The 72,089-nt window shown below is 41.7% G+C and overlaps 2 protein-coding genes, 1 long non-coding RNA gene and 1 pseudogene across 4 annotated transcripts in view; 1 reads left to right on the top strand and 3 right to left on the bottom strand.

The window, feature by feature from the left end:
- Positions 1 to 34,107: 34,107 nt before the first annotated feature.
- On the bottom strand, positions 34,108 to 35,679 carry LOC138928701 (uncharacterized). Its single transcript, XM_070286205.1, has one exon. The coding sequence runs from the start codon at positions 35,677 to 35,679 to the stop codon at positions 34,108 to 34,110; it is 1,572 nt and encodes a 523-aa protein (XP_070142306.1).
- Positions 35,680 to 40,339: 4,660 nt separating this feature from the next.
- LOC108074002 (DNA damage-regulated autophagy modulator protein 1-like) lies at positions 40,340 to 41,132 on the bottom strand (annotated as a pseudogene).
- An 18,900-nt stretch (positions 41,133 to 60,032) lies between these two features.
- Positions 60,033 to 60,439, top strand: LOC138928750 (uncharacterized). The gene is made up of 3 exons (XR_011445086.1): positions 60,033 to 60,137; positions 60,245 to 60,266; positions 60,330 to 60,439. It is a non-coding gene; the product is annotated as an uncharacterized lncRNA (long non-coding RNA).
- Positions 60,440 to 71,638: 11,199 nt separating this feature from the next.
- The window catches only part of CkIIalpha (casein kinase II subunit alpha), a 7,161-nt gene continuing 6,710 nt past the window's right edge, over positions 71,639 to 72,089 (bottom strand). For both annotated transcript variants that reach the window (XM_017170407.3, XM_017170415.3), the window contains one exon: positions 71,639 to 72,089. This exon is cut by the window's right edge and continues 912 nt beyond it. In XM_017170407.3, coding sequence (XP_017025896.1) covers positions 71,861 to 72,089 — 229 coding nt within the window. In that variant the 3' untranslated portion in view covers positions 71,639 to 71,860.

The following is a 72,089-nucleotide window of genomic DNA, read 5'->3' as shown; positions in this document are numbered from 1 at the left end:
TTCGCGGTGACTACTAAAAACATCCCACGCAATTTAATAAACGCCAAGGCCCTTCCAGACCTTTCTTCAGATCACTCGCCGCTGTTGATAGCCCTCCTTTAAAGCCCAGAAACTACGGATCGCCCCGATAGGCTGACGTCGCACAGAATCAATTGGATGAAATACAAAAAGTATGTGAGTTCCCACATTGAGCTAGCCCCCCAGCTCAATACTGAAGCCGACATCGGCTCCTCCACCTCCGCTCTGGAAGAGGTACTTGCGACTGCAGCCAGAATCTCAACACCACAACATACGGTTATGCAAAAAATCAAATTCAAAACGAACCAGCAGATTGAACAGCTTATCCAAGAAAAGAGGCGTCTGCGACGGGCGTGGCAAACCAATAGATCGCCATGCTCAAAGCAACGTCTAAATGAAGCCACACGCAAACTAAGCCGGGCCCTGAAGCAAGATGCCGAAAAAGCACAATTAAGATATATTGAAAAACTCCCGCCAACCAGCACAAAGCATCCCTTATGGAGAGCTCACCCAAATTTAAGCTCACCGGCTGAAACCATCACCCCGATAAGAAAGTCATCTGGTTGCTGGGCCCGCAGCGACAAAGACAGAGCCGAAACTTTTGCCGCACATCTCCAGGGCGTTTTCCAGCCGAACCCTGCTGCAAATCCATTTGAACTACCGCAAATCCACACTGAAACGGAATCTACTCCAGCATCATTTCGTCCGAACGAAATAACGAAGGTCATCAGGGAACTGAAGCCGAAAAAGGCTCCCGGCGATGACCTAATAACTCAAAAAATGATAATTGAACTTCCGAATTGTGCTATTGAGGTCATCTGTAAAATCTTCAATGGGATCATAAGTCTCGGCCATTACCCAACAAAATGGAAAAAATCTATAATTATAATGATACCGAAGCCCGGAAAAGACCACACGATTCCGTCATCTTACCGACCAATAAGTCTACTATCATGCTTGTCCAAGTTATTTGAAAAATGCCTACTAAAGCGCATAATTCCTTATCTGGGAGCTCACAACATCATCCCAGCTCATCAATTTGGCTTCAGAGAAAAACATGGAACTATCGAGCAAGTTAACAGAATAACATCAGAAATTCGCACAGCCTTCAAGCATCGAGAATATTGCAGCGCGATATTTCTCGACGTTTCTCAAGCATTCGACCGCGTCTGGCTCAACGGCCTCATGCACAAAATAAAAACACTTTTGCCGGTATACACACACAAATTACTTGAGTCGTATCTCTACAACAGAGTCTTCGCAGTGAGGTGCAACGCAACAACATCCGGCACCTATTCAATCGAAGCTGGAGTCCCACAAGGAAGCGCACTTGGGCCTACCCTATTTGTCCTATACACAGCGGATATCCCCACAGGCGACCAGCTAATATTATCCACTTTCCTTGATGACACTGCGATCCTCAGCCGCTCCAGATGCCCAGTCCGTGCAACAGCCCAGCTCGCCAACCACCTCAAGGTAGTCGAGAAGTGGCTATCTGACTGGCGTATCAAAATAAATGAACAAAAGTGTAAGCATATAACGTTCACTCTCAACAGACAAACATGCCCCCCGCTCTACCTGAACAGCACACTGATCCCCGAAGTCAACGTGGTAACGTACCTGGGCGTCCACCTGGACAGACGCCTAACATGGCGAAGACATATTGAATGCAAGAAACTTCATCTAAAACTAAAAGCCAGCAGCCTCCACTGGCTCATAAACTCCCGATCGCCCCTGTGTCTGGACTACAAGGTCCTGCTCTACAACTCCACACTGAAGCCAATATGGACGTATGACTCCCAGCTCTGGGGGACCGCGTGCAGTACCAATCTAGACAACATACAGCGCGCCCAATCAAAAATCCTGAGAACTATCACTGGGGCACCATGGTATATTCGCACCGAACACATCCACAGGGATCTCGGCATTCCTGCAGTTAAGAACGAAATAGAAAAACAAAAAGCATCCTACAAGTAAAAACTCTCCATCCTTCCAAATCCTTTAGCAAGGGACTTGATACGAGTTTCCAGAAGAAGCCGCCTACTACGTAACGACCATCCAACCCAGCCATAAATAGTCAGGGCCATTTACTCTGTACCAGTCTCATGACTGCTAGTTAGGTAGTATTGTAAGATTTGATACACTTATTGTTAGTCTCATAAATGAGAATATTCAATAAATAAAAGCAAAGCCTAAAAAAAAAATAAAAAAAAAAACAAAAACTTCAGGGCCAAAATGGGGCTATTAGTGGACCAACCGAGAAGTGGAGGTAGCGGAAGATGACGGAAATACTGCGAGAACATTTTTCAATAATTCGGAGCTATCTGCTGAAATAACTGGCTTAGACGAAAGCGTAATAATACGATGTTCAACATTGCTTTAATTTAATGCTGACAAATTCAGAATATATGCTCTTGACACTGCCAAACAATTGTTATGTTTGTATGATTGGTACTACTTCCCACCCTCAGTGCACAAAGTGTTAATCCATGGTGCAGATGTGATTAATTTTGCTCTTGTTTCAATTGGAGAATTATCGGAAGAAGCTGCAGAGTCGCGAAACAACGAAAATTGTTAAGATCTGTCTGTAAGTCGGATTGGCAAGTAGCATCGTTATATTGCACACAAAGCTTGACGTCATCAGCATACATAAGTACTCTGGAGTTGGTCAAAACTTCGGGCAGATCATTGATAAATAACGTAAACAGTAGGGGACCCAAATGACTCCCTTGCGGGACGCCAGATGTAACCCTAAGAACATTAGATAGTTTATTTTCGAAAAGGACCTTCTGCGTCCTGCCATTTAGATAACCTGAGATCCAATTAAGAAGATCAGTCGGAAATCCCATTAAATCGAGTTTCCGAACAAGAAGAGAATGGTTAACAGAGTCAAATGCTTTACTGAAATCAGTATAGATTACATCTGTTTGAAAGTTATTTCGGTATCCCTTTATAATAAAGGAAGTAATCTCCAACAGATTCGTTGTAATTGATCTTCGCCTAATAAAACCATGTTGACATGGAGAAATAATTGACCTACACAGGTGCTGCAAATGAGGAGTAATAACATTTTCGAACAGTTTAGGGATGGCCGACAACTTAGAGATACCTCTGTAATTGTTGGCATCCAATTTGCTACCTTTTTTGTGGAGAGGAATAACGAATGATTCCTTCCAAATAAGGGAAAAGTGGGAGGTTTCTAAGGATAAGGTAAACAATTTGAGAAGTGGATTGCACAGGGCTTCGGCACAATTCCTAAGCACACAGCCTGGTATTCCGTCGGGACCTGGTAAAAAAACTAGCTTAACACGATGAAGATCCCTAAGAAGAGAGCTTTCGTTAATGGTAGGACTGAAGATTTGGTTCGATTTGGGAATGATGTAAGGATAAGCCTGATTTGGGTCTATTGAGTTGGAGTAAGTGGTTTCAAAAAACTGAGCAAAAAGATCGGCTATTGCCTGATCATTATCTGCTGTTGAATTACCAAAAGAGAGCGAGGACGGACGAGTAATGGATTTACGCTTGGATTTAACAAAATTATAAAACAGTTTTGGGTCCTCAGAAAACTGGGATCTGCAACGAGTCAAATAATAATTGTAGCACTGCGCGTTGTTCACAGTAAAAGTGGATCGAGCTGATAAATAACTAGATAGGACAATCGGAGAACCGGTACGTTGATATTTAGCATATAGATTTGATTTTCTATTTTTGAGGCGGGTCAACTCTTTGGTAAACCAAGGAGGCTTGTTTGATGTAGACGGACAGTATAACGGAACACAGTCAATAAAAAATGAATTCATAACACGATAAAAAATACCCACGGCTTCCGCCATGTCAGTGCATGTGTAAAGATCGGACCAGTTGTAATTAATTATGAAATTATTCAGCCGTACGAAATCCGTCTTGCTAAAGCAGAAGACTTCTTGGGCTGGACTGTCAGATTTATTCCGTGAAACAGTCCCCATGTCGATAGTCACATCGAAAGTGGGATGATAGGGATCTTCGGGTTGCGTCAGGGGCGCCACCCTAGCTAAACTAACTCTTTCCGGATCTGAGACAAAACAAAGATCAAGCAAGCGCTCTAAGGAATTTCGAACATGATTGACTTGGGACAGCGAAATATCAAACAAGCCAGCAATAAAATCATGATGTGTTGTCGTAAGAAGTGTGTTAGTGGAATTATCTAGGGACCAAATAGCCCCTGGGATGTTAAAATCACCAAGAACTACTAAATGGTCCCTATCCGAAAGTCTTTTGGAGACCAACTGAATGGCGGAAAGATGGTTCCAATAAATAGGAAGTTCCGACAATGGAGGAATGTTGGAACATGTAACAAAAATGGAACTACCATTAACTGATAGCTTCACGCAAAGGAATTCAACATTGTTGGATTCCTCGAAAATTATTAATTCGGACGTGAGAGTGGAGTCGACCGCTATAAGGACACCTCCCCCACGTCTGATAGGCCGATCTAGCCGGTATACTGTGAACGGAGCTGGAAAAACTTCGGAGCTCAGAATCTCCGGCTTTAACCAGGTTTCTGTGAACACAATAACTTGGGAAGCAAATGCGACGCTGTCGGAATACAATTTAGGAAGCTTACTGCGTAAGCCTCTTGCATTCTGATAGGAAATACAAAGGGAACTGGTTAGTTTTTTGGGACGGAATTGGAAGACGTAGACGGAGCATTGGGCAAATCTGGCCTAGGAAGAGTAATTCCTACAGGCCGCTTTTTCTTTTTCGTACCTTCAAACTCTTTGACAACCACATACTGTGGCCAGGTTTCGGCAGAGCATAGAGTGCCAAAGACTTCGTCAGAAACATTTATCTTGAAAGACGAAATGTTCCTAGGGTAAGAAAATTTAAATTTTTCCACCTTAATTTTTTCTCTATCGACTTTTACTTTGCCTTGGATAAAAGCTATGACATCTTCCGATGTCTGATCAGGGGAAAGCCGCGAAACAAATAACTGTTTTGTTGGTGGAATTGCCGTAAGGGGTTTTGGCACGGCAGACTGAGCCACCATACCACTTTCGGCCGGTAGTCCGGGTCTGATACCCTGGCAGGGACTGGGATTAGGGCTCTGAGAGGGCTGAGACAAGAGTTGGGATCCCCCAGTGGACAAAACGGAACTGGGCAACACCGGGGGCACGGTCGCACCCGCGACGCATTCGGATACCGAATCTTTTTTAGCGCTCGATCTCAGGACTCTTGGAATTTGTCCCGGGGTCGGGGGCAGAGTCGAGGGAGGCTGCTGTGCAGTGCCTATCACTGGTAGCTGGGATCCGCCAGTATGCTGCCCACCAGTTACAGTTTTTTTGGGCCTAGGAGACTCATTTAACAGCTTGAGGCTATTAAATTGAGTATCCAGCGCCAAGAGCATATCTTGAGTTTTGCGAAAACTCAATAATAGCTCTTTAAAACCACCCCTGGTTTGCCGCATAAAAGACATCATTTCCCTCTCCACCTCGCGGCAGGCCTCACAGCAGTAACGTACGCCGATATTTTTGGCCACGTCATCTACTGTCCGTGCAACAACGCCAATGCACTTGGCATGTACTATGTTGTCACACAGCCAACAGGTGATGGTGAGTTCACCGTAAGTAATATTTTTCTTACAGTTTTTGGCGAAACAGACCATATTATGGGACATTATAAGGACTTACCACTGTACTTCCACTATTTAAGAGAGGGCGCAAGGGATTAAATGCAGCGGCACTTGATGAGCGGGGGGGCAATGAGCAGGATAGCGAGAGATAAGCGCTGAGTAGAACCGTTTATAGCTGTCGCGGCAACGCAAACAACAACAAACGCTAAAGGCACAAAAGGGAATGCAAAAAGAGCAAAATGCAAAGCAACCGCAGCAGCCCAAACTAAAATGAAATTTAAATTGAATTAAATAGCACAAAATAAACAAGTAGCATGCACACGCGAAGTGAACGGGAATTATTTGAAACACCAAATATTAAATGTTAGTAAACCCCGGAGGTTTTTAGACAAATTCTACACAAATCGGGAGCGCAAGAAAAAAAACACGTCCGTTCACTTTGAAGGAAGATATCTAAGATATAGAAAGCAGAACACACGAAAAATATCTCGAATTGCCACAAATACGGATTTAATTCATAGACTACTTTTATCTTCTGTTCCTTTTATTACAGGACTAAGGAAATTACCTTGCAAATTTAAATCCAAGTTAATGATATCAACGTTAGATTTGTTAGAAGAATTTCATTAACTGTTATGTTTTTCTATGTTTTTTGATTTAATTGATGTTTTTTTTTTTTTTTTTTTATTTTATTTGTTATGGCTCCTAATTTGTTTACAAAATTGTCTAATTATTAAAGTATTTAAATATTACTTGAAACTGGTACTTATTTATGTTTACAATTTTTGCTATGGCAGCTGTATGATATAGTTTTCCGATTTGGACTATATTTGGCAAGCATATATAAAGCTGGTCCAAGCATACTAACTGGAAGTTTGGTTTACATACCTCGAAAAACAAAAAAGTTTTTCATACTATATACTTATTTCTATCCTATCGTTCCTATGGCAGCTATATGATATAGACGTTCAAATATTTTTTTAGAATTTTGGAAAAAATTTCACATTGATATCTCAACGGAAAGTATTTATGGCCGCGGCTCCATACAAGCCCAACCACTGTGCTATGGTCAGCCAGACCAGAGTCGTTGACCATAGTCAACATTATAATAAAGCTCCGGCCAAACTGCTGACCCAGCAATGGGCCGGATGCTCGTGCACAGACGGCAGACACTGCATATTTGCGTGGCCGCTGTGAGCTTTTGTTAGCTGTAAGTTCATTCCATATATTCAGTTCTGATTTTGTATTCATACAATAAAGAGCATTAGCTCGTATTCATGAAACTCCGGCACTTAGCCGTTAAATCTCTTATTAATTATTATACTGACTGAGTCACTAGGCCAGCGGTATCGAAGGACAGTCATCCTTCTACCGTAATCTCCCTATCTTAACATAGGAGCAGTACGACCACCCCTTGGGATCTACAGCGACGAGGGCCACCAGCGGCAGCAACCTTCCGCCGACCCCCCGCCACGGATATCCAACCAGCTGGCTCTACCCCTGCCACGGAGGCATAGCCAGCCGACCCTGCCATATAAACAATTTACACAAATTGGAATATTACTTATTATAATTGGCGCCCAACTAGTGGAAGTTGAAAAGTGACAGCGGCGCGGGAAAAGCGCAACCGTTCAGATATATAAACACACAATTACAGAATATGTACATAAGTGGGCCCTTCGGCCAAACTTTTTATGTCTTCGACAATAAATAAACCAGTCTGAAGTGAATTTTTCAAAAGAATCTCGATATTAAATGTGACGACTTTAATAGTGTTTAGTGTTTATTTCTTTTATTAACATTTTTCGCATACATTTTATGCAGCGGTGTACTGTTACCCTGCAAATATTTTTGGTGTAGAAATTAACGTATTGTGGAGGATAAATATCAGAGCCAAGGCTCTCATAATTGAATATATCAAATTCGAATTTTTATTGGGCATTTATTATTTAAATATAAATATATAAAAGGAAAACACCGTCTTATTGCTGTTCTTTTTTGTGTGCAGACATAAATAAAATAAAAATTCTCGGTATTAGCTTCGCAGACCAGTTTTACTTTTTATTCTTTATTGTCTCCACTCTACTGCTGCGAACCCGATACGGTCGCATATGCATTTGTGTGGCAATTGTTGTTTTTTATTTCTTTGCTTATCATAGCGGAGGCTCAGCCCCCGCGTAGCCCTCACCTTGCCAGTACTTGACAAGGCGACAGCTCGATTCAACGAGCTCACATACATCGTTGATAAGCGACGGCTCCGTCCCCGCATACCCCTTGCCATGCCAACTGCCTCCATGATCAAAATAGCTTGAGCGAGCAGTTCTTACCAGTGCAATTGAGTTCCACTACATATGAGCTCTCCGTTCCTACAATATAGGGAGAATAAAGAGTACGCTAGTGACTCAGAATCCGACAGAGAAGAGCCCCCTCGCACTTCCACCCCCACTCGGGAACCCCCTAATACCACCCAAGTAGGAATCATGCACCCAAACCAGCTTAAGGAGGTAATCCAGGCCGCCGTTAGCCATGCCCTGTCAGAGGCGGCCGGCCGAGCCATGCCCAGAGAAGCAGAATTACGCAAAACCATTGAAGAGTTAGCCGCCCAAGTTGCAGCGGTGCAAGTGGCACCCGCGCAGACGGCAGCCCACAAAATCAAGGTTTATGAACCCATTGATATTAAGGGCAACATCCAGTGCAACGAGCCCCTGGATGCCGTAAAATGATTGCCCGAATTTACGGGAGCACAAGAGTCATATGTCTCTTGGCGGCAGGCGGCAGTAGCCGCATATTTCATATTCAGGAACTACGTAAATAGCTCACGCCACTACCAGGCGGTCGTTATAATTAGGAGCAAAATAAGAGGCCCTGCCGATGCAGTGCTATCTTTGTTTGGCACTATATTGAATTTCGACGCGATCATAGACCGCCTCGATTTCACATATAGTGACAAGCGCCAGATACACGTAATCGAGCAGGAGATGGGCACCCTCAGACAGGGAAGCCTTACTCTCTTGCAATATTATGACGATGTTCAGTCGCTGCAATATATATATAATTCATAATCATAACAATACATAATCTGTAATTCGTCAGTCGCAGCACTCTCATATGCTGCCAAAATAAAGTATCGATTACCAGGCCAAGCGCATATGTAGATTCTGCTGACACGATGAAGTGGGATGAAGCAATAGCCTCATTCTGCATATACCATTACAACCTACATTATTCTTGCACATCAATATTTGTAACCAGAAGCATATTCGTTTCCGCATGCACTAGCAACCTACATTATTCTTTATCATTAATATTCGTAAATGCAAGCACATTTGTTAGCTATTAATATCGTTAAGTTTGAATCAATAAAGTCAGTAATCATCTGCAATTCAAAGAGATCTTTACTCCTCCAACTGCAGTCCACCTAGTTCAAGTGCTGGGTGCGACACAAACAAGGCTATTAGTTTATGTGCTATTTTGCCAGGCATCGAAGCCTACTCACACTAACAAACACTCATACAAACAGACGAGATTGAGAAAAAACTCACCTTGCTCACTAATAAAGCCACCATGTCATACGAGGCATCGGCAGCAAGGATTCTTTGCGAAAAATTCTGGGAAGACGCGCTCCGCGAATTTATTTCCGGACCCAAACGCAGTCTTTCCGATGTCCTTTTCTCGGCGAAGCCGTAAGACATGCCAACTGCGTTGGCATTACCTCAAGAGGTGGAATCGAACCACGAGAGATACACCTTCGCAACTTCGTTTGCAAAAAGCCAAGAGGATAAAGATCACAGGCAAACCCCAAAGCCGCAGGATCGTCAGCAAGAAAAATCCTTTTCCCACGCAAATCAATAGTTTGGTGCCGGTAAGAACCCGCACTTTAGCCAACAGCACAGGGTGCAGGTACATTCTGTACCGCAAGAGAATACCCAGGAACCGATGGACATTGACCCATCTATTTCCAGGATGAGACAACCTACCCAGACACAGGCTTACCAAAACGGGAAGCCGACCCCCTCCGGTCGATCAGGCCCTCACAAAAGACAAAGGGTTAATCATATCGCTCAAAGCGTAGATCAAGCCGAGGGTACGTACGCAGCCGCAGCTTCCAGCGCGGCGACCAAAGTCGACGATGACGCCATTTCTGAATACGACTCAGAAACGATTAATTTTTTAGGGAAAAATCTCTGCTGCCCGTCATCAGACGAAGAGTAGCGGGGAAAGAAATGAAGTTCCTCATCGACACGGTCGCGTCGAAAAATTTCATCCGACCTCACGAAGGTTTAAAAGGCGTTCGCCCCGTCGATTCCCCTTTCACCATTCATTCACTTCATGGGGTTACGACAATCACAAAGAAATGCTTTGTGCCATTATTTAATATAAAGTGTACGTTCTTTCTACTACCGGACTTATCCTCCTTTGATGGAATAATCGGCCTTGACTTATTAAAACAGGCAGGGGCAACGCTATGCCTAGCTTCCGGTAGCCTAAATTGGGGCACCGAGGCGGAGAAAATCGATTTCCACACGTGCACTGACGTAAACTTCACCAGCGTGAACTGCTCAGATGCACCGCCATCGGCAAAAGACTCGTTCTTGAAAATGCTGAAGACCAGGAAAAAGGCCTTCGCAAACCCTAATGAGGCTTTGCCTTACAACACATCGGTGGTAGCCACCATCCGAACAGTTGATGAGGAGCCCATATACGCAAAATTATACCCGTACCCCATGGGAGCAGCGGATTTCGTCAACAAAGAGATTGAAGATCTGCTTAAGGGGGGACATCTGAGTAACTGGCAAAAAAATAGCCGATTTTCAGGATTTTTTTTGGGCCAAATAAAAAAGCCAATCGAAAATTTTTAAAGTTGGTTTTATAATGTTGGATGTGAACTACAAAATAAATTTTTTTTTTAATAAATTGAAAACAAAATGGCGGCTGTGCAGCCTGTCTTCGTAGGCCCTATTTTTTTGAAAGGGGTCCATGGCCGGAAACCTAACGTCCTTAATTTTTGATCTAGAACAAAAAATCAAATTTTGTTAGATTCTATATCTCAACCGATATCGACACACGTAGGATTTTTTCGATATTTTGATTTTTAGCAAAATGGTGAGTGATTAAAAAAAATTTTCAATTTTCATGCAAAAAAAACGTCACAAAATTGTTGATAAAAAAAAGTAAGCAAAAAAAAAAAAAAAATCCTACGTGTGTCGATAGCCATAGGTATTTTGGATATACTGTCAAAATTTCAGATCGATCGGTTAAGATTTGTTCGAGTTATGTTTCCGGCCAACTCAAAAAAAGTGGTTTCGAGAAAAACGCGTTTAAAGTTTTAAAATCCCATATATGTATATACATGTGAGGCATCGCCGTAGAATGGAAAATTTCGACACTTAGAAACTTTTGCCGGACTCTATCTTTTGGTATGTTATTTTTAAGACCCTAAAGAATTTTTTAAGCGAAAAAAAAATTTTTCGATTTAAAAAAAAAGTTACTCAGATGTCCCCCCTTAAGAACGGGATAATTCAGAAGTCGGTATCCCCCTACAACAATCCAATATGGGTTGTGGATAAAAAAGGGACCGATGAGCACGGCAACCGGCAACCAAATGCGACTGGTTATTGACTTTCGCAAGCTAAACGAAAGAACCGTGTCCGACAAGTACCCCATGCCAAATATTAACATGATATTAGGCAACCTAGGTAATGCTAAATATTTCTTAATGCTGGACCTCAACTCTGGCTATCACCAAATCATACTCGCTGAACGCGACAGAGAAAAAACTTCTTTCTCAGTGAATGGGGGGAAATATGAATTCCGCAGACTACCGTTTGGTCTCAAAAATGCAGGCAGCATTTTCCAGAGGACCATCGACGACATCCTACGGGAACAGATCGGCAAGTTCTGCTATGTTTACGTTGACGACGTAATTATCTATTCGGAAGACGAAAACTCTCACATCAAGCACGTAGATTGGATTCTTAAGAGCCTGTACGATGCGAACATGAGAGTATCTATAGAAAAATCTAGCTTTTTTAAGAAAAGTGTGAGCTTCCTTGGGTTTATAGTCACTTGTAACGGTGCTACAACAGACCCAGAGAAGGTAAAGACCATAAAAAAATTTCCGGAACCCAAAAGTGTTTTTGAGGTACGATAATTTCTAGGCCTAGCCAGTTACTATCGATGTTTCATTAAGGACTTCGCAGCGATAGCGAGGCCTATATCGGACATCCTGAAAGGGGAAAACGGAACAGTTAGTAGACACAGGTCACGAAACATTCCGGTTCAGTTCTCTGAGGCGCAACAACAAGCGTTCTAGAAACTACGAAATATCTTGGCATCCGACGACGTGATGCTAAGGTACCCCGACTACAAAAAGGCATTTGATCTAACAGATGCCTCGGCCCATGGCATTGGCGCAGTATTGTCCCAAGAGGGACGCCCAATAACAATGATCTCAAGGACATTGAAAGGGAGGTTAACTACGCCACTAACGAGAGGGAACTCTTAGCCATAGTCTGGGCATTGGCCAAGCTACGACATTATCTGTACGCGGTTAAAGATATCAACATCTTTACCGACCACCAGCCTCTAACCTTTGCAGTATCGGAATCCAATCCAAATGCAAAGATTAAAAGGTGGAAAGCGCGCATTGATGAGTCACGGGCGCGGATTTTCTACAAGGCCGGCAAGGAAAATCTGGTTGCCGATGCATTGTCACGGCAACAACTTAACGTCATGGAGGAGCAGGAAGCTCAATTGTGCGCAGCCATCATTCACAGCGAGCTCTCTTTGACACACACAATCGAAACAACGGATAAGCCCCTGAATTGCTTCCAGAACCAGATAACCCTGGAAGAGGCACGCTTTCCGTCAAAACGCAGCTTGGTCCTCTTTGGAAACAAGAGACGGCATGCGATTAACTTCTCCTGCAAAGAATCATTAATTGATGAACTCGCAGACATAATCGTTCCTAAGGGCGTAAAAGCCATTCTTTGTGACTTGTACACGCTGGCAATGATACAGGACGAATTGGTTCGGCAATTTCCAGCCACCAAATTTTGGCACTGCAAAAATATCCGTTACACCGTGTAAGGGATATTTTTGCAGTTCCTGAGAGACGGGAAATCCTCACCGTCGAGCACAATAGGGCTCACAGATCGGCCCAAGAAAATGTTAAGCAGGTACTCTCCGAGTACTATTTTCCAAAGATGGCCAAGTTAGCTACCGAAATCGTAGCAAGCTGCAAAACATGTGCAAAAGCCAAGTACGATAGGCACCCAAAAAAACATGAGCTAGGCGAGACTCCGATCCCCTCTCATGTACACTCTAGGACAATCGAAGATCTTAAAACAGCCATACTACAAATCATGAATTTTTTCCCTAGGGCTAGAGAAGTCTATTGCGATAACGAACCTTCGTTAAACTCACATACTATCTCAGTCATGCTTGACAATATTTTTGGCGTCAGCATTGCAAATGCACCGCCACTCCATAGCGTCTCAAATGGGCAAGTGGAGCGCTTTCATAGCACCCTCTTGGAGCTTGCTCGGTGCTTAAAAATGAACAAGGGGATAACTGATACTGTGGAAATTATTCTATTGGCAACCGCCAAATATAATAAGTCAATTCACTCTGTCGTTGACAAACGACCAGTCGACATCGTGCAAGAGCACCCAGATGACCCACAGACGGAGGTCCGGAATAAGATCATTAAGGCGCAAAACACGCTCCGGACCAGGGAAAATGCCTCCCGACAATGCAGAGTATTCAAAGTCGGCGAAAAGGTATTGGTAAAGTCCAACAGAAGGCTAGGAAATAAACTCACACCCTTGTGTGAGGAGAGAGCCGTAGAAGCGGACCTGGGGACCATGGTCCTCATTAAGGGGAGGGTGGTCCACAAGGACAATCTTAAATAATGCAACCTACAATGTCCTTTATGTTTTTGATTCATTAGTTTATAATACCTTTAAGCCACTTGGCGCACACCCTTTCTTACTATAAGGTTTATAGCCACTGGCATAGTTTGTTTTAAGTTCATTTTATTTGTGGTGTGAAAAATAGCTAAAGTTTAATTTCACAGGATCTGACCTACACTTTGCATATTCCTGTCCTTGGCGTCGGCCCACGTTACTGATTATTTACAGGCAAGGTACATCCCCATCGTGGATGGTAAAATCCTAGTATGGGAGGAGTTCGCTTACGTCACACATACAGCAAACCTCTCAGAATATGGGCGCGTAATAGAGGAGACAAATAACATGATCGACATGTTTCCGCTATCCCACATGAAGAAGCTTCTGAGCGTGGACACCACTCACCTCCAGGACTTATTAGAGTCGTTGGGCGTTCATCACAGAGTAGCTAGGAGCTTGGATTTCTTAGGATCAATGCTAAAGGTCGTAGCAGGTACACCGGATGCCAGTGACCTAGAGAAAATCAGATTTTCTGAAATGAAGTTAGTCGAGTCAAGCAATAGACAGATTGAAATAAAGACTAAAGTCCAAAACCAAATTAATCAACTTACCTATACCGTCAATTCAATCTTGAGATCAGCTAAAAATTCACAAGTAGACACTGGACATTTATACGAGACACTGCTCGCTAGAAACCGCATGTTGATGACGGAATTACAAAATTTAATGCTTGCAATAACCCTAGCCAATATTAATATTGTCAGTCCGAACATTTTAGATCATCAAGACTTAAAATCTGTTTGGCTTGAGGAACCCACCGACACACCCATAGGGGATCTTTTGTCCGTCTCGTCTGTAAAAATTCTACAGACCGCTAACATTTTACATTTTATCATAAAAATTTCCCAAAATTAAACTATCCTGCAAAAAGATTACAGTTTTTCCAGTTGAAATGGTGGGACAATGTTGCAGATAATAGACAACGTCATAGCCGAATGCAGCGGAGGAATCTACGCCATTAAAAACTGCTCCGTATCACCGGGAGCCGCATTCTGCCGCCTTCCTTCAGAGAGTACGTGCGCCAAAGAACTGCACGTCGGTGGGGTAGCACTGCCGAATACAAGAGAGTGACTTGCACCCGATAACCTATGTGGACGAAGGGATTGTAATCATAAATGACAGGTCGGCCAAAGTGCGAGTGGACAACGGCACAGAAACATGGACTCACGGCACACACCTCATTACCTTTGAGAAACATGCATGCATACATGTGTAAAAAGACATACACTGGAAAATTTCGCGGAAAAGAACGCACACACACAGAAATTTATGCACATCCTAGCTTATACATATGTGACAACTTAATTTTTGTTACGACAGACCAGCATGTAACCGAACAAGTTTTTCTTAAATCATTAAAAACAGATTTGTATTAAATAAAACCACTCAAGGGTCTATACAATATCCTTCACAATGTTGTCATTATTATACCCTTGCAGGGTATTATAATTTCAGTCAGAAGTTTGCAACGCAGTGAAGGAGACGTTTCCGACCCTATAAAGTATATATATTATTGATCAGCATCAACAGCCGAGTCGATCTAGCCATGTCCGTCTGTCCGTTTCTACGCAAACTAGTCCCTCAGTTTTAAAGCTATCTGAATGAAACTTTGCATATAGTCTTCTATATACTCTCACTGCTATATATGTCGGAACGAGCCGGATCGGACGACTATATCATATAGCTGCTTCGATAAATTATTAGAAAAAAATTTATAACTTGGCTGTTTTTTTTAATTTTTGCACCATTTTTGAGATATGGTCATTTTATATTATTTCAGATTTTTGGTGTTAATTTCATGAAAATCGGACGACTATATCTTATAGCTGCCATATGAACGATCGGGAAATTAATAGAAAATAATTATAACTTCGTTGTTTTTCAACCTATTTTTATCTTCTCTGAGATATGAGTTTATTTTATTAGTTCAAAATTTTGGTATAAATTTCATGAAAATCGGACAACTATATCATATAGCTGCCATATAAACTGGGAATGTAAAACTGTAACTGTCAAACTCTCAACATAATAAGTATAGGTAAAATTTAATGAAATAATATCTGCAAGGGTATACAAACTTCGGCGTGCCGAAGTTAGCTTCCTTTCTTGTTTTTCTATACCAAGGATCGTAAATAAGAGTATAATATTTGTATTTTAAATTCGAGGATTTCTATTCACATTTTAAATTAAAAACAGTCTATTATGTCTCAAATGGCCCTTATTTGCTGTTAATGGTTGATAAAATCAAATATAACGATTTTTAGGCTCAAAATTTACCCAAATTTTCAGAAACAAGAAATCTTTATCCAAGTTTTGCTTAATTTTAAAAAATATAAAAAAAATCGATTTGTCGATATTATTTTACGATATTTTCAAATATCATCGAGTGATATTTTTTTAACAGCAAATATCATTAATACGATATTTTTTTAAAAACCAACAACCCTAATTATTAATCAAGGTTATGAATCCGTTATGTATTTTTGTTGAAACAAAAAGACTCTGCAAGATTTATCAATATTATTGGATTTTCAAAATTACTAAGTATGTTTAAAGATTGTTGAAAGTTGTATCATGTGTAAAGCACTAAATCTGGCTGGATACCAAGACCGCAGAGGTGATGGCAAGAAGCTCTGTCAAGGTGCAACTTGCGGCGAGCTGCACAGTTAGTAGTCCAACCAATGCAAGCCCTTAACAGCTGCCAATCGCTTACTTGACCTATTCTTTGGGCTTGGTACCACCACATGACACGGAGAAAAGTATAGACAAAGAAAAATTTTAAGTTATGTTGGAAGAGCACTAATATTGATAGGGCAATATTAATTTAAAATGGAAATAATTGTTAAGAATGAGAAAGGAAAGAAAGAAATTAAGAACGGCACCAAACAGAACTGGATCCGAAGAGAACCCTTTGTCCTTATAGAAAAGCTTGATGGTGACCAATATGTTTTGAGATATCTGTCAAGTAAGCGATATTTTAGGTATGCCCACAAGCAGCTGCGTGCGATGCCTGTTGAGGTAGATGCAGATCAATGCGAGTGATCACCGACTCAGGCACTCGTAGAAATTAATGCGAGAGATCGTCGGCTGAGGCACTTGTAGGTGGAATCATTTATAAGGCTGCAGCCGCACCATGTAGTTGTCTGCGCAGAAACTACATGGCGGGGGCTATGAGGCTCCAGAAAAACCGTGACGCAAGAGGTGCGTGTGAGGCCACATTCTACGACGTAGGTGGTGTAAGACCGAAAGTTTAAATCCAACGACCTTAAATTTGTTCTCCCAGGCTAACTGTTACAATATATAATAATATATAAGATATAGTCGTCCGGTTTTCATAAAATTTAAACCGAAATTCTGAAAAAATCAAAAATTGCCATTTCTCACAATAGATCAAAATATGTTGAATAAAGTTATCATTTTTGTTAAAAATTTATTGTTCTTTTAGTATTCCGAATCAGCCCGTTCTGATTTATATACAGTGAAAACAGTTAAAAGATTATCTGCAAAATTTCATTCACATTTTCAAAACTGAAAAAATAGTTTGCGTAGAAATGGACTGACGGACATGGCTAGATCGACTCGACTGTTAATGCTAACCAAGAATATATATACAATATAGGGTCGGTGATGATTCCTTCACTGCGTTGCCAACATCTGACTAAAATTATAAAACCCTGCTAGGGTATCAAAATATAACTTCGCATTTTTTACATTTTACCATTTTCTTTAGGATATGATAATTTCTTTTTGTTTCAGAATAATTTTCTGCAAATCGGATGATTATAAGCTTTGTTAAATGTAACTCCAAAACTGTTGTAAAAGTCTAAAATAATATGTAATGGTCAATTTAATAAAGGTTGAAATTACTTTGTTCTTTATCATTTAAATAACACTATATTAAAATGATAGCTGAGATATGGAAATTTTATTCGATTTAAAATAATCAGGCCTGCTCCGGTAATTGTAAAATTCTTTCGTTTTCGTTTTGGGCGAAAACGAACCGTTTTCGTTTTTAGCTTCTCCGGTTTTAGGCAAATTTCTGCTATCGGAATGTTTCGTTTTCTCATCGTTTCTCACTGCTCAAGCAGCTAACTTGTGTTTTTGGTAATAAGCAAACAACGTAAAGTACTGCCTTTAATATTTACAATTGCCCTTTTTCTAAGCCAGAAAAAGGCAAAAAATGGTAGAGTTAAGCAAATCTATGCCCCTAAGATGCTGCCACACTTTTCACAGTTTTAATTCCGGCGGTCTCAATTTATTATGTGGTTAATTTTGACCATTTAAGTAATCACATTAAATAGCATTAATTATAAACAACCATTTTGGCGCTCCTTTAAAGTTATTAATGTATTCATTTATATTTTATAAGTATTTTTAACGGACTGTTTCGTTCCACCAACAGTATGGCAACCTTGGCGATAACTTTTTGCGGTGAACTTATCGACCTTTCGCCAAACCGAGAAAACTGGTTGAACACGGCAAAAATTTTGTTGTCAAATCTGAGGTGGGGTCAGAAATAAATTTTTTATGAAATAACTACATGCCAGAATAATCCTATGGTGGTGTGGAATAAACATCAATAGTAGAGCTGGAAAGCAATCGATGGCACTATCGATACCATCGATGTTTCTTAAATTTTGTAAACATCGATGGTTCTTGGGCCGCTATCGATTGTTTTTATTGTATTGAAGTGGCACATAAAGGAGAAGGAGTGAATCCACTTGAGTATTGGAAGGTAATAATCAATGTAATATGTAATGTTTCCGTATAACCAAAAATGATTTTTCTTTTTTTTTTTAGACGCATACAAACGATACAACAGCCTTAGCAATGCTGTCTAGTATCTTCCTGCGCTTCAGAGCGAGCGTTCAGAAAATCTGGACAGATTATATCTGACAGGAGATGCGCATTAAAATCAATCATTGTTGATCAGTTAATGTTTTGAAATAAAAATTATGATCTCAAATAAAAAAACTTCTTAATTGTTTTTTTATGTTTTATTTGAAAACATCGATGAAACGATGATTTCTTCAAAAACATCGAAAACATCGATGGTCCCAAACATCGATTGTTTTCCAGCTCTAATCAATAGACCACTGAGTAAACGAAAAAATCTTGCCGTTTTCGATTACCGGAGCAGGCCTGATAGTCTTCAGATTTGTCCCCTTGCGACATATATATATACTAGTGAGAAGACGACTAGCGAGGAAGATAGAAGACTATTTGCAACGTTTTCAAAACAGACAAACGGACGGACAGAATGACGAACATGAATAGATCGACTCGGCTTTTGACGTTGATTGCTGTGTTGCAAACAGCTGACTAAAATTAGGGTATTGCAAGGGTATAACAGTCAAAGTATGCACATGCGTTTCTAAATTGATAACGTACATATGTACAGTGACTCCATCGCATAATCGGACAAGTACCTTCTTATTATAAATGTGCTCAAAAACTATCAAAAATGTACGAAATGGATCGGTTCCTTCTGTTTTTATTCAAGATTAACATTCTTGTTATTCAATAACATACAAAAAAATAACATATTTCCAGGAAAACTTTTAATTTATGAACTAAAACATAATTATTCCATTATTTGACGCTATGTATGTATGTATGTTATACAGACCCCTATGAGAAACTTACAAATTTGTTAATGTATATTTTAAAATTTACAAGAAGATAAGAGATAAATTTTTTTCATTACACTAATTAATATAAACATTAAAAAATTATATGTGGACTGCATAAATAAAGCCGATATATTTTTAAGTAAAACTTAGCATACAAATTTAAAATTAAAATTTTCTCTTTGTAGTTTTTTTGGTTTATATATGGATAAAAACACAATGTTTTGTCTGCATCTTTTATATCAGTAGTACCAAAATATTAAGTTTATTTTTCCATGCAGGCGTTCTTAAAATCTGATTGGAGTACGTACATTGTTCCATCGAAATGGTATAAAAAACAGCCAATAAATCCATAAAGATAACACACTTCCGATGATTAAAATTATAAGATGTTCTTGATTGAAAAGGTCCCAACATGTGGTATATGATGATATTAAACTCATCTGCATTTAAAGTGAAAAACCCTGTGATGTGAATACTATAGGTTCGGTTTAATTTATTTTTTAAGGCTGCTCTTAACTCTTCTCAATGACTACTCCAAATTCATCTGAACACACCCAATTCAATTGACATTCTATCAATCTTAACACATTTTTAAGATCGAGACTGAGTGCCCCGTGAATAAATTCGATAAAGTAATTTGGTATTCAATCTTATGTTAAAGATAAAGGATATTTAAGGCGGCCAAAATATACCCTTTTTCAATTAATAATAAAAATAATATGACTGAAGTATAACATGTATTTTTAATACACATCTTCAAGTTAAGTAAAAGTATTTATTAATGTAATAGTAATCTCAAAAGTTTCCTGTATATGTGGATACATAAGCAAACGGCTAAATGGTGTAGCAAGCATACTTTTTATAAGGGGAAAAACTTAAATGTACATATATGTATATGCTTTGTATGTATGTACATAAAAGTGTTTTCATTACCTAACAATTTGTTTACACTGCCCAGTAAGCTTTTTGACTCAGAATAAAAAGAATACTTGTTCTAATTAAATATGATCCCATCAGACAAAAACTTCGTAAAAAATATTAAAAACTGAAGTTTTGCGGACCGCATGCGGACAAAACGTCCGATTTTAGGCTCAAGAACGATAACAAAGTAAATTACATGTCCTGGGGTTTGTGGCTGCAAAACCTCTCATTTTCGGAGCACGAACTAATAGCGCTTGCGGACGCTGTGGCGAGACCGGAAAAAGTACCGATATCAACCCCTTTACGATACCCGAAAGAGTACCGTTAGTGGACCTGTGGCGATACCGGAAAAAGAACCGTCTGCAGCCCCTCGACGATACCCAAAAAAAGGACCGTTTGCAGACCTGTGGCAATACCGCAAAAAGTACTGTTTGCGGACCTTTTGACGATGCGTTTTAGATACATTTTTAATATCTATTTCCAACTCCATTTTTTTTAGAATTTCGGGTTTTTTAAATGTAAATAAAACATACATTTATTTATGTTTATCATTATTTATTATTTATCATTATTTAACATAAAAAAAAAACCTTTTACTTAAGATTTGTTCATTTCCTTAAAACTAATAATACTTAATACTAATACAAACCGTCCTGTGCATTCTGCTTTTGTGTAGCTCTATCGAAATCTGCGTTCTCCAACGCAAATTTGTTTATATAAGCGGCTGTAAAAATATAAATATAAAAAATATACGAAAAATATACATACCTTTGACGGATGACGTAATAAGCATCTCTCGAATGCATATTTTGAACTCTGTCCCAAACCAGGACCATTGGCGCGCCACTTCGTCGGAAATTAAGTCTCGCCAGCATAAATAAATATAAATCTAGTCAATATTAGTTGATTAGTACGAGATTGAACATATTAATCAATTTAAATTTAACACTTACCGTTGAAAACACGTGCGTCTTGTAAAAAACTGTTCACTCACGTCCGCACAACTCGCCGGTCAAAAGGAAAAGAGTCGCGACGGTATAAATTCCTCAAACCAAAGATGATGCAATAATATTTGCCTCTCGCTCATTTGCAGCGAAATAACAAAAAACAGGCAAGCGACAAAAGAAGGAAGGAGAAGAACCGTTCATCGAGTTCTAGAAATTTCGTTGACGACAAGATTTTTAACGCGTGCAGTGCGTTTTAGTGTCCGTTAGCGGGACATTTCCGGCATTTGCACGGGTCCCAGTGTTCGCCCGTTTCAGTATCCGATTTCGGGCCAGGTTTCGACAATTAGGCAAACCTATTGCGGTAAGTCCGCTATTCGGCCGCCCAACGTACGTTTCAGTGTCCGTTAGCAATACGTTTTCGGCATATTCACGAGGAACGCCACAGTTTTGCTTTTCGTACGTTTGCGCGTCCGTTTTTGAGCATTCCCCGAACCTAAGGCGGAAACTCCGATTCTTTGTTCGCATTTAATATTTTTAGCGGACATTTCTCGGATCCATCCGCACCGAGACCGCTCTTTGTCTGCTGGGTATATGACATAATCCCTACACTTTCATAAGCTTGTTTTTATTTTAGTGGTAATAAAATACAAATTCATGAAAAATTTGTAAGGATGTTTTTCTTGAAAAGTTAATCAAAATATTATTTTGAAAATAAAAAGCCAACAAAGAGAATATATTTAATACATTCAAAGAATTTATACATATATGAATGTACATATAATGGTCCATATTTTTTTTATTTTACAATTCCAAGACTCTTAAGAGATAAGCAGTTTAGTGGGTTACACACCACGAGTCTCCGCACAGTAGCGGCTCTAGAAAAAAAAACACCACACAGTAACGTCTTTCCTCATTTAGCATTCCAAAAATCGTAACTTCTGAACCAAATAAGATAATCGAATTATTTAAACGGCTTTAGACAGGTAATTCTTGTAAAATGTGTGTATGTAGTTTGCATTGCACATTTATAGGGTTTTTTGTAGGGTATCATAATAAAAAAAAACGTTTTTATACCCTTGCAGGGTATTATAATTCCAGTCAGAAGTTTTCAACGCAGTGAAGGACACCTTTCCGACCCTATAAAGTATATATATTCTTGATCAGCATCAACGGCCGAGTCGATCTAGCCATGTCCGTCTGTCTGTTTCTACGCAAACTAGTCCCTTAGTTTTAAAGCTATCTGAATGAAACTTTGCATATAGTCTTCTATATACTCTCACTGCTATATATGTATGTATGTCGGAACGGGCCGGATCGGACGACTATATCATATACCTGCCATACAAAAGTTCGATAAATTTTTAGAAAAAAAAATATAACTTGGCTGTTTTCAATATTTTTGCGTTATTTTAGAGATAAGGCCAGTTTATATGTATTCAGGCCTGTTCTAGTTTCCACTTCCGCAAAATTTATTCGGATTCGGATTTCCCTGACCTGTTCTAGTATTCACTTCCGAAAAATTCTTACGGATTCGTATTTCCCTCTGTTAAGTAGCTGTTAATTTGCAGGCGAAACGTTCGGAAACTTTCCGTGTGCCATTTGGCCGGCGGATTCAAATCCGCAAAATCAGAAATTAATTATTTTAAAATACAATGCGATTATGTATATTACAAATGTTAATTGTATTTTATTCCTTGAAGTTTTGGGAACATTATTGCATAATTGATTTAGCTAATACTAACTTACTTAATTTTTAAATAATTATTTTGTTGGTGCACCTTAAAATCGGTTCGATTCTAACCTTCAACATTATTGCAAATCCGCTGCCGCTGTGTCGTATTTGAGAGGGACCATTTAAGGGTTGTCAGCGTTTCAAAAAAAACGGCATATATTTAAGATTAATTTCGAACAATTACTTTTTATGTTGTTTTACAATTAAACTATCTGCTATTAGGTAAAATATATGAAAAAGTGTTTTTGTTTAAAATACCAGCCAATTCAATCCGCAAACTGAACTAAATTTTATGCGAAGGGAACTCGGCAACTCTACTCTCGAGCATTTTGCGACCAGAACAGCTGATTGCAATTACAAATATTTCAAAATATTTATTTCCAGCCGTAAATGCTTATTCCTTCGATTTCATTAATTAAATTAGTGCTTCATTACTATCTATAAGTTGGAGACTACAGCAGGCCAAAATCTGATCAGCCCCTTTTAGCAAATCTTAGACAAGGCAAACTCTTTTGTTGAAAGCGACCAGCTGATTTTGTTTGGGAATTTAAGGGAAATTAAAAAAAATTTCCTTAAATCACCATGTAACGAACATCTATAAACAATGGCAAGGCTTGATGTTATGGGTGGACTTGAGCGCACGCAAAAATGTTCCTCGGCTATGACTCGTCAGCAAATGGTGTGGATCTTTGCTCTAATCCACCAAATCCTTTTCCATCTCCCTTCTCTAAGAACGCCCCTTTGCGGTTCTGGTTTTTATGGGGATTTCCTGTCCGCCGAGGACAAACACTCAATTTAAAACATTATAAACATATTTATTTACCAGCTAACAAACATAAAATCCTCAAAAATAATATCGCCTAAAATATCCATCCAAATCCACATTAATTATGAGCGAAGTGTATAAACATAATTAGACAAAAATGTAATATATATAAAAAATCGAATAAATAGCTTAAAATTTATAAAATGTGCAATAAAAATAAATATATAAATTCTAATTAAAATGCGGCATGCCTAATCTCTCTTAATTTTCCTATAATATATTTGAACTTAATTTAAATAATTTCCTTTAAATTTATGGCCTTTTAAATTTCATACATTTTTTTTTATATTCAGGCCTGCTCCGGTAATCGAAAACGGCAAGATTTTTTCGTTTTCGTTTTTAAAAACGACAAATTGGTGCTCCGGTAATCGAAAACGAAAGATTTTTTCGATTTGAAAAACGGGCACCTTTTTCTGGCCGGAATGAAAAGTAAATAGCTTTTTTTATATGAAGTCAGATCTTATTTACAAAAGGAAAAAAATAGTTTACTCAGTGGTCTATTGATGTTTATACCACACCACCACAAGATCATTATGGCAGGTAGTTATTTTATAAAAAATGTATTTCTTACCCCACCTCAGATTTGACAACAAAATCTTTGCCGTGTTCAACCAGTTTTCTCGGTTTGGCGATAGGTCGATAAGTTAACCGCAAAAAGTTATCGCCAAGGTTGCCATATTGTTGGTGGAACGAAACAGCCAGTTAAAAATACTTATAAAATATAAATGAATACATTAATAACTTTAAATGACCGCCAAAATGGTTGTTTATAAATAATGCTATTTAATTGTACTACTTAAATAGTCCAAATTAACCAAATAATTATTTGAGACCACCGGAATTAAAACTGTGAAGAGTGTGGCAGCATCTTAGGTGCCTAGATTTGCTTAACTCTACCAATTTTTGCCTTTTTCTGGCTTATAAAAAGGGCAATTGTAAATATAATAGGCAGTACTTTACGTTGTTTGCTTATTACCAAAAACACAAGTTAGCTGCTTGAGCAGTGAGAAACGATGAGAAAATGAAACATTCCGATAGCAGAAATTTGCCGAAAACCGGAGCAGCTAAAAACGAAAACGGTTCGTTTTCGCCCAAAACGAAATCGAAAAAATTTTACGATTACCGGAGCAGGCCTGATTATTCTTTGATATTAACATTCGTTTCGCTCAAGACTCGATAAACCGCAAGAGTACAAGCAAACGCTCTCAATACGGTATTCGCTGAGTGAGTTCTGCGCTCGTCTTCAACAATTACTCATTACTTTAAGGGGGTCTTCTCATTCAAAAGCTGTTTTTTGGACCCTTTTTAAAAAAATTCTTATTTGAAAACGCAAAGAATAATTGAAAACTTTTTTTATTTATTGTATTCAAAAATGTTCAAAGTAACTAAAAAAGTTGTTCTTGCCTCGATACGAGGGTTGTTCAAAGAGTAATGAGACTTCAAACTTGGTGGTCGAAAAAAAGGTGTCGTCCTGGCGACCACGATTCAGGGTTTCCAGAGCGTCCGAAATGAAAAATAAAAACGGGGTTATAATCAGAATAGATGTCATTTTCGGCTGACGGAACAGATTTTTTTTTAAATTTTTTAAACAAAATGGCGGCCATTCAAAAAAAAAATTTCGATTTCGGACGTTTTTTTTGTAGTTTAGTGTAAAAAAAAAATAGAAAAAAAAATTTTTTTTAAATCTGTTCCGTCAGCCGAAAATGGTGACAATTCTGCGTCGATTGCACTTTGTTTCATGAAAATCGGTTCAGTTGAACTGGAGATATCATGGCCGCCAGTTCGAAAAACGTGGTTTCGAGATAAACGCGTTTGAAGTTTGAAAAAAGCTCATTTTGCATAGATCTTGCTTCACAAAAAAGGCTGTATCTTCTAAAGTATTTCGAATTTCTAAAAATCCTTTTGGGGACATATACACACCATCCCAAGCTATAAATAAATGCAAAAAAATCGAAAAAAAAATCGAAAAAAAAAAGTTGCCCAATGAGAAGACCCCCTTAAATCAGTTATATTATCGCTGTTTTCTGAACAGCAAAAATTTCAATTTATTTTTGTAAGTTTCAACGCATTTTTATGTTCCCTCTTTTTGGATTCTTTTTTTTTCTTTTATTATTCTTTTTTAGCCAGACAACTCACTCCAATGACAAAAAAATTAAAATCAAATCAATAGTCACTAAAAATAATAAACCTTTTTTTTTCTCTTTTTTTTTTTGTTTAAACGCTCACCAACAAATTTTTCTCAGCATCCAACGAAGAAAGCGCTTTGTTCGGGGACACCTGAAATTGCTGCGAAAGGAAAGATTTATATTTTTTTCAGCGATATGGGATATTCTTTTTGATCACTTTCTTTCAACCTTTTTCCCTTTTTCTTTTGTATGGGATCAGTCGCCTGCTAAGATTTTTGTCAGAGGTTAATTTTATCGAACAAACAAATTTTAATTATTGGAAACCTGCGCCGAACTCAAACACATTTTGACGAGAAGAAATTACACATAAAAAAAATCATTAAACAAAAATTCATTTTGGATAAAACAATGAAAATCAATATGGCCAAAAATTAGTCATTTTTTTTTCTCTTTTATATCCTCTCTCCTCTTTTTTTCCCTTTTCCCTTTGGCCAGTTATGTGAGGTTAAATCTCCTTTTCTTTTCTCTTTTTCTCACTTCCAAATTCTCATTATTTCTCCATTTTTCTGGGAATTTTCACAGCAAATTTTCGGGAATTTTCACATCAAATTTTCGGTAATTTTCACAGCAAAAAATGAGATCAGGGGCAGGGACACATCACGTAAACAGCGGCCGCCGCGGTTGCCTTATTTTCCCGATTTTTGGGCGATCCCTCGACGCTCTTCGTCGACCGTGAGTTGCGCAGACACTGGTCCCCCTCTCCGCCGCCGAGTCGCTCCAATGCCAACTCTTTGTTTGCTCGGCTGCTGGTCGGCCACCAATATCGTAGCTTGAGTTTTATTCTTTTCCGCTGCCAAACCCCTATAAGTTATACAAAAATCTGCTAATCGGAAACGAAGTCACTTTTCACTTTCCCCAACTCACCTAATCTATAGGATTTGGCCAACGAAAACAAATATCGGATCAGGTTGCCTCTTTGCTTGCTTGGAGGCGCTGCACCCAAGTCTCGTTCGCCAGCAATGATCTCTTTTAATTTTTCCGTATTATCACTACTTTCACTGCGAAAGGTTCAAATGGAAAAGAACGCTGATGCCGCTCGCCCATGGCGCCAAACCCCTTAACAGCCGATCTGGAACCCGCTCTCACCAGAACATATCTGACAATTCGCCCTGTTGACCTATGCTGCTTTCTCTAAGCCAGCGAATCGCGTTTCTCAACTGACCCCTAGATGGCGCTTGCTCTGTCTTTTCTACATGGGTCTACCAGCGCTACAACCAAGGGAAATTCGCTTATGTTAAAGGGAAATCCGCAAATGTTATCAAATTCACTTCCGAGTGGAAACTGGAACAGGCCTGATTATTTAAGATTTTCGTTATTAATTTTATGAAAATCTGACTGACTATATCTTATAGCTGCCATAGAAACGATCGGGAAATTAACAGAAAGAAATTATAACTTCGTTGTTTTTCATTGTATTTTCATCTTCTCTGAGATATAAGCTTAGTTTATTATTTCAGAATTTTGGTATAAATTTGATGAAAATCGGACAACTATATCATATAGCTGTCATACAAGCGATTGGTAAATGTAGACAAAATGTAAAGCTAGGAATGTAAAACTGTAAACATAATAAGTATAGGTAAAATGTTATGAAACTCTGTTTTGTGTGTATTTTCAGCATTTTTGCTATTACACCTTTTTTATATTTTCTTTTATTTTTATACCCTTGCAGGGTATTATAATTTCAGTCAGAAGTTTGCAACGCAGTGAAGGAGACGTTTCCGACCCTATGAAGTATATATATTCTTGATCAGCATCAACAGCCGAGTCGATCTAGCCATGTCCGTCTGTCCGTCCGTCTGTCCGTTTCTACGCAAACTAGTCCCTCAGTTTTAAAGCTATCTGAATGAAACTTTGCATATAGTCTTTTATATACTCTCACTGCTATATATGTCAGAACGGGCCGGATCGGACGACTATATCATATAGCTGCCATACAAATGTTCGATAAATTTTTAGAAAAAAAATTATAACTTGGCTGTTTTTCAATATTATTGCATCATTTTTGAGATATAGCCATTTTATATTATTCCAGAATTTTGGTATTTTATGAAAATCGGACCACTATACCTTATAGCTGCCATAGGAACGATAGGGAAAGTAATAGAAAAAATTATAACTTCGTTGTTTTTCAACGTATTTTCATCTACTCTGAGACATGAGCTTTACTTATTATTATAGAATTTTGGAATTTTATGAAAATCGGACCACTATATCTTATAGCAGCCATAGGAACGATCGGGAAATTCATCGAAAAAAATTATAGCTTCGTTGTTTTTCAACGTATTTTAATCTACTTTGAGACATTATTTCAAAATTTTGGTATAAGTTTTATGAAAATCGGAAAACTATATCTTATAGCTGCCATAAAAGCGATCCGTAGATGTAAAGAAAATGTAAAGCTGGGAATGTATAACTGTAACTGTCAAATTGTAAACATAATAAGTATAGGTAAAATGTTATGCAACTCTGTTTAGTGTCTGTTTTCGGCATTATAACTTATAATATAAATATGAAAACCAATCTGCAAGGGTATACAAACTTCGGCGTGCCGAAGTTAGCTTCCTTTCTTGTTTTTTAATTGTTTAACCAGAATGGCTCGATTCTTAATCCAATCTGCAAGGGTATACAAACTTCGGCGTGCTGATGTTGGCTTCCTTTCTTGTTCTAAAATTCATCTAGCATATTCTAGCTTTGATTGTATTTGCGATATTAATGGTTTGTTTTGTTAGAAAAATATACGTTATGGCATAAAAATATCGGAGCCCGTTCCTGTTTTTATTTTATATAATCGTGAATATATTTTTAATCTATAGTGTCATCGAAGATCTATATGTTGGCTAAAGTGTTACCACCAATCAATCAATTTGGAGTGGGAAATGTTGCCATACGCACACCCTGCCAGAAACATACATGCTTACTTAAAAAATAAAAGAATTATTTAAATGACTATCAAGATGACGAAATGAATGAATTATTAATGAATTTAATTTTATTGCAAACTTTAATAACATATTTAATAAGATTATTGTTTACACATAGAAAAAACTATTATAAATTCATCAGCAATGACCATTGGATTGATGTTTTTTCTATCGGAAAATGTGTAATTATTATTCAAGTCACCAATGATTTTTGCCACCCACATAAAAACATATTAAGGTTTCATAATTTCCCGAAGTTCACCCGATCTACAAGTTGCCGTTCTTACTGCATTGAACAATCCGTGGAAGAACCGCACAAACGCAACGGTCCTGTGCAATGCACAAATTGTAAGGTGTATGGACATACAAGGACATACTGCACCCTTCGGTCAGTCTGCGTAGTCTGTGGAGACTTTCAAAATTCCGCACACTACCCTGCGAACAAAGAAGACCCCAATACGAAAAAATGTGGAAACTGTGGAGGAAGCTATACAGCTAACTACAGAGGCTGTGTGGTCTACAAGGAGATGAAGAGTCGGATGCGACGAGCGACAGCTACACGCCAACAAAATACACATAATGTGTATTATAATTCAAAAACTACTTTAGATGTATTTTTTGCCAAAGCAGCCAGATCTTCTTTTGGTCCGCTAAATGCCCCCACTGGCATCTCCTACGCCGAAGCTCTACGGACAGGTATGCAAAATCCACTCCCTTCAAACTCAGTAAATGCTCAGCAGGCCCCAGGGCAGCCACAAAACAACCTGGAATCCATGACGGTGACGATGCAATAAAGTATGATGGAACTCATGTCATTTATGAAAACGACCATGCAAACGCTCGTCCAGAATCAGAATATGGTGATACAGTTGCTTGTAGCACAACAGTCGAAATAATCAATGTCTAATCTACGTATATCCACGTGGAATGCCAACGGCGTCTCACGGCATAAACTTGAACTAACACAATTCCTAAATGAAAACCACATCGACGCCATGCTACTGGTTGAAACGCACCTCACAAGCAGATACAACTTTCATATAAGAGGTTATACCTTCCACCGCACAGATCATCCAGATGGTAAAGCCCACGGCGGGACCGGCATCCTCATCAGAGAACGTATCAAACACAATTTTCACCAAAGGTTTGCAACAAATTTCTTGCGAGCTACGTCCATAAAAGTGCAGTCAGGTAACGGCAACCTTTGCATTGCTGCTGTCTACTGCCCACCTCGCTTTACAATCTCTGAAGGTCAATGGTTCATGGATTTTTATCGATTTATAGCTGCAGGAGATTACAACGCCAAGCATTGGGGATCCCGCCTCGTGACCCCCAAGGGAAGACAACTGTATAACGCTCTCATCAATGTGAGAAATAAGCTGGACTACGTTTCTCCTGGTAATAAACGCCAAGGCCCTTCCAGACCTTTCTTCCGATCACTCGCCGCTGTTGTAACTCTCCTTCAAAGCCCAGAAAGTACGGATCGCCTCTACAGGCTGACGTCGCACAGAACCAATTGGATGAAATACAAAAAGTATGTGAGTTCCCACATTGAGCTCAATACTGAAGCCGACATCGACTCCTCCACCTCCGCACTGGAAGAAGTACTTGTGACTGCAGCCAGAATCACACCACAACAGACGGATGTGTAAAAAATCAAATTCAAAACGAACCAGCAAATTGAACAGCTTATCCAAGAAAAGAGGCGTCTGCGACGGGCGTGGCAAACCAATAGATCGCCATGCTCAAAGCAACGTCTAAATGAAGCCACACGCAAACTAAGCCGGGCCCTGAAACAAGATGCCGAAAAAGCACAATTAAGATATATTGAAAAACTCCCGCCAACCAGCACAAAGCACCCCTTATGGAGAGCTCACCCAAATTTAAGCTCACCGGCTGAAACCATCACCCGATAAGAAAGTCATCTGGTTGCTGGGCCCGCAGCGACAAAGACAGAGCCGAAACTTTTGCCCCACATCTCCAGGGCGTTTTCCAGCCGAACCCTGCTGCAAATCCATTTGAACAACCGCAAATCCACACTGAAACTGAATCTACTCCAGCATCATTTCGTCCGAACGAAATAACGAAGGTCATCAGGGAACTGAAGCCGAAAAAGGCTCCCGGCGATGACCTAATAACTCAAAAAATGATAATTGAACTTCCGAATTGTGCTATTGAGGTCATCTGTAAAATCTTCAATGGGATCATAAGTCTCGGCCATTACCTAACAAAATGGAAAAAATCTATAATTATAATGATACCGAAACCCGGAAAAGACCACACGACTCCATCATCTTACCGACCAATAAGTCTCATGCTTGTCCAAGTTATTTGAAAAATGCCTACTAAAGCGCATAATTCCTTATCTGGGAGCTCACAACATCATCCCAGCTCATCAATTTGGCTTCAGAGAAAAACATGAAACTATCGAGCAAGTTAACAGAATAACATCAGAAATTCGCACAGCCTTCGAGCATCGAAAATATTGCAGCGCGATATTTCTCGATGTTTCTCAAGCATTCGACCGCGTCTGGCTCAACGGCCTCATGCACAAAATAAAAACACTATTTCCGGTATACACACACAAATTACTTGAGTCGTATCTCTACAACAGAGTCTTCGCAGTGAGGTGCAATGCAACAACATCCGGCACCTATTCAATCGAAGCTGGAGTCCCACAAGGAAGCGCACTTGGGCCTACCCTATTTGTCCTATACACAGCGGATATCCCCACAAGCGACCAGCTAACATTATCCACTTTCGCTGACGACACTGCGATCCTCAGCCGTTCCAGATGCCCAGTCCGTGCAACAACCCAGCTCGCCAACCACCTCAAGGTAGTCGAGAAGTGGCTATCTGACTGGCGTATTAAAATAAATGAACAAAAGTGTAAGTACATAACGTTCACTCTCAACAGACAAACATGCCCTCCGCTCTACCTGAACAGCACGCTGATCCCCGAAGTCAACGTGGTAACGTACCTGGGCGTCCACCTGGACAGACGCCTAACATGGCGAAGACATATTGAATGCAAGAAACTTCATCTAAAACTAAAGGCCAGCAGCCTCAACTGGCTCATAAACTCCCGATCGCCCCTGTGTCTGGACTACAAGGTCCTGCTCTACAACTCCACACTAAAGCCAATATGGACGTATAGCTCCCAGATTTGGGGGAACGCGTGCAGCACCAACCTAGACATCATACAGCGCGCCCAATCCAAAATCCTAAAAACTATCACTGGAGCACCATGGTATATTCGCAATGAAAACATGCACAGGGATCTCGGCATTCCTGCAGTTAAGAACGAAATATAAAAACAAAAAGCGTCCTACAAGGAAAAGCTCTCTGTCCATCCAAATCCTCTAGCAAGGGACTTGATATGGGTTTCCAGAAGAAGCCGTCTACAACGTAACGACCTTCTAACCCAGCCATAATTAGTCAGGGCCATTTACTCTGTACCAGTCTCACGACTGCTAGTTAGGTAGATATAGAATTGATACACTTATTGTTAGTCTCATAAATGAGAAGATTCAATAAATAACAGCAAAGCCTTAAACAAAAAAATTACAATTCGATACTTCTTTTAACCAGAATTGCCGATTTATTTTTTTTATTATTACTATTAAAGGGCTTGAATATCTTGAATTACTTTTCCCTATTATACTGTTCTGTCATTTCTTTTATTTGTCTCCTTACTTATGTTTCATATTGGGGATGCTACCTATAAGGCTTTGATTTTAATTGTTCGTCCGTGGTGTCCGAATCTCATGTTCTATTTCTGTCGTTCTTTTCAATATGTCTCCCTTTTTGAAAAATAGTTCACTATATCGTTGTATCGTAAACAATTTTGTTTAGGAGGGGGGCGATCCTTCCACTGAAGATCCTTGAAAAGTAGATTCCACCGACGCAGAGACCAGAAAAAACCCAGGAGAGAAGGAAAGTCGGGGGCGTCGTGGAGGCATATCAATCGATGACGATCAGCTTTATTCGGCTGCATACATGTAACTAACTCTAAAACTTAAGCAAACGGCCGCGCTCTCGCCCGCTTACTTCGCTAAGCGGGAGCGAGAGAGCGGCAGCGGCCGATCCGAGTGTTCGGCAACGAAGCCCGAAACCCGCGCTCGAGAGTGCGAAAGCGCTTAGCGCTGCGGGAGAGCGAGCGCGGGAGAGCAAGAGGGCGAGAGCGGGCGAGCGTTGCTACGCTGGGAGCGCTTGAGCTTTTGGACGCTCAGACGCTCGGTGGGCAGAGGGGGGACAGGGGCCTCCTGGCGTGAACATTCTCCCCCCCCTTGCAATCACTCGGGTTGCAATAAACCCGTACCGGACGATGGTAAAGGAGCGGCTGCAAAACGCCGCGGAGTGGCGGACGAGGGCCGAGGAGCGGCTGAAGATTGCCGTGGAGACAAGATCCGAGGAGCAGCAGTAGCATTCCGAGGCCGGGCACCGGCGCTCCGGGACCGTCGCGCCTCCTGACGCGACTGGCGCGGATCCATTGGCTCTTCGGATAGGTGCAGCAACGTGTGGTGGTCTGACCGCACGTTTTACAGCATTCACCTCGCTGGTCGGAAAAATCGGCGACGGGTCTTGAGCGGATGGATCTTGTCGCAGACTCGGCATCGGTAGGAATGGGAACCTCGAGTACATCTGCGCTCCAGTGCTATGGCGCTGCGTGGAGACATGCTGTTCGCTATTACTGGCGGAATAAGACGGAGATAAAAATCGGAATTAGTAATAGAAACCTTGCGATTTGGAACACGGACTAGAGCTACGACACCACAGTTACATAAAACATCGGAGTGACAGGCGACTGGTTATTGCGGGCAGACGGGCGCTTCCATCGGGAGAGGGACGACCTTCGCTATGGTCGATAGTGTGCGAACTTGAAATATGAAAGTGCCCGCTGCTGCGAACGGGGTGCATGCCCTGGATGGTCATGCTTATGCAGGAGTGTGTGGTGGTGCTGATTGCACGTCTTGCATTGGTCACCACTGCGGCAGGTCCCCTCAGAATGTTCGTGGGCCAAGCAGTTTGAACAATAGCGGTTGTCGAGAACCGCACGGAGCCTCTTATGAGCGCTGAGTTTCAGGAACTGTTGGCATTTCCGGAGCGGGTGGAACCCGTTGCAGATTCGGCAACGGTAAGACTGCGCGCTTTGGGTACGCCTGCCTTCCAAGACAGCGGCACTGCGAATGGGACGGAGTGTGTCCACCGAGCGGTTTGACTGGACGGAAATTCGTGTCGAGAACACAGACACGCCGCTCGTGGCCTCTGAAGACACTGGGCCTGAGAGTACCCATCCGAAAATCGTCTCTTGCGCCAGGAGAGAGCCGAAAATGTTATTCTTAGCCGCCTAGAAGCACGGACGGAAGAATGTCAGCTCCAATCAGGATGTCGATTTCGGAGCTCTCGAAGAACGTTGGATCAGCAAGCGGGACGTCAGGAAGTCCCTTCAGTAGGTCTCGTGGAATCGGATACGAGGGGAGCTTCCCGGCTAACTGCGGAAGAACATAAGCTGCAGTTTCCAGCTGCAGCCCGGGTCTGGAAGGCGCTCGGATGGCGAGAGTGCAGAGCTTGGTGGATTGGGCGGCAACGGTTTGGTTAAGGCCGGAGACTTGGGCTTGAATGGTCTTTAACGGCAGTTTTACGAGATTGAATAACCTCTCAGTAATGAAGGTCGCTTCAGAACCAGAGTCAATCAAGGCACGCGCTTGGAAAGTGCATCCCAGATGGCAAATATCGACGAGAGCGGTGCCCAACAGAACGGCTTTTGAACCGGAAGCGAAGCACACTGGGACGTCAGAGTGATCTTCTGAAGCGCTCGCGTTTCTTGGGGAATCCGCGGGCCGCGGCCTCGCTGGCGCAGACGGAGTCGGAGCGGTCGCGAATGGATTGCCACGATGCAGGAGGGTGTGGTGACGGCTGTGACATGTGAAACAGCTATGGGCACTCGTACAGTCCCGCTGCTGGTGCCCTCGTGCGAAACAATTCAGGCAAAGCTGCCTCCTCCTGGTGTAGTCGGAGCGACCATTCACATCCATCTCCAGGAAGCGCGGACATACACGAATAGGGTGGTTTTCCCTGGAGCAAAGATCGCACCCTCTTGGGGCTGGAGTCACTCGGGCCTCATACGAGTTGAGCCGGCGCGCAGGGGCGCTTGCAGGGGTCGATCGGGGGGGAACCTGCCCCGAACTGCTAGGCCTGATATCGTCGATAGCCTCTAGAGTGCGGTGACGCTCGGTCAAAAACGAGTTCAGCTCGTTCCAGGTCGGAATTTCGACCTTGTTGTGGACGGATTGCTCCCACATGGACAGTGTGGTTTTGGGGAGTTTTATGGAAACCATGTATACCAGGAGACAATCCCAGGTTTCGACTTGGATGGAGGACATCGATAAGGCGGTTAGGCAACTCTGGATGGTGCCTTGCAGCTCTTTCAGAGCGGCTCCTGATTCTTGGGGGACTGCCGGAAGGTTGAATAGGATTTTCAACTGGCTGTTGACGAGCAACCGCTGATTTTCGAAACGTTCGGTGAGGCTCTGCCATGCGGAGATGAACCCTTCATTTGTGAGAGGAGCCTTCGACACAATGGCATGTGCATCGCCACTTGTCTTTGACAGCAGGTGGAACAGCTTTTCCACCGGTGTGAGGCGCGAAATCTGGATGTAGATCGCAGTAAAAACGTCTCGGAACGTTGGCCACCGAATATAGTCCCCAGTGAAGACTTCTGTGTCCACTGGTGGCAGACGACAACCCGTAGAAGGGGGTGGTTGACTACTGGCGGAAGCCTGTGTGGGTTGGAAGGCGGCCCTGTCAATTACGCCCTGCAGCTGAAACACACACTTCGAAAACACAGAATAGCAGTAACTATACTTCGATTCTAGCTCTGATGCAATGGTCGGAGGGTCGTCGAAGGTCATCAGGGAACTGAAGCCGAAAAAGGCTCCCGGCGATGACCTAATAACTCAAAAAATGATAATTGAACTTCCGAATTGTGCTATTGAGGTCATCTGTAAAATCTTCAATGGGATCATAAGTCTCGGCCATTACCTAACAAAATGGAAAAAATCTATAATTATAATGATACCGAAACCCGGAAAAGACCACACGACTCCATCATCTTACCGACCAATAAGTCTCATGCTTGTCCAAGTTATTTGAAAAATGCCTACTAAAGCGCATAATTCCTTATCTGGGAGCTCACAACATCATCCCAGCTCATCAATTTGGCTTCAGAGAAAAACATGAAACTATCGAGCAAGTTAACAGAATAACATCAGAAATTCGCACAGCCTTCGAGCATCGAAAATATTGCAGCGCGATATTTCTCGATGTTTCTCAAGCATTCGACCGCGTCTGGCTCAACGGCCTCATGCACAAAATAAAAACACTATTTCCGGTATACACACACAAATTACTTGAGTCGTATCTCTACAACAGAGTCTTCGCAGTGAGGTGCAATGCAACAACATCCGGCACCTATTCAATCGAAGCTGGAGTCCCACAAGGAAGCGCACTTGGGCCTACCCTATTTGTCCTATACACAGCGGATATCCCCACAAGCGACCAGCTAACATTATCCACTTTCGCTGACGACACTGCGATCCTCAGCCGTTCCAGATGCCCAGTCCGTGCAACAACCCAGCTCGCCAACCACCTCAAGGTAGTCGAGAAGTGGCTATCTGACTGGCGTATTAAAATAAATGAACAAAAGTGTAAGTACATAACGTTCACTCTCAACAGACAAACATGCCCTCCGCTCTACCTGAACAGCACGCTGATCCCCGAAGTCAACGTGGTAACGTACCTGGGCGTCCACCTGGACAGACGCCTAACATGGCGAAGACATATTGAATGCAAGAAACTTCATCTAAAACTAAAGGCCAGCAGCCTCAACTGGCTCATAAACTCCCGATCGCCCCTGTGTCTGGACTACAAGGTCCTGCTCTACAACTCCACACTAAAGCCAATATGGACGTATAGCTCCCAGATTTGGGGGAACGCGTGCAGCACCAACCTAGACATCATACAGCGCGCCCAATCCAAAATCCTAAAAACTATCACTGGAGCACCATGGTATATTCGCAATGAAAACATGCACAGGGATCTCGGCATTCCTGCAGTTAAGAACGAAATATAAAAACAAAAAGCGTCCTACAAGGAAAAGCTCTCTGTCCATCCAAATCCTCTAGCAAGGGACTTGATATGGGTTTCCAGAAGAAGCCGTCTACAACGTAACGACCTTCTAACCCAGCCATAATTAGTCAGGGCCATTTACTTTGTACCAGTCTCACGACTGCTAGTTAGGTAGATATAGAATTGATACACTTATTGTTAGTCTCATAAATGAGAAGATTCAATAAATAACAGCAAAGCCTTAAACAAAAAAATTACAATTCGATACTTCTTTTAACCAGAATTGCCGATTTATTTTTTTTATTATTACTATTAAAGGGCTTGAATATCTTGAATTACTTTTCCCTATTATACTGTTCTGTCATTTCTTTTATTTGTCTCCTTACTTATGTTTCATATTGGGGATGCTACCTATAAGGCTTTGATTTTAATTGTTCGTCCGTGGTGTCCGAATCTCATGTTCTATTTCTGTCGTTCTTTTCAATATGTCTCCCTTTTTGAAAAATAGTTCACTATATCGTTGTATCGTAAACAATTTTGTTTAGGAGGGGGGCGATCCTTCCACTGAAGATCCTTGAAAAGTAGATTCCACCGACGCAGAGACCAGAAAAAACCCAGAGAAGAAAAGTCGGGGGCGTCGTGGAGGCAAATCAATCGATGACGATCAGCTTTATTCGGCTGCATACATGTAACTAACTCTAAAACTTAAGCAAACGGCCGCGCTCTCGCCCGCTTACTTCGCTAAGCGGGAGCGAGAGAGCGGCAGCGGCCGATCCGAGTGTTCGGCAACGAAGCCCGAAACCCGCGCTCGAGTGTGCGAAAGCGCTTAGCGCTGCGGGAGAGCGAGCGCGGGAGAGCAAGAGGGCGAGAGCGGGCGAGCGTTGCTACGCTGGGAGCGCTTGAGCTTTTGGACGCTCAGACGCTCGGTGGGCAGAGGGGGGACAGGGGCCTCCTGGCGTGAACAACTTCAATTTCTTCTAGTATCTAGTATCTTCAATATCTAGTAGGTCTATGCCGATGATAAAACCCTACTTTTTTCGTGGTAACGGGGCTATTTTGCATTAAACCCTTGCATTACTTGGTAAATTAAATTCTATTGGTGCTGTTGTATGAATTTCATGTTCTATTACGTCTTTGCGCTGGTTAGCTTCATTTTTCTGAAAAATTTGATTTGGTCATTCACCAAACTTAAGGATGCTTCTGTATTTATCAATGCTACATATTTTCCTTATTTATGTTTAACTCTATTAATGGTAGGCATTCCGAAGCTCTTTCAAAAAAAAAAAAAAAAAACAAGAAAGGAAGCTAACTTCGGCCCGCCGAAGTTTGTATACCCTTGCAGATTGGTTTCGATGTTTATATTATAGATCTAAATGCTGAAAACACTCACAAAACAGAGTTTCATTACATTTTACCTATACTTATTATGTTTACAGTTTGAAAGTTACAGTTTTTACATTCCCAGTTTTACATTTTCTCTACATCTACCGATCGGTTTATATGGCAGCTATGTATATGATATAGTTGTCCGATTTTTATAAAATTTATACCATAATTCTAGAATAATAAAAAAAGCTTATATCTCAGAGTAGATAAACATACGTTGAAAAACAACGAAACTATAATTTTTTTTTCCTAGTTAGTTCTCGACCGTTCCTATGGCAGCTATATAATATAGTCGACCGATTTTCATAAAATTTTTACCAAAATTCTGAAATAATATAAAAAGGCCATATCTACAAAATGGCGCAAAAATGTTGAAAAACAGCAAAGTTATAATTTTTTTCTACAAATATTTCGAACATTTGTATGGCAGCTATATGATATAGTCGTCCGATCCGGCCCGTTCCGACATATATAGCAGTGAGAGCATATAGAAGACTATATGCAAAGTTTCATTCAGATAGCTTTAAAACTGAGGGACTAGTTTGCGTAGAAACAGACAGACGGACAGACGGACAGACGGACAGATGGACAGACAGACAGACGGACATGGCTAGATCGACTCGGCTGTTGATGCTGATCAAGAATATATATACTTTATAGGGTCGGAAACGTCTCCTTCACTGCGTTGCAAACTTCTGACTGAAATTATAATACCCTGCAAGGGTATAAAAAAACAGTACTGTTAATCTGCCTGGCAACCTTGTTGATCGTATGTATCGTTGTTTTCTTCGTAGTTGTCATATTAATTCAGTTCGTCATTTTGTCTGTTTTTGTCGGCTTCAAGATTATCAATTTCTATTGGTTCTGCATTTCCTAGTTCATACTGCCTGCTTTGTTCTGAACCTGATTGTTGGTATTTTTGATTTTGTCTACTCTGTCATCAGGTTTTACCTAATATATTTGGTTGTGTATTGTTTTGCCTAACATGTCCTGAATTATTAGGTTTGTAATTCTGTTGTTGGTACCTTTTATTTTGGTTTGTAACGTGGAACTACGGGCTGGTGCGCTGTGACTCTGAGAACCGATACTTGCGGGGGCACGCTACAGGATCCGGCCTTGCTCGTCGGCTTGGGGGTGTTGTTCTTACTTGTATCTACTCCAGCTATGGATACCCTTTTATTATTAAAAAGAACAAAATAAAACCGATAATTGGTCTACGCTTTCGCCGAGCTTTGAGTTGAACGGTTTTTACATCGCTGTACATTTATTCAAAGTTTTCATAGTGAAATTCCAAATTTCTTGCCCAAATTTTTGGCAAGTGGTCGGTGTTTCCGTGAACTTTATAATCAATAAACAACTGTACCATTGTAAATAAAGTATGTGACTTTATCGTCGTAAAACAATTTCGGTTTTACAATTGCCTTGCCTTTCTGTTCTTGTGCATTGTGTTTACCGCTTATCGCTGTACGCCTTAGTGTTGTTGTTGGCGCTAGCTAAATCAATAACACAAACTTCTTATTTTTCGGCGCTTAAATAAAAGCTTTTATTTTTGCGCTCTTCGCTTTCTGTTTCGATCGGTCTGTTCGCCGTGAAACTTAAACCGTTGGCTCTGCGAAAATATCGCTCACCCTGGATGTGCCGATCAGGAGCAAATTTGCCCGCCCATCGCCGATCGCATTCGAGATAATGCCGGATTGGACTTACAGATTGTTTGTACCGACCACAAACATGGCATTAGTTCGACTTAGACACTGTTACTAACGTAATGTATAATGTATAAACTGAACTTGAACGAGGGTAAAACAATAAATGTAACTCCTCAATCAAGCAGCTGCTTCGTCTTTGGAAACGCACACACATTTTGTCATCATTCTACAGATATCACAGTAATCCGACAGAGAAGGGCGGCCGAAAGAGAGCGAGATGGAAGGCATCCTCCAGAACTTATACAGGATGGAGTACAACTACTAATCATTCAGCCAAGTTTCTTTGTTCTTAAAATGATTAAGAGTGTGAATTAATCATCCGACAAGACGGAGAGTTACTCCCAGAATGCAATACCTGTCATACCCAGCGACCTCAGTCCTTGGTGCAGCTGGGTAATCTAGCCCAAGATCGCTATACTAATACTAGCTGGGTAATGCTCCTGGGATCTTAGATGACGGCGGTGTAGGACATCAGCGCGATCTGGGGGTGCTACAGCGAGACATCGCTGAACTCCTGCGTGAAGGACAGGATGAAGAAGCTGAAGATGATGGCGATGATCCACTCCGAAATGGAGCTAATCACATGGAAGTACCAGCCGCCATCCGACGGGTACCACTTCTTCGGATTCTGGCCCTTGAACAGGATGTGCGACATCACGCCGGTCGCAGCCAGCAGGATAAACAGTATGGTGCACACCACAGACATGCCCAGCCGCAGGTGGGCGTATATTCGGGTTCCAGACATGTGCAGGATCAGATACGAGATCAGCGCCTGCATCCAAAAGTACAAAGTGCCGCAGCCAGAGCAGCAAAAGGCGCCAATAAAGTCCACAATCCGAACGTTCGTCTCTTGTAAGTTGCCCACAAAGCTAATGCTTAGGCAGGACACTAGACCGCACCACAGAGCCAGGCGTTTGTGCCGCAGCACGACAGCGTCCAGCTCTGGATGGTGTTCCCAAGAGTACACTCCCAATGTTGATCAGCTGCCCAAAGACGCAGCTCTCCGGCGAATAGGTGGCCGCATCGCTAATGTACGGCACTGTGGGCACCAAATGTCCCTCCAACACGGCCACAATGTAGGTTCCGATGAAGGTCACGTGGAAGATCGGGAATACGGCAACGGGCAACAGATAAACCCGTGACATCGTGCAGGGGCGGCTGAGAATGCCAACTTGCCAGGGTACCGATGGTAGTGATTGATCTCAAACTGTATGCAATTGCGCTTCAGGCGAATAAAGAAGAGGCAAACTCACCTGGAGTTTTAGTCGTTAGCTGCCGGCTTCAAGGATTTGTCAAATCGAATACTATTTCAAATCACTAAAACTGCTAAGCGACTCCACAATTAAAAAAATAGTGGAACCTTTCTAAGAATTTTTTATATGTTCCAGACCCTGCAAGCACTGCATAATGGAGTTCAGCCCACGTGCCAAGCCCGTAGCCGTGAATAATGGCTCCGGTAAAGATGCTGCATTGGTCCCAATTTCTGGACTGGATGATCTTGTCATGCCGAAGGATCAGCAGACTCTCAACGCTGACAAGGTATCCACGTCGCATGCTGCTGCCTCTGCTGAAGATGTTGTACCGGTCCTAATTTCTGGACTGAGCGAATTCGCTATGCCCTCGGTTCAGCCGCCTGTCAACGTCGACTAGGCATCCACGTCGCGTGCTGCTGCAATTAATGACTTGGTGTTAAAACCCCAGGCGGTCACTATTTCAGCGCCGGCTTTTACCAGCAATGCCACCCAACAGTCTACAGTTTCTGGTGTTGCCCAACGTAGACCAGTGCCTATAGCTGGCGTTGCTCCTAATTTTAATTTTTGTTTCCCGCCTCAATCCAGGTGCTTCCGAAAGCGATGTTAATAACCATTTGAGCACTACATTAAATGTTTCTGGTACCGAATTTAGTGTCTCCACATTCAATTTTACCAAAACACGTGATATATCTTCGTTTAAAATTGCACTTTCTGACGCACTATTTTCTAAGGCTCTAGATTCTTCCGTATGGCCTGAGCACGCAATTGTTGACGAATTCGTAAACAAAAGCAATGCTCGTGCTCGCAGGTCTCAAATTCTTAACAAGGCCTACCAAAAACAAATTGATTCTTTTGTTCTTGAGAATGTTCGTAGTTTTTTTGGCAAACTCAGTAGACTGCACGTCAATAGTGTCACTTTCGACGCCAATGTAATTGTTTTTATAGAAACATGGCTCAACTCCTCTGTGTCTGACTGCGAAATTTTTTCGGCGAACTATTATATCTATACACGTGATCGTCCAATGCGAACTGGCGGTGGTGTTCTCATCGCAGTTAAATCCGATCTTGTTTCTGAAATGATTTCTAAAATTGACACTGATGGTACTTTAGAGTTTGTGGCGGTTCGTACCCAGGTTCACGATTATTATATCTATGTTTCATACTCGTATATTCCACCTAGGCCCGTCACTGATATATATCTGCAGCATTTATCCTTAAATCAAGAAATTCATAGCTCCCTTGGGTTTAATGACCACCTTATTGTCATTGGTGATTTCAATCTGCCTTCCATTTTTTGGATGCCCTTACCTGATTCAAATGTTCTTGTTCCCACCTCACCCCACGATTTAATTCATAATCTCATTGACCTCTCATTGAGACAATTAAATTTCGTTAGGAACTGCAGTAAGAATGTCTTAGACCTCATCTTTGTCTCTGCGTTCGCCAATGCCTACGTCGCTAGAATCGACCCTCTTTCAAATCCTGAAGACGCCCATCATCTCACTTTGGAGCTTATCCTTGAAGCTTCGACCCCATTACAGTCGTGTCCAGAAGCAGAGCCTGCACCTTTTCGTTGCTTTTGAAAAGTTAATTTTACAGAAATTAACCACCACATATGCTTTCTTGAACTCAACAGAGGATCCCTCGAACATCGATAGACGTTTCAATGACATAATGTAATCAGTTTTTGACATACATGTAAAAAGGAAAGGGATCGAAGCAGGCCGAGAGCTTGGAACTGACAGCAGCTAAGCAGGAACAGAGAGAGAATTATTCATTGTGTTTTGGGAGTTCAGCAGTTACAGTTGAAATTAAGCAGATATAGAAGCAGAGAAAGTAACAAAAGTTGAAAAGAAAACGGAAGAAGCAGATAATAGGAAAGAAGACTTGCACATTTTTAGAAACATATAATATCCGAAAAATTATTATAATAAACGTAACACAAGAGGGAAATACCCATCTTACATTTGGGGGCTCGTCCATCTTACATTTGGGGGCTCGTCCGGAGAAGTTTAAAAGGCGGCTAGCGGAAGGGAATGAGTGTGAAGCCGTATTACACTAGATCTGTCGCAGCGGATAAAACTATCAGAATGGATAACTTTGGTAAAGCTGGTGAACAGGAGAATGACGATGAAGTTAAAAGCATGCATGAACTTTCCGAATCAAGAGGAGAACAAAAGGCTGCAAGAAGTAGCATGCAGAATCGTGTCGGAACAAGTGGAAGGCAGAATGATACAGCTATAGCAGTTGAGAGCAGCTCGATCGACGAAAACACAAAAACGCTGAAAGACCTTGTGCAGCTGCTTGCCATAAAGTTTGGAGCGGAGGAGCAGAACAGTGGATGCTCGATTACAGCGGAAAGCTTCGCGAAAATTATTCCAGAGTTTGACGGAGAATCCATTCCAGTGAAGTACTGGTTCGACAATTTTGAGCAGAATGCTGCAGCCTACGGGTTGAACATAAAGCAAATGTATGTCCAGGCTCGGGCGAAAATGGTGAACACTGCAAAATTATTTTTGGAGTCTACGTTCGTTCATCAATATGCAGAAATGCGTATGCTGATGGAGACAGAGTTTAGTCGTCAATATGTGTGCAGTGCTGATGTCCATGAGCAGCTCCGTACTCGGAAGAAACGCAAGGACGAATCATTTCATGTATACCTACTGCAGATGAAAAAGATTGCGTCACTTGGAAACATCGATGTACGTTCGGTAATCCGTTATGTTGTTGACGGCCTAAGCATGAGGAGTGACTTTAGATACTCTCTCTATTGTTGCAAAACGTATAAAGAGCTACAGGAGCAGTATGAGGTATACGAACGCGTGGGCGAGAAGCCGTTCAAACCGAACAATGAGAGGTCGACACCGGACAATAGGATGCAGCGCGAGTTCAACCACAGAAAGAATCACTGCTTCAATTGTGGATCTGCAGATCATCTTCGCAAAGATTGCAGGGCTGCCGTAAAATGCTTCAGATGTAACGAGGAGGGCCACATGTCAAGGGATTGCCCTGAATCAACTGCAGATGTTCAAGTTGTACGCAGTGCAAATCGCATGAAAAAGGTGACCATCAACGACGTGGAAGTGGAGTGTCTGGTAGATACGGGAGCCGACGTATCTATTTTGCGCAAGTATGTCTTTGAAAAAATACCGAATGTCATCTTGAGAAGATGTGCCTCGAAGCTGCGTGGGCTTGGAAAGAGGATGACGTGCCCAGTTGGCTACTTTTTGGCTGAGGTTGCAGTAGATCAGGAGTTGACGGCACACAACTTTGTTGTAGTGGAGGATGCGGACATTGAGTATGATGCGCTGCTGGGTTTCGATTTCGTCTCAAAGTTTAACTTTTCGCTGTCGGCCGACGGATACAAGTTTTCTTCCCAGCTGGAGGAGAAGGCTTGTGAGAAGCCAAAGCAGTATGATAAAGAAGTGTTGCAGCTGATCAAGAACTACAAGGCCGTGAATACAGTCGCAGAAGTCCCAGTCAAGATGGGGAAGAAGGTGCTGAAGAAGCCGCCAACAGATGGATATATAAGAATCCTTGGCTATGAGGGAGTGACCAAGAAGCTGACGCCGCGAAGAGCAAGCCTAAAATCAGATCTGGCCAGCAACCACAAGCTGCGTGAGTTGCGCAAAGCCCAGATTGATGACACTAAGAAGGAGAAGTCACTAGCTAAGAAGGAGTGCCAGCTGCTGCAGAAGAAGTCGACCCACGATGAGATCTTCGCCCGCTGTCAGGAGTTGGCCTTCATGAAGATGAGCGAGTCCCAAAAGTCGGCCATAGAGGACCGCAGAATTTTGAAAAAGAAGCAGGAAAGTCGAAGAAAAGATACAAAGAGAGAGATTCAACGAGCACAGGAATTGTATAGGAGGAACTTTGACCGAAAGCGAAAACCGGAAGTCGATCATAAAGTTGGAGACTTAGTCGCTATACGCCGGACACAGTTTGTAGCTGGAAAGAAGTTGGCTGGAGAGTACATGGGACCGTACGCGGTTGCAAAAGTGAAGAGGAATGGGAGGTACGAAGTTCGGAAGGCAGCAGATTTCGAAGGACCAATTAACACTTCAACCAGTTGTGACTACATGAAGCTGTGGCGATATGTCCAGGACAACGAGGATGATTGGTCATCTGGGACAGATGAGTAGTCAGGAATGGCCGAATGTAAAATGGAAAGGGATCGAAGCAGGCCGAGAGCTTGGAACTGACAGCAGCTAAGCAGGAACAGAGAGAGAATTATTCATTGCGTTTTGGGAGTTCAGCAGTTACAGTTGAAATTAAGCAGATATAGAAGCAGAGAAAGTAACAAAAGTTGAAAAGAAAACGGAAGAAGCAGATAATAGGAAAGAAGACTTGCACATATTTAGAAACATATAATATCCGAAAAATTATTATAATAAACGTAACACAAGAGGGAAATACCCATCTTACATTTGAGGGCTCGTCCATCTTACATACATGTCCCTTCATTTCCCTCAACAGATGTTTCTTAGAAGGCCCCTTGGTTTTGTCGTCGTATTTCTTATCTAAAAAATGTGAAATCCAGACTGTTTAAGAAGTTATAGTAAAGTATAGTAAAACTGGTCTCCAAGTCACACAATTCTGAATGTTACAGAAATCACTTAAACCGGAGCCAAATTGAGTTTCAGGCTAATCCAATGCAGTTTTACGTCTGCATAAATAAATCTCTCATCTATTAATTTGACTAAAATCGATAAATTGTTAGTGATCCAACAGCAAACTGCTAGGGTATAAAAACTTCGGCGTGCCGAAGTTCCTTTCTTGTTGTAGGACGAAAAGCATAATTGTGGCGTTCCTCGGGAATATGCCGAAAACGTATTCTTTACGGCGGCCAAATATCGGACATACCGCAATAGGTTTGCCTAATTGTCGATACCTGGCCCGAAAACGGTTACTGAAACGAGCGAACACTGGGACCCGTGTAAATGCCGCAAAATATCCCGTTAACGGACACTAAACGCACCGCTCGCGTTAAAAATCTTGTCGCCAGCAAAGCTTCTATAAATCGGTGAACGATTCTTCTCCGTCCTTCTTTTGTCGCGTGCCTTTTTCTTGTTATTTCGCTGCCAATGACCTTCATCGAGTGCGGACGTGCTTACGGACGACCGCTACGCGGGGTTTATTCTCGAAGTGTTTTTTCATAGTGAAAAATAAATAAAAATAAATAAATTCGGAACTCTAAACTACGTACTGATAGTTAGGCCAAGCCCTACAGTACGTATGACAATATGGACACTAGTGCGTGAGACGAGTTTTTGAGCTGCAAAGTTCATTTATATAGTGCCACGCGTAACAAGCTCAAAATAATGAGCGGCGATCAAAAGAATGAGCGTAGAAGCTCTGTAAACCAAAGAAACGGTTGTTTCTCTTATTTCTCAACTCGCGATATCGAAGCAGAAAAAACGTCTACCAAGCCCAACCCGGCTCTACTGACCGCCGACGGCACGAGAGCGCGCTCTTGCTCACCCGCCCTACTCACTCCAGCTCCTACATCTTGGAGCTCCCAATGCCAAACTCCACCACCACCGGCTTCGATGGAAGACGCACCAACAACAAGCAGAACTGCAATTTCTGCAAACGCAGCAAAAGCAACAGCAACAACTAAACCAACGACCAACCAACGGTGCCAACGGCCGCAGCGCCAAATTCAATGGTAACAAAAACCGTGAACTCCGATAAGCAACAAGCGGTTCCGGCCATACAGACTGGCATGCATCGCTACATCCAAATTAAGCGTAAGCTTAGCCCACATAACACGGTTGGTAACAAACCTAAGATCAACCGTGTCACCAAAAGCTACCACCCAAACAACTCCAACAGATTTTCTCCGCCAGCAGCTCATGAGAATAACTAAGCAGAGCCGAAGCAGGAGACTCAAAAACAGCCAAAGCCCCCACCCATTTATATTAGGGAGAATAGCTCAAACAAAATTGTTGCGCTGGTCGGGGGCGGAAACTTCCATATTGTTCCGCTTATTAAAGGGAACATTTGCGAAGAACACTTCCGGGCTGTGTCTAAATACCTGGAAGAATCCAAAAAGAATTTTTACACCTACCAACTAAAAAGCAACAAGGGACTGCAAGTCGTGTTAAAAGGAATTGAACCAAACGTCGCCCCCTCTGAGATAGTGGAAGCCCTGAAAGGCAAGGGTTTCCTTGCCAAGAATGTCAGCAACATTATAAATAAAAACAAAAAGCCGCAACCACTTTTCAAAGTCGAACTGGATCCAGAAAGTAAAACCCTGAAGAAGAATGAAGTTCACCCGATCTACAAGTTGCAGTTCCTATTGCATCGAAGAATCACCGTGGAAGAACCGCACAATCGCAACGGTCCTGTGCAATGCACAAATTGTAAGGTGTATGGACATACAAGGACATACTGCACCCTTCGGTCAGTCTGCGTCGTCTGTGGAGACTTTCAAAATTCCGCACACTACCCTGCGAACAAAGAAGACCCCAATACGAACAAATGTGGAAACTGTGGAGGAAGCCATACAGCTAACTACAGATGCTGCGTGGTCTACAAGGAGCTGAAGAGTCGCATGCGACGAGCGACAGCTACACGCCAACGAAATACACAAAATGTGTATTATAATTCAAAAACTACTTCAGATGTATTTTTTGCCAAAGCAGCCAGATCTTCTTTTGGTCCGCTAAATGCCCCCACTGGCATCTCCTATGCCGAAGCTCTACGGACAGGTATGCAAAATCCACTCCCATCAAACTCAGTAAATGCTCAGCAGGCCCCAGGGCAGCCACAAAACAACCTGGAATCCATGACGGTGACGATGCAATAAAGTATGATGGAACTCATGTCGTTTATGAAAACGACCATGCAAACGCTTGTCCAGAATCAGAATATGGTGATACAGTTGCTTGTAGCACAACAGTCGAAATAATCAATGTCTAATCTACGTATATCCACGTGGACTGCCAACGGCGTCTCACGGCATAAACTTGAACTAACACAATTCCTAAATGAAAATCATATCGACGCCATGCTACTGGTTGAAACGCACTTCACAAGCAGATACAACATTCATATAAGAGGTTATATCTTCCACCGCACAGATCACCCAGATGGTAAAGCCCACGGCGGGACCGGCATCCTCATCAGAGAACGCATCAAACACAATTTTCACCAAAGGTTTGCAACAAATTTCTTGCAAGCTACGTCCATAAAAGTGCAGTCAGGTAACGGCAACCTTTGCATTGCTGCTGTCTACTGCCCACCTCGCTTTACAATCTCTGAAGGTCAATTCATGGATTTTTACAACTCTCTTGGAGATCGATTTATAGCTGCAGGAGATTACAACGCCAAGCATACGCATTGGGGATCGCGCCTCATGACCCCCAAGGGAAGACAACTGTATAACGCTCTCATCAATGTGAGAAATAAGCTGGACTACGTTTCTCCTGGTAGCCCCACATATAGGCCCGCAGACCCCAGAAAGATACCCGATCTAATTGACTTCGCGGTGACTACTAAAAACATCCCACGCAATTTAATAAACGCCAAGGCCCTTCCAGACCTTTCTTCAGATCACTCGCCGCTGTTGATAACCCTCCTTCAAAGCCCAGAAAATACGGATCGCCCCTACAGGCTGACGTCGCACAGAACCAATTGGATGAAATACAAAAAGTATGTGAGTTCCCACATTGAGCTAGCCCCCCAGCTCAATACTGAAACCGACATCGACTCCTCCACCTCCGCACTGGAAAAGGTACTTGTGACTGCAGCCAGAATCACACCACAACAGACGGATGTGCAAAAAATCAAATTCAAAACGAACCAGCAAATTGAACAGCTTATCCAAGAAAAGAGGCGTCTGCGACGGGCGTGGCAAACCAATAGATCGCCATGCTCAAAGCAACGTCTAAATGAAGCCACACGGAAACTAAGCCGGGCCCTGAAGCAAGATGCCGAAAAAGCACAATTAAGATATATTGAAAAACTCTCGCCAACCAGCACAAAGCATCCCTTATGGAGAGCTCACCCAACTTTAAGCTCACCGGCTGAAACCATCACCCCGATAAGAAAGTCATCTGGTTGCTGGGCCCGCAGCAACAAAGACAGAGCCGAAACTTTTGCCTCACATCTCCAGGGCGTTTTCCAGCCGAACCCTGCTGCAAATCCATTTGAACTACCGCAAATCCACACTGAAACGGAATCTACTCCAGCATCATTTCGTCCGAACGAGATAACGAAGGTCATCAGGGAACTGAAGCCGAAAAAGGCTCCCGGCGATGACCTAATAACTCAAAAAATGATAATTGAACTTCCGAATTGTGCTATTGAGGTCATCTGTAAAATCTTCAATGGGATCATAAGTCTCGGCCATTACCCAACAAAATGGAAAAAATCTATAATTATAATGATACCGAAGCCCGGAAAAGACCACACGATTCCGTCATCTTACCGACCAATAAGTCTACTATCATGCTTGTCCAAGTTATTTGAAAAATGCCTACTAAAGCGCATAATTCCTTATCTGGGAGCTCACAACATCATCCCAGCTCATCAATTTGGCTTCAGAGAAAAACATGGAACTATCGAGCAAGTTAACAGAATAACATCAGAAATTCGCACAGCCTTCGAGCATCGAGAATATTGCAGCGCAATATTTCTCGACGTTTCTCAAGCATTCGACCGCGTCTGGCTCAACGGCCTCATGCACAAAATAAAAACACTTTTGCCGGTATACACACACAAATTACTTGAGTCGTATCTCTACAACAGAGTCTTCGCAGTGAGGTGCAATGCAACAACATCCGGCACCTATTCAATCGAAGCTGGAGTCCCACAAGGAAGCGCACTTGGGCCTACCCTATTTGTCCTATACACAGCGAATATCCCCACAAGCGACCAGCTAACATTATCCACTTTCGCTGACGACACTGCGATCCTCAGCCGTTCCAGATGCCCAGTCCGTGCAACAACCCAGCTCGCCAACCACCTCAAGGTAGTCGAGAAGTGGCTATCTGACTGGCGTATTAAAATAAATGAACAAAAGTGTAAGTACATAACGTTCACTCTCAACAGACAAACATGCCCTCCGCTCTACCTGAACAGCACGCTGATCCCCGAAGTCAACGTGGTAACGTACCTGGGCGTCCACCTGGACAGACGCCTAACATGGCGAAGACATATTGAATGCAAGAAACTTCATCTAAAACTAAAGGCCAACAGCCTCAACTGGCTCATAAACTCCCGATCGCCCCTGTGTCTGGACTACAAGGTCCTGCTCTACAACTCCACACTAAAGCCAATATGGACGTATAGCTCCCAGATTTGGGGGAACACGTGCAGCACCAACCTAGACATCATACAGCGCGCCCAATCCAAAATCCTAAAAACTATCACTGGAGCACTATGGTATATTCGCAATGAAAACATGCACAGGGATCTCGGCATTCCTGCAGTTAAGAACGAAATAGAAAAACAAAAAAAAAAGCAAGGGACTTGATACGGGTTTCCAGAAGAAGCCGTCTACTACGCAACGACCTTCCAACCCAGCCATAATTATTCAGGGCCATTTACTCTGTACCAGTCTACATGACTGCTAGTTAGGTAGTATTGTAAGATTTTATACACTTATTGTTAGTCTCATAATTGAGAAGATTCAATAAATAAAAGCAAAGCATAAAAAAAAATGAGCGAGAGGCAAATACTAAAAGGAGGGAGAGAAGTTAGTCTTGCATCATCTCTTCGTCGCCTCGTTGTCATTGTTGTTGCTCAACTCTGTTGGTTTGAGGAATATTAAAACTATTGGAACAATGTAATCTCTAATCCTATAATATGTATCGATAGTTTTAGTTTGCAGTCTCCAGAAGTATCGAATAAAAACTTCATTCCTTTTCTTGTTTACTCAACCTACCGGACGTGTGTTTTTCCACTAAAGCAAATATAACACCAATAGGTTATGGGCCCAGGTCACACACACATACACATGTATGGGCCACGCGTTTTTGAGTAAAGTAATTTCGAGAAGTTGCGAAATAGGCTCTTGCATTACGAGTGCAAGCAGTGTAATTGGAATCGGATCGCTACATACAAAAGTTTCAGCATGAGTGCGCTATACCAGATTGACAAACTGGAAGAAAAGAATTATGATTCTTGGCATATACAGATGCGGAGCGTACTGGTACACGCGGAGCTATGGGACGTGGCTTCAGGCGAGTTAAAGCAGGAAGATGCTGGCGAAAACTCGAATTGGGCAAGCCGAGACAGTAAGGCTCTTGCCATGATTACCCTCAGCGTTAAAACTTCGCAGCTGAGTTACATAAAAACGTGTGAGACATCGTTTGAGGCTTGGACAAAGTTGAAGGAGACACATCGACCGAGTGGGCCAGTCAGGAAAGTATCGCTCTACAAGACGTTGCTGAGTTTAAAAATGGAGGACGGCCAAAATGTTTCCAGTCACCTAAATGCGTTCAGCGAAGTGTTGGATCAGCTATCGTCGGTGGGAATTGACATAGGCGAGGAGCTTCGAGCTATAATCCTTCTATCGAGTCTACCCAAGGAGTACGAGAATTTCGTGGTTGCCATCGAGACGCGCGACACACTGCCGGAGTTCGAGGTACTGCGAATCAAGGTCAAAGAAGAGGGAGAGAGAAGATCTCAATCTGGATCGAGCGACATGCGCGCACAGGCTTTTGTGGCAAGCAACACAAAGCAAATTTCATATGTCATATGTTATAACTGTGGCAAGCGTGGACATGTTAAGGCCGAATGTCGGTCAGATGGATCTCAGAAGAATAAGCAGACTCCAATTGTTCAAAAGCAGTGCAGCTTATTGGGAGCCCTAGACGCAGACGGTTTTGGACGCACAAAATGGTGCTTGGATAGCGGAGCTGCAAGCCACATGTGCTGTGATGAAAATATGTTTTCAACACTGGAGAAGCACACCGAGTCAATTGGATTGGCAGGAGACGGATTTCTGCAGGCGGAGGGAAAAGGAGTGGTCAAGCTAATCACAGATCGATACACCCTTGTGCTGAGCGACGTACTATTTGTTCCCACGATGAAGGGAAACTTCATGTCCGTAAGTCAAACCGTTTCTTTTTTTTTTTTTTTTTTTTTTTTTTTTCGCGCGGGGTCCCGCTTCCACCTCCCGCCCAACCGACCGAGGGGCGCAGCCGTGTGACGTACGGCACGAATCGCGAACTAGATAGACGCGTTAGAAGGACAGACGAAATGTACGAGGAAACATTAGGAGATAATATAATAAACTATAAATATATAAATAAATAAAAACACATGCAAAATAATGATCTAATAATAAAAATATATAACCATAACCATAATTTAATAAATAAACAAAATATAAAAAATAAAAAAAAAAATAAAATAAAAAGAAAAACGCATGCAAAATAAGTGCTACTCTACGAGATAACTACTACAAGTCATGCAAGAATAAATAAATAGGTAAAATAAAAAGAAACGCATGCAAAATTAGACTACGGTGCTACACTACGAGCTAACTCAACAAGTATTAAGGTTTTTAATATAGAAGGGTTATCGCTACGAATTATAATATCAGAGAGGCGGTTGTAATCCGTACATAAAACCCTAAAGGGTTCATGTACTTCAAACTCCCGCCTACAGTGATTTACTACTAAAGGGATAAGGGTTCTAGATGTTAGTCGGGGAACGTGGAAGTTAAGCTGCCCTAAAAGAAAGGGGCTCTCAACCACACCATTTATAAGGTTATGAAGGAATACGACACCAAGCATTGTTCTACGGTTAGCTAGGGAGGGTAAGTTAATTAATAGGAGTCTACTTGTATAGGACGGTAGCCTCTCATCAGCATCCCAAGGTAGGCCACGGAGGGCGAAAAGTAAAAAGTTCTTTTGTACAGATTCAATACGGTTAATATGGATTCCGAATTGAGGACTCCAGACGCATGAACCATACTCCAATATAGGGCGAACTAATGAAGTAAAAAGGGTCTTCGTTATATAAGGGGAATCGAATTCCTTCGACCACCTCTTAATAAAACCTAGCATGCCTCTGGCCTTATTAACCGTGCACGAAATATGTTCAGAGAACGAAAGTTTAGGGTCTAAGCGAACGCCTAAATCATCAACAAGAGATATTCTTTCAAGAGCACAATCATTTAGCATATAAGTGGCAAACTGGGGAGTGACACGTGAAAATGTCATCAGCTTGCATTAAGAGCTGTTGAGATGTAATAAATTAGCACGACACCATGCTTGAAAGTTATTAAGATCCGATTGCAGGTCTGACTGGCAAGAGCTGTCCTTATACTGCAAGCATAGCTTAACGTCATCAGCGTACATAAGTACTCTAGAATTCGTTAGAACCAGCGGGAGGTCATTGATAAACAATGTAAATAGCAGCGGGCCGAGGTGGCTACCCTGCGGGACGCCAGAAGTGACTCTGAGGAATTTGGATAGAGCATTTTTAAACAGAACCTTTTGAGTTCTGTCACTCAAATAGCTCAAAATCCATTTAAGTAGATCGACAGGAAACCCGATTAAGTCAAGCTTCCTTACAAGAAGAGAGTGATTAACCGAGTCAAAGGCTTTACTTAAGTCTGTGTAAATCACGTCGGTTTGAAAGTTACGTTGGAAACCTCTAATAACGAAAGAGGTGAGTTCCAGAAGATTTGTAGTGGTCGATCTTCGCCTCATGAAACCATGCTGACATGGTGAAATTACGGATCTGCATAAATGCTGCAAGTGGGGAGTAATTACATTCTCGAAAAGTTTTGGAATTGCCGACAACTTAGAGATTCCTCTATAGTTGCTGGCGTCCGATTTGCTACCTTTTTTGTGGAGAGGAATGATAAATGATTCCTTCCAAATAAGGGGAAATTCTGAGGTTTCTAAAGATAAGGTAAACAATTTCAAAAGGGGATTGCACAGAGCTCCGGCACAATACTTGAGCACGCAGCCTGGTATTCCATCGGGACCCGGTGAGAAAACTGGTTTTACACGATGAAGATCCGAACTAAGGGAGCTTTCGGTTGAAATGGGGCTGAAAATTAGGTTCGACTTGGGCAAATCAAAAGAGTAAGTCTGATCTGAGCTATTCGAGGAACAATACGTAGTTTTGAAAAACTCGGCAAAGAGATCGGCGATGGCCTGATCAGAGTTTGCTGTAGCGTTTCTGAACGAAAGCGATGAAGGATGTAAATTGGGTTTTCGCTTAGTGTTAACAATGTTATAAAACTGTTTCGGGTCCTGCGTGAACTGAACCCTACAGCGAGTTAAATAACTTTTATAACATTGCGCATTTAGCACGGTGAAATTCGACCGAGCACTAAGATATCTTGAATGAACAGTGGGAGATCCGGTGCGTTTATAGCGATTATAAAGCCTAGACTTAACGTTTTTTAGGCGTGCCAGCTCTTTGGTGAACCAAGGTGGTTTACTAGAAACCGACGGATAGGCTAAAGGAACACACAATGCAAAGAACGAATTCATGGCACTGTAAAAAATATCCACGGCGGACGCCATGTCAGTACATCTGTAAAGTTCAGACCAATTAAATTGGGAAATCAAGATATCTAGCCTTTGAAAATTTGCTTTACGGAAGCAGCGAACTTTAGTTGCTGAGCAACTCAAATCAGGTTTAGTCTTTACGACAGTCCCCAAATCGATGGTCACTTCGAAAGTAGGATGGTAAGGGTCTTCGGGAAGCGTCAATGGATCGACTCTTGTTAAGTTTACACCTACAGGATCAGAGACGAAACACAGATCTAGTAGGCGATTTAAAGAATTTACGACATGGTTAACTTGGGACAACGAAATGTCAAGCAAACCATCTATGAGGTCATGCTGTACCGCAGTTTGGAGGACATTTGACGTACCATCTGATGACCAACGAGCTCCAGGTATATTGAAGTCTCCTAGAGTTATTAGTTGGTCTCTATCTGAAAGCCTGTTGGCAACAGCCTGAATTGCCGAAAGGTGTTTCCAATAAATGGGCTCTTCAGCAGATGGAGGAACGTAAGAACAGGTTATATAGATAAAACTACCTGGAAATGATAGTTTTACACAGATAAATTCAATACCTGTGAGATCATCTATTTGAACCAGTTCGGAACTAAGGGTGGAGTCAACGGCGATCAAAACTCCACCTCCTCGCTGGGAAAGACGGTCTACTCTATAAGTTGTGTACTTACCTGGGAAAATTTCGGAGCTGAAAATCTCCGGCTTTAACCAGGTTTCGGTAAACACAATCACCTGGGATGCAAACGAAAGACTATCAGAATACAATTTAGAGAGCTTGCTGCGTAAGCCTCTAGTATTCTGATAGGAAAGTAGGAGGGAGGTATTTAGTTTTTTGGCACTGCCGTGACGCCCGCGGTCGCTGTGGTTTGTGCCGGCCGTGAAGGCCGTTTTTTCTTTATTTTTACCTCGTACTCCTTGACTACAGCGTGCTCAGGCCAGAAGTCACCCGAACAAATTGTGTCAAAAAGATCGAAGGAGACACTTATCTTGAAAGATGAGATGTCTCTGGGGTATGAAAAGTTGAATTTTTCTATTTTCACATTATTGGCTTGTATTTTGCTCTGTATATGAGCTTGTACATCTTCAGATGCGAGGTCAGGGGCAAGCCGAGAAACAAATATTGTTTTTAATGGTGGAATAGCGGTGAGGGTTTTTGGTAAAGGAACATTACCGACTTCAGCCATTTGAACGGCTCTTTTTTTGCCCTGTGGGATAGCTGAGATTTTTTTTGAAGTCTGCGGTGTCAGTGATTGAGACTCCGCAGCGGACTCAACTAATAAAACGGGCGGAGCTGCTGCCATTTCATTCCCGGCACGTTCGATTGCCGAATCTTTCGCCGTTCCCGATCTCAACACCATTGGAGTTGGTGTCGGTGCCGGGGGCTGGGCCGAGGGGGTATGCCAGATCGTAGGTTGCTGGGGCTCACCCAATTGCTGCCGACCAGAAGCTGATTTTTTGCGCTTTGGCGACTCACTTAACAGCTTCATCCCGTTAAATTGAGCGTCCAGCGCTGTGAACAGGTCGTTCGCTTTGCGAAAATTGACCCTAAGTTCATTAAATCCGCCCCTGGTCTGCCGCATGAAGGATAACATTTCCTTCTCAACCTCCCGGCAGGCATGGCAACAGTAACGTATGCCTTTATTGGCAGAAATTACGTCGGCGATACGGCCCGTTAAGTCGAGACACTTAGCGTGTACGACCGCATCGCAAAGCCAGCAAAAAAGGCTGGGCTGTTCTGCCAAAACTTCTTTTTGGCAGCCTTTAATAGCACAAACAGTATTCGACACCATTTTACACAACCTACAACCACGGTGCACCGATAAGCAGAGCCGAAACGAGAACAAAAAAACAAGAGAGCGGGAGCGTAAGCGTGGGTGAGCAGAGACACAACGAAAGCTTCGAACCGCCTAAGTGCAGCTAGACGCAGATAAACGGGACTACACAAAGAGGAGGCAGGAAAACGCAAAAACCTAAAAGTGATTAAATGAGATATATGTATATATTAAATAAACACTTAAAGACACATGCACATGCACTCGCGTAGCAAAACGGCAAAGTTATATATTGTATTTTAACAAGTTAAAATCTGGACCCCGGTGGTTTTAAATGCAAAACAACACAAAAGTTCGGAGCGCAAAACAAAAACACGACCGTTCGCTATGAAAGTTCACGACAATTAACACGACAATTCGAAAGGCAATTTGGTGCACTTTAACGAAAGGCATGCAAAGATTATCCAGAAAGGAGAGTGCATATTTCAAGTAAACAAAACTGGAAATCTATATACATTCGAAGGAAAGTCGAATCAGTGTTTTGCTGCTTCCAGTGCCGATGGGATTTTGTGGCATATGCGATTCGGTCACATAAATTATCGAAGCCTGGCTGATATCGTTAAAAAGAAAATGGTTCGTGGAATAGAGAGTTGCAATCTACCAAAGAATACATCCTGTAAAACCTGTATGTTGAGCAAAATACATGTTCAGCCATTTCCACACAAAACTGAAAGCAGAGCTAGTGAGATTTTGGAACTAGTACATACCGATGTATGCGGACCTTTTAGTACAAGATCAATTGGTGGGAATCGATACTTTCTCACGTTCATCGATGACAAGTCACGACGCATCTTTGTTTACTTTCTGAAAGGCAAAGACGAAGTATTCTCAAAGTTCGTTGAGAGGCAAACTGGAAAGCTTCTCAAGTGCATACGCAGCGACAACGGAAAGGAATTTGTAAACGCAACCTTTGACAATTTCCTGAAGGCGAATGGGATCAGGCGGCAGTTGACAATCCCGTACACCCCACAACAAAACGGAGTAGCTGAGCGAGCTAACCGTACGTTGGTCGAGATGGCCCGATGCTTGCTGACGCAATCTGGCCTAGTGGAGTCCTTATGGGGAGAAGCTATATACACAGCCGTGTATTTGCGGAACAGAGCGCCTACGAACGCGCTGAGAGATATGACGCCGATGGAAGCGTGGAACGGTAAAAAACCATCAATATCTCATTTTAAAGTTTTTGGTTCGTTCGCAGTTGCACTGGATAAGGGTCACGCAAGGAGCAAATTCCAACAAAAAGGAAAAGAATATCGAATGGTCGGATATTCTCGAACAGCCAAGGGCTACAGGCTCTACGACCCTAGCACTGGACAAGTTATCGAAAAGAGGGATGTGCTTTTCGATGAGAGAGCTGATTACGTGTCGAAGGATGGCGGATACGTGTTGTTTGACCTACCACAAGGCGGTGGTGTCTCAGACGGCCAATTGGAGGATGAGAGGGACAACTGCAGCAACGATGGAAGCTCAGATGGCGAAGTCAACCCCAATTTGTACGGATACGGTAATTCCGACGATGAAAGCTCATACGACCAAGACAAGGTCGGCATAAAAAATGATCACAGCAGCGACGAGTTCATCAGTGCAGACGACGTGGACAGCGGAGAAGATGACAACACCGGAGAGGACGAGAACACCGGAGAGAGGGACAATGCGCAGGATGGAACCAAAGTGGGTCCTGGCAGACCTAAACTAATCCGCACGGGCAAACCTGGACGCCCACGGAAGCAATATAATGTCTTAGGAGCAGCAATCAACAGCGACGTGTATATTCCGGTGAGCTACGACGAAGCAATTAGATGTCCAGATTCAGAATTATGGTTGGAGGCAATGAATCGAGAGTACAAGGCTCTTATGAACAACCATACATGGCAGATAGTAGATCTTCCTAAAACAGAACGCGTTATTGGCTGCAAATGGGTTTTCACTGTGAAGAGGGATGCCAACGGACAAGTACAGCGATATAAGGCACGACTAGTAGCCAAGGGTTGCTCGCAGCAGTATGGAATTAATTACTTTGACACTTTTTCACCTGTCTGTCGAATGGAAAGCATTCGTTTCATACTTGCCCTGGCAGCACAGTTAAAATTATATTTGCACCAGATGGATGTCTGTACAGCTTATCTGAATAGCGATTTATCAGACGTTGTTTACATGAAACAGCCAAGCGGATTTGTAGCCAAAGATCATGCGGACGGCGTGCTCTTGCTAAAGAAGGCAATATATGGCCTTAAACAGTCTGGCAGAGAATGGAACTCTAAATTGGATGGAGTTCTGCGTAGCATTGGCTTTAATCCATGTAAAAACGAGCCTTGTCTATACATGAACAGAAGTGGACCGCATCTCGCACTTATTCTTGTATACGTCGACGACCTGATCATAGCTTGCCAAGATAAAAGTGATCTCATGAGCATCAAAAGCAAAATAGCTCAATCTTTCGAATGCGTTGATCACGGGCAGTTGCACCTGTTTCTTGGTATGGAAGTTCAACGAGAAGGTGAACTAGGCGAGATAATGCTGAGTCAAAGCCAATATATTGAGAATCTACTTCAGCGGCACGGCATTAAGGAGTGTAGAGCAGCTGCAACTCCACTGGATGCAGGATTCCAGATCACATGCGACAAAGAGGGATGCGAAATTGTCAACGAGAAGGCTTATCAAGCGGTCATAGGTGAACTGATGTGGTTGGCGCTTTCATCAAGGCCAGACATTCTACATTCTGTATCTAAACTGGCGCAGCGCAACAAGAATCCCCACACTGAGCATTGGACAGGAGTAAAACACATACTCAGATATTTGGCATCGACAAAAGACCTAAAATTGCATTACAAGATTTGCAATGAGCCTTTAAGTGGATATGTGGATGCTGACTGGGGAGGCGACAAAACAGATAGGAAGTCATACACAGGATACCTTTTCTATCTAGCTAGAGGACCGATATCCTGGAAATCTGAAAAGCAACGCAGCGTAGCCCTCAGTAGTACGGAAGCGGAATACATGGCGTTATCATCCGCATGCAAGGAGGCGATTTCAATAAGAAGACTTATATTGGAAATCGGTTGCGGCGAGTCTGAAACATCAACAGTTATGCATACCGACAATTTAAGCGCTCAACAATTGGCTAAGAATCCTGTACATCACTCGAGGTCGAAACACATTGACATCAGATACCACTTTGTAAGAGATGTAATTAAGGAAGGGCAAATTATGTTAAAGTATCTATCAACAAACCAGATGATTGCAGACATATTAACGAAGAACCTTCAGAAACAAAAGCATTGTGAGCTTACTAAAAAGTTAAGTTTGTATTAAAAAATTATGATATGTAAGCTTACATTGAGGAAGGGTATTAAAACTATTGGAACAATGTAATCTCTAATCCTATAATATGTATCGATAGTTTTAGTTTGCAGTCTCCAGAAGTATCGAATAAAAACTTCATTCCTTTTCTTGTTTACTCAACCTACCGGACGTGTGTTTTTCCACTAAAGCAAATATAACACCAATAAGGAATTTGTACCGTCGCGTCTCTTTTCTTTTCTTTTTAGAAGTTGCACGTGTTTTCAACGGTAAGTGTTAAATTTAAATTGATTAATATGTACAATCCCTTACTAATTTACTAATAGTGAGTAAATATATATTTATTTATTTAAATTTATTCGGCAATGCTGGTTAGACGTAATTTCCATCCATCAGAGGTAAGTATATTTTTCGTATATTTTTAAATACTTATATACTTATAATAATATATGTTTTTACAGCCGCTTTTAAGAACAAATTTGCGTTAGAGGTCGCAGATTTTGACACAAAAATCAGTATGAACAGGACTGTTTGTATTAGTAGTAAATATTATTAGTTTTAGGAAAAAAAAACAAGTCTTAAGTTTATTGTTTACTTTTTAAGTTAAATAAAGATAAATAACAAATATAGATAAACATAAATAAATGTATGTTTCATTTACATTAAAATAAAACTGAAATTCTAAAAAAATTGGAAATAGATATCAAAATTGAATCTGAAACGTATTGTCAAAAGACCGCAAACGGTACTTATTCGGAAATCGTCAAAGGTCCGCAAACAGTACTTTATCGGGTATCGCCACAGGTCCGCTAACGGTACTTTTTCGGGTTCCGAAAATAATATCTTTTGCTGGCCCAACCCCCATTACAGGTCATTAACTTTATTATCGTTATTGAGTCAGAAATCGGACGTTTTGTCCCCCTGAGATCCGCAAAACTTCCGTTTGTAATATTTTGAACGAAGTTTTTGTCTGCTGGGTATATTTTAATGTGGGCGACTAAATACATATGTATAAGGGCATGTGTTGGCACAGTGGAAATTAGATAATTGGACTGTATGGAGGACGGGAAGTTTGTGTCACCAAAAAAACGAAGCAAACGATCAAGGCAGCGGTAGAAAAATTCGGCAAAATGAACGCACCCGGGAAAGTTCACCACCGTTGGCCGATATATTATGCTTCTTTTTATTTTTTTAACGCACAATTTGACATTTCAGGAAGAGAATTTTCGGCGAAACCGTATAGTCAGATGTACAAAAATGAATTTAAATTCCCATTTGCTGTTGTGTCGGAAAAACTCGGACGTGGAGTTGACTCGGAAAAAAACGAATCTTACAGCAGTGTGAGCGAATCTTACAGCACGCTCACTGTTCTTAGCATGAGGAGGACGATCTTGTTGTGACTTAGCTCTGCATTCAAACGCCTTATGGCCCACCTTTCCACAGAAATATAACTTTATTATTAAAAAATGCATTCTAGCTTTTTACGTCACGTGGCGGTGCTTGTAGTTAATTCTTCTTCCTGGTGTTGAACGTAAATGCTTTCAACTCGCTTTGCGAGTTCACTTATAGTATACACATTCGAAGTAAGTGTCAAGCGTTGCAATGACGGCATCGTCATTATGAGCATTCTTAGCAAGTGTTACGGAAACTGCAAATTCATCCGTTTTCATGTCACGTCATTTACTGATGAGTAACGTCAATGTGTGGCTCGCAAAGCTTAAAAAGGCATTCCCCATCAGCCGGAGAGTTCGCCCACGCAGAGTTTTTTTTTTTAATTTGGGCCAAGATATTTCGGTAAGCTACATCGGCTTACTGCCACCATCTCTGTACCTAACGCCATCACATCAACGTCTTACCTTTTATGGAATTTTCTGCCAAAATTATATATACTGTTGAACTCCAAAAGGACTCGTCGACACCAAGAAGGGTGCATAGGATGTTTGGTAGTGCGTGTTGAACTCAAAATGACTCGTCGACACCAAAAAGGGTGCATTGGATGTTTGATAGTGTTTTTTTTTTTTTTTTGTTGCTTAAGTTGTTGCTGTTTGTATGCCTTTAACAAGCTCAATCTAATATTTATAATGTACCCCATTAAAATTTGCAATGGCCCGTCGGCGTTTTTAGCTAGCGAGCCAAAATCAAACCTTTTTTTTTACTTTTGTCCTGCATAATTATGCATTGGATTTTTGGTATTGGGTTTTTATACCCTTGCAGGGTATTATAATTTCAGTCAGAAGTTAGCAAATTTCAGAATTTTGGTATAAATATTATGAAAATCGGACAACAATATCATATAGCTGCCAAATAAGCGATCGGTAAATGTAAAAAAAATGTAAAGCTAGGAATGTGAAACTGTAACTGTCAACCTGTAAAAATAATAAGTATAGGTAACATGTTTTTTTTTTTTTTTTCTTACTTATGTTTTTGCTGTTTGCCTTTAACATGCTCAATCTAATTTTTATAATGCATCCCCATTAAAATTCGCAATGGCCCATCGGCGTTGTTAGCTAGCGAATCAAGTCAATCTTTTTTTTTTTACTTTTGTCCTCCAGAAAGATTTGTTTGCAACTGACTTCCAACGCTGTAACGACGCACAGTAGCGCCTTTTCTCATTTAGCGTTGCAAAAATCATATCTTTTGAACCAAATAAGGTATTCGAATAATTTAAACGGCATTGGACAGGTAATTGTTGTAAAATGTATATATGTACTGCATAAAGTACCACGCCCACAAATACGCCTTTTTAAAGGGTATCAAAGTGAAAAAATAATTTTTTTTCAATGAAAACAATTTTTAAACAAAAATTTTATTTAATTTTTTATGTTTATTTTTATGTATGTGCTCAAACAAAAATAATTTGAAAACTGAAAAAAAATTTTTTTTTATTTATTTATTTATTTAATGCTAACTAATAGTTATAAACTAAAAGTTAACAAAGGATAATGAGCAATGGCTACCGAGGCCTTCCGCTCTAAAATTTTTTTTTTTTTTTTTTTTTTTTTTTTTTAAATTCGAAGTGTAACCGCCACGCGCTACAGTTAGTATATTTCTTGAAATGTATGAAATTGTGTCGGTATTTTGGTATATTTTACCCTGAGTTGTTTTGGTTTTTTGCGTTGCATTTCCGCAGACGCAGCTCGACGCAGCCCGATGAAAGTTAATTCTGATCCAGGAAAGATCCACGGAACTTGTAGTCATAGTGTAGTCAGTGGCTTTCATTGGCGTCAGAAGATATAGACTACTTTAGGCAGAAAAAGGTGAAAAAAATGGACACCTGGCAGGTAGCGATTTACCTGTAGAAGCCCAAACCAAAGTGTCGTTTTTTTTTAGGTTTGTAGCTGTCGGGGGCCGTGGCAAGTACAATTCCAGATTCCCAATAAAAGTAGGCAGAGTTTTAAGAGGATGATGAGGAGGACGATCCGTCTTCTTTGGAGTTTATTTTCAGAGTGGTAAAAGAGAGGCACAACTAATATGGCGACAGGTACATTTTCCCCAGTGATGCTCCCCTGGCGATATTGCCCCTTGTTCAGCATGAACATTCTCCCCCCCTCGCAAGAGGAATACTTGCGATCTACGAAAGGGAACACCGTCCGGAGAGGATGCTAACCCTCGTGCACGCCAGGATAGGCGTGCACGACCGGCTGCGGGATGGAGACATATCCATTGGCGTGGCGGGCCGCCGAGGTCCGGATACAGGCGCCTGCTGTGGCTGCCGCTGAGGCCGAGAATCCGAGGGTGGGTTGCGCCTTTGTCGGGGCCGCGAAGAGCGAGGCTGCCCAGTGTGGAGGTGCAGCAGCGTGTGATGAGCCTCCTTTCCAGACTGTTCGCGCAGTACTGGTTAATTAGTACCGCGCGGAGCCGCTTCACAGCCGGCAGTTGGAGAAACCGTTAGCAAACCCTCAGAGCGTGGACTCTCCTGCAGACTCGACATCTGTATATATTGCTCCCGGATGAGCGACGAGGATTTCGATGGGTCGTTGGAGCCATTGTACACGGATCTACGTTAAAACAGAGAGATGGATAAATATGAAAATGAAGTGTTATGGATGAGGATGAACAAGACACGTGGACGGAACGACGACGTTGGATGACACAACTTAGGACTAGTAAATGTCAATTGGAAGGACTAATCTATTGAGGAGTCACTATGGTCAATGGGGCCGTCCTTTGGGAGGCGAATAATTTCCGCAGCTGGTCGTCGGATGACGCCCCGTGTTGTGGCTGTCGAAGGTAGAAAACCGCTCCAGGCGGGGTATGGATATGGACCTGACTAGAGCAACTCTGGCTTTGGATGTCAGCCGATGGGTACAACAGCCATCAGTCGTTTCGACTCGGATGAAGATGGCAGCCCCATACGCGTCCTGGTACTGCAATTTGGCTGCAGAATGGAAACGCACCCATGTCGGACTACAAATTTCCCTCAGGATTGGATACCCTTTTACGAACTCTTGCCACTGGGTTACGAGGTCGGTGGGGAGTGGTTGATCCCAGCCCGGGTCGAAGAGCTTGGCTATCTGAGATACGACCTCTCGTTTGGTGTAGGTAGTTATCGCAGACTGCTGAGTGTGAGCCCCTGCGAGCACATCGTCGATGTACGTAGAGTTCGAGATGATGTCGCTGGCCAAAGGATATTGGCCTCGGATGTCCTGAGCCAACTGCTGTAACACTCTGATGGTCAGGAAGGTTTAAGCCGAAGGTGACTGCGTCGAGCTCATAGTCACAGAATAAGGATTCCCTGCGGAATAAGATTCTCCGTGAGCGCGTGTGATCAGGAGGATCGACCCGAATTTGCCGGTACATCTTGGTGATGTCCGCCCCAAACACATAGTTTAAAAAAACCCATTTTAGAATCTGACTAGTCAGATCGGAGTGTAGTACAGGCCCCGCATGAAGGATATCATTGAGGCTGTTCCCGTTTGATGAGGGATTGGAAGCGTTGCACACGACGCGAACCTTCGTCGTGGTGCTATCTGGATTAAAGACAGCGTGATGAAAACTGCTGGAGTCGTTTGGGGAGACTTGGTGCATATGACCTAAATCTGAATACTTTTGAATGACTGAGTCGCACTGCTCCTTCACTGGAAGGATTTTACTCAATCGCATTTCGTTTCGGAAGTACTGAGCTAGTGCGATGGGTCTGGAATGTCCCAGCTTAATATTGTCCGGCTCTTTAAAGGGCAACGAAACAACATATCTTCCATCCTCACTTCTTTTGGTGGATCGGATAAAGTTCTCCTCGCAAACCGAGGTGGATTCCTTTACTAACTTCACTGGAGCATCCTCCACCTCCCCAAATTTGGTGAGGATGCTGTCTGGTTTGGACTCGGTCACTGCTAATCGGGCTGAAAAGGAACAGATTCTGCTTATGGGACTCGTTGCAATAGGACCGCAAAGAGTCCACCCGAATATGGTCTCTTGACCAAGGAGTGTTCCACAAATATTGGAATGGGAGCCTCTGAGAATGATTGATGGCAGGATATCGGCACCAATAAGCACGTCAATCGGCGAGCTCCGGTAGAAATCTGGATCTGCTAGTTGCAGAGGTGGAAGATCCTTTAATGAATCCTCTGGTATAGTGTAGGATGGGAGATTCCCGGCTAACTGTGGTAGCACATACGCACAGGTTTCAATTTGGATATGGGGCTTGACGGGAGAACCTAGTTTGAATTGACAACGCTTACGGGGCTGAGCTGCAACGGAAAGGTTGACCCCTGAAACTTGCGCTTGGATGGACTCATAAGGCAACTTAATCAGGTTGAACAACCGTTCTGAGATAAAGGTTGCCTCGGAACCTGAGTCAATGAGAGCCCGTGCTGAGTATTTGATGCCCAAATGGCAAACTTCTATTATTGCCGTACTCAGGAGGACCCCTTGCGTGTTAACGGCAAGAAACGTTTGCACATTCGCTTGACCCGTCGATGGAGTGGACTGTATATGTTGCTGGATTGCTGTGGATGGATGGGACTGTTGGTCAGGCATAACCACTGAATGGACTGGCGGAGGGCCGCTTCGATGCAGGAGAGTATTGTGACGTCCACTGCAGGTGTAGCAATTATGCGTGCTGTTGCAGTCCCGGAGCAGATGCGTTCTAGCGAAGCAGTTCAAGCACAACTTCTGCTGTTTCACATGTCTCTCTCGATCTGCGACTGACATTCGCAAGAATAGAGGACATACACGGAGTGGATGGTTCTCTTGTGCACAGAGTTTACAGGATTGCGGGTTTACCGTAACTCTGTTTTCGAAGGTTTGGATCGACCGCGAGCTATTGTCAGCCCTCAGTGCCCTGGATTGAACGCTCGCGTTTGGCTTGAACTCCTCAATCGCCTCAAGCGTTCGATGACGATCTTTTAAGAAGGCCTGGAATTCAGCCCAGAGTGGAATCTCTGACTTACTTAGCAGGGACTGTTCCCAAAGAGCCAAAGTTAGTTTTGGCAACTTGGACGAGCACAGGAAAATAAGCAGGCAATCCCAATTCGTGGTCTCGACTCTTGCTAATTGCAGGGCCGTTAAACAACCTTGGATTGTGCTCTCTAAATGCTTCAAGGATTTTCCGCATTCCTGGGCAACAGAAGGCAAATTAAACAAGATCTTTAATTGGCTATTGACCAGCAGCCTCTTGTTCTCGAACCGATTCTGCAAGTTTCTCCACGCTGACTCAAAACCATCATTGGTCAACGGAGATAAGGCCACAATGGATTTGACCTCGCCGCTCGTCTTTGCATTGAGATGGAACAGTTTTTCGACTTCTGAAAGCCGAGGATTGCGTATATAGATGGCGGAGAAAAGGTCCCAAAATGTGGGCCATTGAACATAGTCACCATTGAAAACTTCGCACTCGACTGGAGGTAAGCGACATCCGCCCTGAGACGGCGTCAGATTGGAGGACTGAACAGACTGTTGTGCGCGTGAATCTGCAATGATCTCATTGAGGCTTGCTGCGCACCGCTCGTAAACGGTATAACAGTCGTCATACTTGGATTGCATGGCTGTTATTTTGTCTTTGCAGGTTTGAATGGCCACAACTTCGGAGCACGTCTCATATTCCTTTTCCACCTTGTCCCAGAGGGCCCTGATCTGCTCGAGTCGAACCCTACTCGTGTGGATGGACGGATTTGTGTCCGCATTGGTATTGATTCTGGCTTCAAACTGACTCACCCTATCGGTTATGGTCGTGAATTTCCTCAAGGCCTTGTCTCCCTCAGCTTGAGCCATTCTGCCACTTGCTCTAGTGAAGTGGGGAGATACGACTGACTTTGCGGCTTTTGTGGATGGTGCAGACCGTGGAACTTCAGGCGACGTGCTCGTAGATCCTAGTGGAGTTGCGGTTGTCAATGGGCCTTTGCTGCGAGAGGGATTTTCGCTTTTGGAAGGCACAGTAGATTCACTCTTTGCCCTGACTCTGTGAGACTCTTTTGCCTTACAAACGGTCAAAAGGGATTTTGGTTCCTCACCGTCACCAATTGGCATATGAAGCTCTCGTAGGAGGCGGAAAATGTAAGTGTGTGAGGTAGTCTATCGACTTTGACGTGGTTCGGAGAGCGGCCGCTGGATAAGCGCAAAAAAAAACAGTCAATCGAAAAAATGTTATCGATTTCAATTAGTACGGGGACGCTGGATGAAGCGTTCAAAATTTATGGTTATCGATTTTAAATCAATACAGGGACGCTGGATAAAGCGTTCAAAATGGTTATCGATTTGAAGGATAAGGGGGCGCTGGATGGCGCGTTGACACGAATGTACTCGGTTCAAAAGATATGGGGGCGCTGGATAACGCGTAGAACAAATTAATGGAAAAAATACTCTCGATTTCCAATTGATACGGGGACGCTGGATGACGCGTTGGCACGGATGAACTCGATTCAAAGATATGGGGGCGCTGGATAACGCGTTGGCACGGATGTACTCGGTTTAAAAGATATGGGGGCGCTGGATAACGCGTAGGAAAACAGAGTTAATCGAAAAAATTATATTTATCGATTTGAAAGAGGTGCAGGGGCGCTGGATAAGCGTAAATAAACAAATAATACTCGAAAAGGTTGTCTCGATTTTAAATCAATACAGGGACGCTGGATAAGCGCAGGAAAACAGAGTTAATCGAAAAAATTATATTTATCGATTTGAAAGAGAACAGAGAAAAAATATGTAGAATCAATTATTCGGGGACAAATAAATGTTTGTCGAAAAAATACTGTGGGGTTGGAAAGTGAAGACAAAAGGATAAATCGAAAATGTATGCTTATCGCCTTTTAAGATATGCTTGGACGCTGGATAATGCGTACCAAAAAAAAACATCGGAACGGTGTACACTATTTGGAAAAATGAGGTTGTAAATTAGTCGAATTGAAACTCAAAAACCAATAATGCAAAAAAAATGCACCCAAGTGTGAACGGCTCATTAACAGACGCGTATGGTAATAGCGTCGCAACCTTGGCGGCCAGTACTTACATACATATGTATTTACGCAAAATAAACAAATAAACAACTATTAAAAACGCAGATTTTTTAATTTTGTTTGTTTCACTTGGTTTTGTGTTCGAATGCAGCGAAACTGATACCCGCCGAGTCTCAATTGCCGGTCCGGCAAATTTGCATGAATATGTGCATATATGTATGTATTTATATGCACGTATGATCGGCCAGCTGGAGGAGGGGGTTAACTTTATTTATCTTTTGTTTTGTTATTGTGGATGCAGTGGATGGAAAATATGTACATATGTATATTTGTGGTGGATGGAATATGATCTTTATTTATTTTTTCTCTTCTAAATGCCGCCGATTTGTGAACCAAAGGTGATCTACATATGTATGTTCATAAATCGGCAATGTTCGTACATACCTATGTGCGTATGCAAATTGTGTAAGTATGTACGTACATATACTACGGAATCGGTGTGGATGTATGGTTTTTTATGTATGGAAAAAAAAACTGGATGTAAACCTTTTCGGATATTGGCTGATTTAGAAAATAGGAAAGGGGCATATAGCCATGTAAACACATGCATACATATATATACATATACTACTGCCCAAGTTGGTAGTGTTTTAAATAAATTGGATGCAGCAGTATATCTACATATATATGCATGTATGTACATACATATATGATGGGAATTTCGGCACCGTACTTATCTTGGCAAAAAAGGCGCTGGAATATCCGGCTCGAAGGACCAAAAATGTAGCTGTCGGGGGCCGTGGCAAGTACAATTCCAGATTCCCAATAAAAGTAGGCAGAGTTTTAAGAGGATGATGAGGAGGACGATCCGTCTTCTTTGGAGTTTATTTTCAGAGTGGTAAAAGAGAGGCACAACTAATATGGCGACAGGTACATTTTCCCCATTGATGCTCCCCTGGCGATATTGCCCCTTGTTCAGCATGAACAAGGTTCTTTAATAGTTTATGAATGTATCTATCATTTAAAGTAAAAACCATGACCATTGGTTTTATGGTTTTTTTGTAATATTACCTGAAAGTCGACCAATTTACACATTTTTTTTGCATGATTCAAAATACGAAACAAAGTTCAACTTTAAATGCTCATAACTTCTACAAAAAAAATCTTAAAATTGATTTTATTGCAGATTCTGAATCCTTGTTAAATTTCCTGTCGAATAAGTATGGTTAAAATCGTTTTTGCGAACATGACTTTTTTGATTTTTGCAACGCTAATTGTTCGAGCGGCGCTACTGTGCGACGCTAGAACTATTCTTTCCGATTATATAGCTACCATTCTACCGGGAAAACTTTTACAGGTACAAAAGGTAACCATTGCAATGGGCTTATGATACTCTAAAGCAGTATTCATGAATCAGAAAACATATTATTATACCCTTGCAGGGTATCATAATTTCAGTCAGAAGTTTGCAACGCAGTGGAGACGTTTCCGACCCCATAAAGTATATATATTCTTGATCAGCATCAACAGCCGAGTCGATCTAGCCATGTCCGTCTGTCCGTTTCTACGCAAACTAGTCCCTCAGTTTTAAAGCTATCTGAATGAAACTTTGCATATAGTCTTCTATATACTCTCACTGCTATATATGTCGGAACGGGCCGGATCGGACGACTGTATCATATAGCTGCCATACAAATGTTCGATAAATTTTCAGAAAAAAATTATAACTTGGGTGTTTTTCAATATTTTTGCATCATTTTTGAGATATAGCCATTTTATATTATTCCAGAATTTTGGTAAAAATTTTATGAAAATCGGACGACTATATCTTATAGCTGCCATAGGAACGATCAAGAAATGGGAAAAAAAAAAAAATTATAACTTCGTTGTTTTTCAACGTATTTTCATCTACTCTGAGATATAAGCTTTTTTTATTATTTCAGAATTTCGGTAAAGATTTTATGAAAATCGGACGACTTTATCTTATAGCTGCTATAGGAACGATAGGGAAAGTAATAGAAAAAATTATAACTTCGTTGTTTTTCAATGTATTTTCATCTTCTTTGAGACATGAGCTTCTGGTATTATTTTAGAATTTTGGTAACAATATTATGGAAATCGGACAACTATATCATATAGCTGCCATAGAAGCGATCCGTAGATGTAGAGAAAATGTAAAGCTGGGAATGTAAAACTGTAACTGTCAAACTGTAAACATAATAAATGTAGGTAAAATGTTATGAAACTCTGTTTAGTATCTGTTTTCGGCATTATAATTTATAATATAATTATCAAAACCAATCTGCAAGGGTATACAAACTTCGGCGGGCCGAAGTTAACTTCCTTTCTTGTTTTTCTACATTTTAACGATTTTTATACCCTTGCAGGGTTTTATAATTTCAGTCAGAAGTTTGCAATGCAGTGAAGGAGACCTTTCCGACCCTATAAAGTATATATATTCTTGATTAGCATCGACAGCCGAGTCGATCTAGCCATTTCCGTCTGTCCGTCTGTCCGTTCTACGCAAACTAGTCCCTCAGTTTTGAAGCTGAATGATCTGAATGAAACTTTGCATATAGTCTTCTATATACTCTCACTGCTATATATGTCGGAACAGGCCGGATCGGACGATTTTATCATATAGCTGCCATAAAAATTTTCGATAAATGTATAGAAAAATAATTATAACTTGGATGAAAATGTAAGGCTGGGAATGTAAAACTGTAACTGTCAAACTGTAAACTTAATAAGTTTAGGTAAAATATAATGAAACTCTGTTTTGTGTGTGTTTTAAGCATTTAAATTTATAATATAAATATCAAAACCAATCTGCAAGGGTATACAAACTTCGGCAAGCCGAAGTTAGCTTCCTTTCTTGTTTCAGCAAATATTTGCAAAAAAAAAAAAAAGGAAATTCGTACTGTGAGACCATTGTGGCAACTCGTATTTTTATGTAGGTGTATAGATTTTCTCAGCTAATCCTTAAGAAGTATCATTAAAACTGCCGTATGGTCATCCTTTTAGCACATAGGTAAAACCCTATGGTGCTGTCAAATCTTTAATGAAACCTCTAATTAATGCAGTAGTGTCATAACCTTATAACCAGTATGGTGAAATTGCATTTGTATGAGAGTGTGTGAATGAGTAAGTAGGCTATTTTCAGAATAAGAATTTCTCAGCTTACTGGCTATAAGGTTGTGCCACTACTGCATTATTTTAATGTATCAGTAGTAATAATTTTGGGCTTACATTCAACAGAAAATATAATTCTTGAATTTTATTCATATATATAAACCCCACTTATATCTATGGTCGCAATTATTTTTCGATTTTGTAATTAAGAATCAGTTTTTAGAGTAAAAATATACCATTTAAAATATTTCATAATATTGTAGAGAACTAGTCATTTTATTGTAAGAACTTGGTTTTACGTGGATGTATCTTTCCTCTATAAACAGTTAATCAAATCAATTTTAGAGACAGTACCTTAATTTATTTTATTTTCAGATTTTATATTTTTCATAATTATTATCATAAATGTTAAATGGCTGCTATCCAGATCTCGAAAAACATAGTAATCATCCAAATGAAATCTTCTCCTATTGCTGGTTATTGGGGTTCATTTGCCCGTTGACGATCGGTAAAAAATATGCATGAGCCATAGCTTCACGAGCTGTGAGTCGGTCAACATGATCATAACGTAATAGTTTATCAAGAAAGTCTAGTGCCTCGGGAGAAACTAGATGTTGGTTATCAGAATGAACAAATCTTTCCCATCGCTTTCGTGAATGTCTTTGCAGAATGTCGTGAAATCGTGGATCTAGGTCT

The sequence above is a fragment of the Drosophila kikkawai genome, chromosome 3R, assembly GCF_030179895.1.
Source record: "Drosophila kikkawai strain 14028-0561.14 chromosome 3R, DkikHiC1v2, whole genome shotgun sequence".
Classification (NCBI taxonomy): domain Eukaryota; kingdom Metazoa; phylum Arthropoda; class Insecta; order Diptera; family Drosophilidae; genus Drosophila; species Drosophila kikkawai.
Note: the sequence above shows the minus strand (reverse complement) of the source record. Positions and strands in the feature narration are given on the sequence as shown.

Coding starts and splice junctions, on each gene's coding strand:
- LOC138928701 (XM_070286205.1), bottom strand. CDS start 35,679: ATGACCTTCGACGACCCTCCGACCATTGCATCAGAGCTAGAATCGAAG.